The following is a 66,521-nucleotide window of genomic DNA, read 5'->3' as shown; positions in this document are numbered from 1 at the left end:
AGTATCTAAGATAAAAGATAAGCTTTTGTCTTAGAGAATTTCTTGATTTCCTTTTTTCTTTTTTGGGTGTGTTTAGTTTTTCACTGTGTGAAACGTATAAAGATACGTAACATATAGAGAGGAGAAAAATTTGTATATCATAGCGATAACATTGTTTTTCTATCTCCAATCAATCATGTTCGGTCACACTTCATAAAGATTTTACATGACGAGTCATGATTGGATGAGAATAACAAAATAGTGACATCCTTGTGACATGCCAGTTCCCCTTGTGAAGAGGGCAAAACTTGGACTTGGTAAACAAGAATGAGGGCCGACACTCAAGTGTGAAAAAGTTTGAACAGTGTGAAGAGAGAGAAAAAAACTCTCTTTTTCGGACACCCTCGATGAAAACAAAATCGAAATTGGGAAGATATTACATAATACATACAACACAAAAGACATTTGGGCCTCACAAAAGATTATATTATATAAAGATGAGATTATATGAGTTGGTGGAGAAGCCAGACAATTGATTTTCGATAGTCAAGTAGTCATCACTTTTTTTTTTTTTTTTTTTTTTTTTCCAAAGTGTATTCGTAATCATACCACCATCACTTCTTTCAGGCCATGAATTTTGAGTAATCAACACTCTGTTGGGGCTTTTCAGAATAGAAATGCAGAACAGTCGGTTGTAGTCGACTACCGACGGGGCAATTCCCTCGTTGGTTGTGATTTTACGATATAGACCAACTTGATGTATGAGGAGTCATTGTGAGGACTAATTATGCTATAAATAAATCTTAAGAACGAAAGAGAAATAAATCTTAAGAACGAAAGATGATAACTTCGTAAACTTCATGGACCATCTTTGAAAATCACTCAACTAAGAAAATTGAGCACCTCGTGTGGAAGTCTGTCACATAGAGCTGTTTGTGCATTTTGTTGCAACTGTGGATGGGATTGGGATTGGAGCACTTTCACATCCCCAATACAAAAGTATAGGATATTTACGTGGTAATGTTGACCTGTACAACTTCGTGATATGAAAGTTTTTCTCCTTCTTATATTATATAGGGTACTAAAAATTGAATTTAATTATATAAAGAATTAATGTAGCATTTTGGAAATTAACTGTATTAAAATTAAAATTAATAGTCATGTATGAAATATCTGTGCATATATTGCATTCAACATCTATGGTAGCAGAAGCATTTAGGACTGGGTAACATCTCACATTGCCCGCAGATTGCGGCCTCCAAATTCTTGCGTTTCTGGTTACATTTTCCTGAATTCCAACATGAACTATGCCACACTATGCTTAGTCGTGAGCTACTGCATCCTTCACGGTTTGGTTCTTTCTCACACCTCTTTGCCATTTCTAAATAAATACACACAAAAATACGTCATACTAAACAAAAATGTATACGAAAATTATCACGAGCAATATACGTACGTATATATGCTTTTGTAGGAATATATGCTTGAACATCTGCATGCATCAATAGAAAAAATCTAAATTACATAACCATATGTATCTCTGTGCTAGCCCGAAAACATATAACATTTCCAAAATGTCCACCTTTATAACAAGGATGATGATTATTAGTGCAAATGATTACAAGTAAATGTTAGGAGTCTTTTAGTAAATGCTAGTAATTAAAATTAATTATCTACAAAAGAATACTGTAAATTAATGAAGCTACTATAATTGAATTGACTACTTATATACTCACCCATATTGGTGAAGAGGATGGCATTCAAGATGAGAAAGGAGTGGATCAAATGTGCAGTCTTGCCCATATGCGAAGTAATAATAATATTATAAAGTTATATTATTTAGAGCACACAAGATTGAATTGATCTTACACTATTTATGATTATAAAGAGCCAGCCATTATAACCCTAGAATACGTTTAAGGGTTGTCGAAGAAGAAAATAAAGGGCCAGCCATTAGCAATATATTTTTTAAGGGTTGGCAACTTCTTTACATGTAAGAAAGTACTTATCTTAATTACATATTGCTTTGGTAAGTTCTAAGTTGCTTTCTTCTATGCTTGATCTTTTGAAATACTCCTGCGATTTAAATAGTAGTTATATTAGTCCACATAATAGTACCTTTTCAATATACACTAGTTTGTTTTTAGAACACATTTTCCATGCTATTCACATCTAGTTGACTGACTTCTTGGCTTAATTGCATTACTCAAGTTTTCTCACATTTTTCAAGTTCAGGCCCAAGTTATGGAGAAGAAGGAGCCATCTTAGTTGCTGATTTCCAGGACCCGCCCGAATTTCCTGTAACCCGAGACGAATCCTGTGGAAACCCCGGCATCACACTCATGCTGGGCCCACTCACTAAAAAGGTAGCCTCCTTCTTCAAAAGGAGAAAGGGCGCGAGACTTTCTGCCGGAATTTCGGTCATCTCCCCTATAAATTGAACATTCCCCGAAAATTCCAATTAATTCAATTTCTAAAATCAATTTCAAATAAGTTTATAGGTTTTCAACAAAAAATAAAAAATAAATAAAAAATCATTTATATTTACTTAACAGCAATATAAACGGAATGAACCACATTGGCTAACGATCTTAAACAAGGGGACCAAATTGGCCAAATTAAAAACACAAGGATAAAATTGGCCAACGTGATAAAATACAAGGACTATTTTAGCATTTAAGCCTTACACATACCTTGAAGCTCTTTAAACCTGCCAAAGTTCAAAATCTCCTGCATGAAAACAAAATACGATAACAAAAGGAGATAAAAAGAAAGGGTTATCTACAGTAGACGTCTCTGAACTTAACCTCCAGTTGCAATTGGGTCCGTGACTTTTTTTCGTGCTAATTACATCCTTTAACTGGACAAATAATTGCAATTAGGTCATGCCATCCAACTTTGTCAATTTGTCTATCAAAATGAGGGGTAAAAGCTTCCTTTCGAGTCTGAAGACTCTCCTTCGTTCGAGGGCTTTAATGGTGAAAGATATTTCTAAGTTAATTCCTACATCCATTACAACAATTTGAAAGATCTTTCCAAATTTAACATGTGTCATTAGTTACACCCCCACATAACAAGTTCACTTGTAAATAGGGGTAGTTTTGGAATCCGAAAAATATAAAAAATCAGATTTTAAGCTAGATTAGATAACTTGCTTACTTGAATCCTAGTTATCGGGTTTTATTTGAAAACATTGGGTATTTTAAATAGAAAAATAAAGGAAAGGTTTGCAGGTGATTAAAAATGAATTTTATGGATCTAAGCTCAAAGATGACATGTAGATGGAAATTGCATCGCATAAGGTAATAGTATAAAGGATTCCAAGTCCAGAACATAAAATATTACAAGAAATATTTTCTTCACAGTAACTTGAAAGACATTGGTGGTACTCTTTTCTCTCTTGGGGTTTCTTCTGTGTAGTTTTCCTAGGAAGGTTTTAATGAGGCCACTGTGTTCATGCTTGTCTTTTTGTATGGATTATTGGATTATAAATGGAATCTCTTTTGCTCTCAAAAAAAGAAGAGCTTGTGCCACTATCCATACAAGAACCGGTTGATAAAGAAGAGACATACCACGGCTCGGTTATTTGGCTTTGATCATATTCCACCTCTGCAAAATTTTGTTGGACACCAGAAGCTTTAACTGACAATTGAATTCCCTCCAACTCTACTGCCACTTCTTTCATAGTAGGACGCTTTCTTCCATTCAAATTCAAGCATGCTTTTGCAAGATTAGCAACGGCCACAATCTGGTCTTTTCCACCATCCTTCATAACTTGAGCATCAAGAATAGCAAACAAATTATTATCCTCCATGGACAGAAGGAAATAAGTTGCTAGGCTTCTGCTTTCTGGTGACCTCATGAATGAAACTGGTTTTTGTCCGGTCAAGAGCTCAGCAAGGACGACTCCAAAGCTATAAACATCACTCTTCTCTGTAAATTGGCTAGATTGGAAGTATTCTGGGTCCAGATAACCAAATGTTCCACGTACTAGTGTTGTAAGGTGCGTTTGGTCAATGGAAATTGACCTTGAAGTCCCAAAGTCTGCTACTTTGGCTCTGTATTTTTCATCCAAGAGTATGTTAGAAGACTTGACGTCCCGGTGGTAAATTGGAAAGGAAGCTGCAGAATGTAAGTAGGAAAGTGCTCCTGCAACTTCGATTGAAACTCTTAATCTCGTTTCCCATGTAAGAGGGAACTCCTCATTCTGGTGATGAATATATTGAAAAAGTGTTCCATTGGGTATGAATTCATAAACCAAGAGGGGAACTTCGGTCTCTAAACAACAACCCAATAGCTTAACCACATTCCTGTGGGAAATTTGTGAGAGAATGACAATTTCATTAATGAACTGTCCAACTTCACCTCCCTCAACTATTTTGGACTTCTTGACAGCAACAATTCTTCCATCCGCCAACATTCCTTTATAAACTGTACCTTGGCCTCCCTGACCAATAACTCTGTCTGCATTAAAATGGTCCGTGGCTTTCTCTAGCTCCTTGCAATTGAACAACTTAACCTTCTCAACATTGAGTTCACCGGAAGATAATTGTTGCTCCAACACTAAACCACCATTTTGTCTAAAGAACTTCTCTTTGCGTTTCATATCTTTCCTTTTCTTTATGACTTTGTGCGCCCACCAGATGCCAGTTAGCAGAAACAACAGCCCAAGAACACTGCTGGGAACTGTATAGTTCAATGAAACAAGAAAGGATATATAACTCGGTCAAGAGGATGTTGTTTCATATATATATTCTCTAATATGAACGTCCTTATTTTTCTAACGTCCAGACTAGTTTTTTCTACTTTTCTTGGTATTGGTAGAATAGAAATCATGCTTTGCCACTACTGAAAAGTCAAAAATGACCTCCAGATTGGGCTTTTCCTTGGTGGTCTGTAGAGAGAACTTGGAGGCTGTTTATGTATTTCAGTGCCTTTTTTTAATGATAATAATATTGAAAAGAAGAGAGATGCACAAAACAAAATGGAAATGGTTTCCTTTTCATTGAATGAATGAATTCCTTCTGATCATGTGAAAAAACAAAACGAGTTCAGACATTAAGAATTCGGACGTCCGTATTAGATAATAGTTCAAATATATTATCATTGAAAAAAAAGGCACTGAAGCACATAACACCCTCCAAGTTCTCTCTACAGGGCACCAATGAAGATAAAGCCCAATCTAGAGATGATGTTTGACTTTTTAGTATTGGCAGAGCATGGATTCTCTTATACCAATACCAAGAGAAGGGATAAAAGTGTTTGGGTTGATTTATTAGCACAAAGAAGGCAAAAAAACAAGTAGTCCGGACGTTAGAAAAGAGAACTACTCTCTCTCTCTCTCTCTCTCTCTCTCTCTCTCTCTCTCTATATATATATATACGTATTTTTTTTCAACTTAGTCATCAATAATCAAAGGATTAGTGCAGGGGCATACCTATAATGGCTAGAGTAACCCGTGATGGTCGTTGATCAGGCAATTGACACATAAACCTCCCAGGATAATCGATACAAATGCCGGAACCACATCTATTGGGGTGGTCTGGATCCTCGCATTCATTGATGTCTGATTTTTAATTGACAAATGGAAGGTAAAAGTTTTGGCAGGTGTTACGAAAATATAATAAAAATGAATATGAGTTATTTTTATACAATTCCACTCATCATTTTGCCATGCAAAGGGTTTCCAGGAGAAATTGTAGAGTGGAAAAAGTAATAAGAAATTAGTAAAAAATGAAAAAATTCATGAAAAAGAAACTAAGACTTTTGAAGCTTGGACAATGGTAGCTAGAAGTTTACCTTGACATCCATGAAGAAGATAAGGGTTTCCATGGTAGCCCTTTGAGCAGACACATTGGCTGCTGCTGCAATCCGTACTTTTATCATCTCTCCAATTATTTGTTCCATATATATCAAACTCGGTATAATTCAAATCAAGTACGTGCCATTCCAGCACCATAGGAACGTAGTCCATTTCACCAATGGCAGAAACATTTGTTGAGTTTGATGTAAACCAGTCATGCTCTACAAGGAAGGCATACTTGCATGCCTTTCTGTCAGCATTTAATACTGCTCCAAAGCTAGTATTGAAGGACCTGAGATATGGAGTAATGGTGGTTTGGCAGCAATTCATCCCGATGCAGCTTTTCGTTCGTAGATAGCTAGTACTTGAATCATCACATATGGACAAGCAGCCAGCAATTGTTGAACCATCTAAGGATGTCATCAAGGCGATGTCTCCACAGCTCAATGAAGTAAATCTGTTTTTCATGGAGAACACAAACGGACTTCCTTCCAAGTTCGGCGTCTGGCGGCCTGCTGGCTTATTACTGCAATTAGAGAAGGTAATAGGGCTTTCCACCTTTAGTGTGCCTTCAACAGAAATTTCCAGCACCTCTAAACCAGTAACGTTCAAGAAAGCTTTCGGTGGGCTGGCTGAGTTGTCACATATTATTTGGAACCAGCCATCAAGGTAGCAGCCAGCTTCAATTCCAAATGGATATGGGATTTGAGTGACTGATCCGCATTGCGATGAACAATTAGGCTTTGCCAAGGATGTTTCTTCTGATGCTACCGCACTCATATACCACAAGAACAGAGTAATTTGGACAATGTCCATTCGTCTGCTGTTTCTTCTTCCTCTCATTAGTTTCTTGACGATAAACATTACAAATTGAAAGAAAACAAAATGCAGAAAGATGCAGAGGTAGTTCCTTTCATAGATTACAGAAATTCAAATTCCTCATTAAGAGTTGGGCTCATAATAATGAGCTAATTAATACAGTTATTGACTAGGGGCATTACCATATACGGACAAATTGAGGTCACAAAAATAAAATGATCCATCGCCTCCAACACAGAATACACCGGTTCAGTTTTTAGAATAGAATATAAGTCACGTAATTTTTTGTCACATTCCGGGATCGGCTCCGTAGTAGCACAATATTGTCCTCTTTGAGCTCCTCTCTCTGCCTTCATGGTTTTGTTTCTAAGAACTCACGAGCAACTTCCCAGTAAGTCACCTATCATGGGATTGCTCTAGTCCTAACTCGTTTAACTTCGGAGTTCCCATGACTCCAAAGCCAATGAATTCCCAAAAAATCTCGCGCTAAATGAAGGCGGGCATATACATATAAGACAAATCACTCTCTCTCTGTTGGTCAACGTAGGATGTTATATTTTTAACAGTAAAAAACACACAAATTACTAAATGCATATTTGATGACTTTTCCAAGTCAAGTCCACTCAAGATTTCAAATTTTCCAAATTTTGTTTGATTCTGACATTGTCCAAACGTATAGATTAATCAAAAACATATATTTTTCCAAAGGTGCAGTAAATGAGGAAAAAGCTCTTCCACAGTTCCACAATTTACAAGACCACCTATTGATGTACGTAGTACGAAGCAATAATTGGTTTTGTCGAGGACTTTTGTTATCATTTGACTCCTGTAGAGAGGTATAGCTAATTGAGCAGCCAAACTTGACCGATACATATAAGAGCACTTCCACCCTAAAGGGTAAGGGCAAGACAAAAATAAGGCAAGGTTTGTCACCATTCACGTAAATAGTAGCAGTACTTACTTTTTTGGTTTCCACCCCAAAGAGTAAGGACAAGGGTAATTACTATGCACATTAATTTATTTTCTATTTTTTATACTTAAACTATTAATTTTGATGTTAGAAATGAAGAATATGGCTGTATTTATTTATAAAAAATTGAAAAAATTGGTATTTTTTCTAATTTTTGTTGTTGCTGATCTCCCCAGATTTGTGGAGTTTGTCGGGTCTTGCTGTTGTGCGCTAGAGTCAACTGCGCTGCCCAGGCAAAGGAAGAGCGTTGGAAGTGCCCTAAGACGATCGTGGATGGGGCTGGATGGAAAATGTTGCTATTTTTATCGTTTGTGGAAATTTCAAAAGCAGAAGTTATTGGGTATTTGATCATGGATTCAAATTTTCAAAAGCAAATCTAAAGGACATCTGCACTTCACTTGGATTTCCTAGATTTTGGAGGGATCGTGGGAGGACACATTTGTCAATTATACGCGCGGGAATATGAATTTTGGCTGCCCATCAAGGTGACACATAGATAGTGGAGTATTACTTTATCATAGCAAGACTGCACATTTGATCCACTCCTTTCTCATCTTGAATGCCATCCTCTTCACCAATATGGGTGCGTATATAAGTAGTCAATTCAATTATGGTAGCTTCAATAATTTACAGTATTCTTTTGTAGATAATGAATTATAATTACTAGCATATACTAAAAGACTCCTAATATTTACTTGTTATCATAAAGGTGGACATTTTGGAAATGTTATACGTTTTCTAGCTAGCACAGAGATACATATGGTTATGTACTTCAGATTTTACCCATTGATGCATGCAGATGTTCAAGCGCATATATTCCTACAAAAGCGTACATACATATGTATACGGCTTGTGATCTTTTTCGTATACATTTTTGTTTAGTATGATGTATTTTTGTGTGTATTTTTATGTAATAAGCAAGCCGTGAAGGATGCAGCAGCTCACGACTAAGCATAGTGTGGCATGGTTCATGTTGGAATTCAGGAAAATGTAACCAGAAATGCAAGAATTTGGAGGCCGCAATCCATGGGCAATGTGAGATGTTACCTGGTTCTAAATGCTTCTGCTACCATAGATGTTGAATGCAATGAACAGATATTTCATACATGACTATTAATTTTTATTTAAATACACTAGTTAATTTCCAAAATGCTACATTAATTTGCTTCCTAAAGGGATTTTTCTTTATAGAATTCAATTCAATTTTTAGTACCCTATATCATATAAGAAGGAGAAAAATTTTCATGTCACGAAGATGTACAAGGCAACGTTACCACGTAAATATCCTACACTTTTGTATTGGGGATGTGAAGGTGCTCCAATCCCATCCACAGTTGCACCAAAATGCACAAACAGTTCTATGTGACAGACTGCCACATGAGGTGCTCAATCTTCTTATTTGAGTGATTTTTATGAAGTTATCATCTTTTGTTCTTAAGACTTATTTATGACATGACTGATCTTCAAAATGACTTTCTGTACATCATATTGGTCCATGTCGTGAAATCACACCCAGCGAGGGAACTGACCGGTCAGTAGTGGACTACAACCGACCATTCTGCATTTCTATTATGAAAACCCCCAACAGAGTGTTGATTACTCAAAATTCATGGCCTGAAATAAGTGATGGTGGTATGATTACGAATACACTTCGTAAAAAAAAAAGTGATGACTACTTGACTATCGAAAATTAATTCACTGGCTTCTCCACCAACTCATATAATCTCATGTTTATATAATATAATTGAGGCCCAAATTTCCCTTGTGTTGTACGTATTATGTAATATCTTCCCAATTTCGATTTTGTTTTCATCGAGGGTGCCCAAAGCAGAGAGTTTTTTTTTTTCTCTCTTTAATACTCTGAGATTGTTCAAACCTTTTCACACTTGAGTGTTGGCCCTCATTCTTGTTTACCAAGTCCAAGTATTGGTCTCTTTATGAGGGGAACTTGCATGTCACAAGAATGCCGTTGTTTTGTTATTCTCATCCAATTACAACTTGTCATGTGGAATTTTTATTAAGTGGGACCAAACGTGATTGATTGGGGATAAAAAAACCAATGATCTCTATAATATACAAGTTTTTTTCCTCTCCATATGTTACTAACCTTTATACGTTTCACATAGTGAAAAGCACTAAACTAAACACACCAAAAAAGGAAAAAAAAGAGAAATCAAGAAATCAAGAAATTCTCTCCTACAAAAGCTTATCTTTTTATCTTAGACACTAGCTAGTCAACTAGCCCTTGTAAACAAATTAAGACAGCCACTTGACCTGGTCTTTACCCACAAACACTACTACATTTTAGGCTTTGCGAGACGAAGGGGTCTTCGTCGCGCAAAAATGATATTAGTCGCACATACTTATGCGCCGATGGTTTGTCGCACAATCCGTCGCGCAAAGTTCGTGAAGAAAGGATTTGCGCCACGAACAAATATCATTCGTCGTGCAGTTTTGTGCAACGTATAACAACTTCGTTAAAAAAAACATTTCGGGACGACCCTAATGTCCGTCGCACAATATTTGCGCGACGAAAAACTGGTCGTCGCAAAAACAATGCGCGACGGACACGCTCGTCGCGCGAGAAACATGAAATTTGCGCGACGAAATAATATTCGCGCGTAGTCCTTGCACGGCAAAATAGTCGTCGCAAGATACACATTTCGCGCGACGAGATAATTCGTCACAAGATATAAATTTCGCGACGATTTAAACAGTTTGTCGCAAGATACATTTATGCAACTAAATTCTTCGTCGCGCATGATTAAAATATATTTGTCAACGGGTTTATTTAAATGATTTTGCGCGATTTAATTACGCTTTTGTCGCGCAAAAGCAATATATATTATTAAAAAAATTATTATTATTTGATTTTGAATTTTGTAAAAAAATAAATTTGTTTTTTTATAATTAAAATGAAATTACAATAAAAAGATTAATTGCAAAGAAAACATTTATTATATAAAATAAAAGAAATGTATACAAGAGAAATACTGTAAAAGTAATTATAAAAATAAAGAACTAATCAAATAATATTCCAAAATCTACTTGGTCATCTGCCACATGCGGCTCGGAGGTATGAGCGTCTGCAGGGGCCGTGGAGGCCGGGATGCTCGGTGGACGGGCTCGGAGGTCGACGCACCAAAATTCGGGATTGGAATGCCGGACCGCGCGAGGGACTGCAGAATCACCGACATCTGACCCTCAAGCTCGGCAACCCGCGATGTCAAAATAGTCACCTGACCGCTTGCTCGCGACGATGACCGCGTCGAGGTTTCCTCTCGGGCATTCTCATCCCCTACAATACGTTCCCGCCTCCTCCCTAGAGTCCGATCCAACGCTCCGCGCAAAATCTGAAATCCAGCATCATGCGGAGGATCCACAGACTCGATCGGAGTCTCGGGAGGAAGTTGGGAGGCGGACTCTTGAAGAACCAATTGGCTCCTCTCCACCATCGTCGTCTGTTTAACATTACATAAAATATAAATTAAAAAATGCATATAAATTGAAAGCGTAACATAAGAATTAAAAATAAATAATACTTACATGAAGGGACTCGGCCAACTCATTCCCAGGTCGAACATAAACGTCACCAAATCGTCCGTCGCGCAAACTTTTTTTTTTCATCACCCAATCACCTGCCGACATCTAACTTTTGCGCGACGCTGGTATTTTCCGTCGCGCAAACCTTTGTCGTGCAATATCGTCACACAAAAACAAAATTTCGCTAAGAAAACAAGGTATTCGTCGCGAAACTTGGAACTTTACGCAACGAAGAGTATGTACGCCAAAAAAATATCCCAACCAGATAATTTTGGCGCCAAAATAAAATATCCTCGCTCTCTTACGTGATGAAAATCTTCCCGTCGCGCTAAGTCTTTTGCGACGAAGAATTTTGTCGCACAAGTTTTTACCGCCAAATAAAGGGACCCACTGGTTCTGTCGCTTGCGCCGACTAACTAATGTACCGTCGCGCTAAGGTTGTCTTGCGACGATATTTCGTCGCAAGAAATTTTCGCGCAAAAAATCCCTCGCTTTTTTAACTCGCTTGCGCGACGACGATTTTTTGGTCGCAAAGACATTTCGCGACGAAAATTTGGTCGCTAATTTTCAGTGGATTGCGCAACAAATATATTCTTTCGTCGCGCCAGTATGTTTTGCGCGACGACTTATTCTTCGTCGCGCAATCTTTCGTCGCGCAAATGGTGAAACGTAGTAGTGAAAACACTCTATTCATGTTTACATCTAGAGCCATTGTATATCCTATTCACCCTAAGAGGGGAGAGTGGGACCAGGCACACTAGAAATATTGTTCTATCCTCTCCTCTATCGGATCAAGTTAGCAAAAGTCTGTTTGAAGCTCAAGTTGTAGGCCTCGAATTGATCGAGTTTATGTCTTTGTGATAGGCGTGCCACTGTTGAAACTTTAGCCAAGCCAACATAAAAAGATGGATTAATTAATGATGGATTGTGCTTATAATCTGAGGTTTAATCAAGTTATTGTGCTCTAAATGGGAACCGGCTTAAATTAGTTCTTTTCTATGCCTCAATGAAGAGGAGGACTTCAATATTTTACTTTTATGCTTTGGTTCTTGTAAGATATCAAAGAAATAGCCCTGATCAGGCTAAGAAGTTGATGATTTGGCTAAAACAACTTTAGTCCGATGAGAATAGAAATGGACTAAAACAAAAGAAATAAGCATCGTGAACTCAAATGTAATCAGAAAAACATGAGATGAGACTGAATAATTGGTAATTTAAGTGAATACAATTGAAAAGCTGATAAACTCATGAACTGATAAGTAGATGCATAAAGAAATGACTGGCTTAGCAACTAGGAATCAATACAAAGTGTTGGTATAGAGCAATAAACTTAAAAAGGTAACTCAAGAGTGGTCAACTGGATATCTTAAGACTAAAAGGATTAGTTGAGTTCAACAAGATGAGGTGTTGATCAAGTGTGAAGTCTGTTTCTAAGAGAAAAGCTGTGTCTTTGAGAGTTGTGCTCCGCATCTATTTATAGGCTCCTTGGTTCTTGAATTTGCACGCTTGATGAAGAGATGTTATAGTCTGTGTCAAGTCTTTCTTTATGGTATAAACTGGTGACCACTACATTGATTTTTGAATCATCAATGGTGGCTTGCCCAGACATACCCTTTCCTTGGACAAGTTGGTGTAGTATAGTTTCATGGTTCAAATCGCATTTAATGCGGGTTCTCAACTTTTCCCTTCGACGTCAAACTTTTCCAGTTGTTGAAGTCGACTCTAAGTTTTATCTTGGGTAATTGTGCCATTTAACCGAGTAAAACAAGTTTCAAAGTGTAAACAAGGGCTTTATTATGAAAAGTCAAAGATATTGGGCTCGCCTGATATTAAGCCTTAATTTCCGAATATTGTGTATTCAATTAAAATTTTAAAAGAGTTTAAAAGTTCTGGTGTATTCAATTCAGATTTTAAAAGAGTTCGTTAAAGTTTGGGTGTATTCAATTCAGAATTCAATTGACATTAAAAAAATACATCGAAATCTAGGTGTATTAAATTATGACTTTTTAAAAGTCAAACAAAATTTAGGTGTATTAAAAAATTAATTTATTTTGAAGGAATTAATGAGTTGCCCGATATCGTTAGAAATTGAAGTGGTATATAAATACAAAAGGCCTTTGACAAATCTTATGTCAACCCTAGAAACTTTGAACGTGCTCTACGCTTTCCAGTCCTTGAACGTGTGTCCTTGTCAAGTGGAGGCAAAAAATCTCTTCTCTTTTTCTACGTTTTCATATATGTATTATCTTTCATCGTGTGTTTGAATAGTCATTGTTTTTGTACATCATAATATGAATAGTTGTTGTTGTTGCCATCATCATACATAGATGAATATCAACATCAACGTATGTGTTGCTGAAAATATTTGCTGCTGTACATCAAATAAGTTTTATTTTTCTACGCTTTTTCAATTTTTTTTGGTTGCTGTTATTATTATTTTGTTATTTTATTTTAGTTGCTATTATTATTTTTTTTTTTTGTAAATCATATAATATATATATATATGATAGCATTCTTCATCGATCCATAGTCATCCTTTGTTATTTGTTATTTTTTGTAAATCATATCATATATATGATAGCATTCTTCATCGATCTATAGTCATCTTTTTTTTTTCTTTTTTTTGTTATGTGTTTTCCTTCTTTATCAATATACAATATCTATATATATCTAGTTCATGCCAAAACAAAAAGAAAAAAAATATCTTCATAGATATATTTTTTTTCTTATGAACTAATTAAAGATTGCATGTATTATCTAGTAACATTATAAATGGGAGATTCACAACAAGGAAAAGGAAAAACACCTTATAACCCATGGAACTCGAAAGAGAGCAATATGCTGTTAGAACTAATGGTTGATGCTGCCAACTGTGGATGGCGGGATTCTAATGGTTTGCTAAGCAAGCAAATAGTAGAAAGCAATATACTTTCTGTTCTTAATGCAAAACTTGGATGCTGAAAAACTTATCATCAATATCATAGTCGTCTTTAGGATTTTGCCGGTCAAGGTTGTGATCTTGAAAATGCAGCTGAGTTGTTCAATCTTAGACATGCTTTCTTAAGAAACGTAATCGAGAGAATATTCGGTATAGTTAAATCACAATTAAGTCTGCCCCTCCATTTCCATATAAGACACAAGCATATTTAGTCTTAGCTTGTTCAGGGTTGCACAATTTTCTCCACAAGGAGTGTCGTTCTGATGAATTTCCTATTGAAGAAGACAACGAGCATTCAACATCGTCATTGTTACTAAAAAATGAGGGAAATAATTATGACCAAGTTTTTCTAACCCAAGAACTACGCCACGAGAATGCTAACCAATGGAGGGTTAGGATATTTTCAGATATGTGGAGAGATGCTATGAATGACAGGAGTCAAGGATGAGCAATGAAGTAGATACTTATTAGTTTTTCTGCATTTAGAATTATAGTTTACTTATCATTTTTTTGGTCATGAAATTACTTTTATGTTTTTACTTTTGCGTATTTTTCATAAACATGCATACATAAATCCTTATTTGGTTGCTCATTTAAACAAAATAGATGCCCTTTTTTTCTTTTGGATGTATATGGTTTGGACGTTCTTTACAAATTTTTTTTGTAAAGATACTTTTCTCTTTTGAAAACCTAGAAAAACGATAAACAGCCCCTAATAAAAAAATTAAACATTTTAGAACTCTAATCAACTATTTTAAAATCTATGATAAAACTCTAACAAACACCATTAAAATCAATCTAGGAAATCAATCAAACTCTATGTGGAGTTTATAGAAATCAATGGAAATATATTAAACTCTATAAATTTTATAACTCCATTTAACTCTTTCAAAATCTTAATTGAATACACCCCCCTTAGTTTTCTAAATTCGAATAGCCCAATGTATGTTTTAATTGAAAATTCCCTAAATGGGCTTTTTTCCACTTTTGGTCCAAAGATATCCCATTCATCACCAAGAGGAACCAAAGAAGTGACATGTTGTGCTGGTCATGAAAAGGAGTTCTTTGGTGTAAACTGTTATATATGACATCACAATCGTAGGGGTGGGAGATCAGTGTAGTGTGGAGCCTGATGACACCAAAATAAAGAGAGGCTCTTGATTGTTTGAGTGTAGTCGGGCAATTTATGTGGTACGATGGATGGACAAAAGAATTTCTCTGTGGCAAAAAAGAATCTCACATCGAAAAATTGTAAATAGATGTAAATTCTAAACCTTATGTTACAAAATTCTAAATCCTTAGATCGAATGCTCATATCTTTGCCCTGCAATGCTAAATAAACAAGTGCATGGACACTAAAATGTTGGCTCCCCCTTTCATTTCTTCCTAGCAATCCCTTTCTTCGAACTCCCTTCTTTCTCGATCCGTGCAACATAGATTTGGTCAAAGGAGCACACACGAGGGGTGTGGACCAAAGACCCTCCGATATCTAAGTCAATAAAAGGGGTCTCGGAAGATGCAACAAATACTGAAAGGATGGAGTTTTCTCTCACTGAGAGAGTCAGGTGGTCGGAGCCGTGTGTGAGGGTGTGTGGCTGGAGCCGAGAGAGAGAGAGAGAGAGAGAGAGAGAGAGAGAGAGAGAGCATGCTTCTCGGGTTAAAAAAGGATTGCCTCATGTGTGGAGTGTTGCCATCTATTATAGAGTCTCCTTGTCGACTAGGGTTTGCAGAGAATATTCTTATCGCTAATCAAAGATACTTGGCTAATTAAAGATATTCTTATCGTAAATCAAAGATAATTGGCTAATTAAATTGGATTTAATTAGCAAAATTATTAGACCTAAAGAATATTCCACTATTCATGTATCACCTTGTAATTGGTTGCCAAAATTCATGTTCCTACAAATATCTAAGTTGGTAAAAGAGGTCTCGGAAGATGCAGCAAATACTGAAAGGATAGAGATTTCTCTCACGGGGAAAAGCATGGCAGTCGGAGCCGTGTGTAAGGTAGTGCGGTTGGAGCCGTGAGGGAGACGAGAGAGAGTGGCATGAGGGAGAAAGAGTGAGAGTGATTCTCTAGGGTTTTTCGAGTTAAAAAAGGATTACCTCAAGTGTGGAGTGTCACCATCTATAGGTCAGAACGAATTTCGTACGAACCTGAATTGTCCAATTTCATGGACCAATCGATATCGGATTGAGTCCAAAACTTGGAAAACATCATAATGTTGTGGGAGGAGTCATTTGGTGAGTTTTAAGTGAAATTCAATTGCTAAAACTATGCAATACAGCAACCACTCCATTTCATAACGAACTTCATACGAACCTGAATTGTCTAATTTCTTGGACCAATCGATATCGAATTGAACCCAAAACTTAGGGAACATCATAATATGGTGGGAGGAGTCATTTGGTGGGTTTTGAGTGAAATCCAATCTCCAGAACTATGCAATACACCAACCACTTCATTTGAGAACGAACTTCGTACGAAAATGAATAGTCCAATTTCTTGGACCAATCGATACCGGATTGAGCTCAAAACTTGGGGAGCATCATAATATGGTGGGAGGAGTCATTTGGTGAGTTTTGAGTGAAATTCAATGGCTAAAACTATGCAATACACCAACCACTCTATTTCAGAACCAACTTCGTACGAACCTGAATTGTTAGATTTCATGGACCAATCGATATCGGATTGAGTCCAAAACTTGGAGAACATCATAATATGGTGGGTGGAGTCATTTGGTGAGTTTTAAGTGAAATCCAATTGCTAAAACTATGCAAAATACCAACCACTCCATTTTAGAACGAACTTCGTATGAACCTGAATTGTCCAATTTCATGGACCAATCGATATCGGATTGAGTCTAAAACTTGGGGAACATCATAATGTTGTGGGAGGAGTCATTTGGTGAGTTTTGAGTGAAATCCAATTGCTAAAACTATGCAATACACCAACCACTTCATTTCATAACGAACTTCGTACGAACCTGAATTGTCCAATTTCTTGGACCAATCGATATCAGATTGCACCCAAAACTTGGGGAACATCATAATATTTTGGGAGGAGTCATTTGGTGAGTTTTGAGTGAAATCCAATCTCTAGAACTATGCAGTACACCTACCACTCCAATTCAGAACCTTGTGTGCATATGGAAGGGAATTATTCTTTTCCTTAAATGACAAGATAATATCAAGGAGATTTGCTGAAAATTGGATCCGTAATTTGGGGAGATATTCTTATTGTAAATCAAAGATAATTGGCTAATTAAATCGGATTTAATTAGCATAATTATTAGAACTAAAGAATATTCCACTATCCATGTGTCACCTTGTGATTGGTTGCCAAAATTCATATTTTCACAAATTCCCTAGCTTCTGCATGGCACCACTATGGCATGTAAGAGATGTATAATTCTTGTTGGGCTTTCCAAAATTGTTGTTGGGCTCCTTTTGAGAGTTAGGCTCCTGACTGGAGGACGCTTTTCGATTCTTCTTGGAGTTGGGCTCCAAATTAGAATAGGATTTGTGAGATTCCTTCTTGACCAAGGATGCCCTACCATTCAAAATACAAGGCTCCTCTTCATAACCCATCATCTTGCAATTCTTCTTATTCTCTACTTTTCGATTTGCGATGAAAAAAAGGATTTTGGAGGAGATAATTGCACTTCAAGGAGTGGAGTTTCTGTAACTCCGATTTTGATGATTTTTTACCGCTACACTCCTTGACCCTATATGAATACAATGATTGAATTTGATCTTCAATTTAATATATTTACACTAGTGGATACCACAAAATCTTATGTCATCAAAACAAACCATCATGATTTATAAATGAAAATATTTCAACGGTTATAAATAGACGGTTATAAATGAAAAATCATGATTTTACGGTTATTTTAACAAACCATCATCTTTACATATAATAGACGACCTTTTTATAAAAACGTCATTTTTACATATAATAGACGACCTTTTTTTTTATTTTTTAAATAAAAAGCGTCATCTTTATATATAATAGACGACCATTTTTAAAAAAAACCGTCATCTTTACTTCATAATAGACGACGGTTTTTTTATAAAAGCGTCATCTTTACATATAATAGACGAGGGTTTTATAAAAAACGTCATCTTTACATATAATAGACGACGGTTTGTATAAAAATCGTCATCTTTACATATAATAGAGGTTTTTATAAAAAACGTCATCTTTACATATAATAGACGACGGTTTGTATAAAAGTCGTTATCTTTACATATAATAAACAACGGTTTTTTTTATAAAAAGTGTCATCTTTACATATAATAGACGACAGTTCTATAAAAAGCGTCATATTTACATATAATAGACGACGGTTCATATAAAAATCGTCATCTTTACATAAAATAGATGACCCTTTTTTAAATAAACCATCATCTTTACATATAATAGACGACCCTTTTTAAAAAAAAACCGTCATCTTTACTTCATAATAGACGACTCTTTTTAAAAAAAAACCGTCATCTTTACATATAATAGACGACAGTTCTTTCAAAACAACAATGTCTTTACCAAAAAAAGGACACTTGAATTTTAAAAGACGACGCTTGTCATACCGCTATCGTTGTTTTTTGGTCGATTTTAACTATGAAGAAAACCTTTTAATAAGACAACGCTTTTATTTGTAAAAGGCTGTTATAAAAAATATTCAACAAAGACTCCGCTTTTTAGTTGTTTAAGTCACTTATCCACGACGGTTTTTTGTTACCGCTGCCTTTTTAAATACAACGACGATTTTTTCTTCTACCGTCGCCTTTTTTTGATCGCCTTTTTACTTTTTGTAGTAGTGTTCGCTCAGACAATGGTGGAGAATTTGTCAATCATGACTTTCAGGCTTACTTCTAACAACATGGAATCATCCATGAAATGACTTGTCCTTAGACCTCACAGCAAAATGGTGCTGTTGAACAAAAGAATCGACATCTTCTTGAAATAGCCTGAGCACTTATGATCGGCGCTCTTGTTTCTTGCCATCACTAGGATGATGTTATTGTCATTGCAATTCACATGATCAACTACATGCCTTCTGGTGTATTGAACTTGAAAACTCTCTTAGAAGTGCTTGCGCAACACAGGCCCATACCTCTGTTTTGGTACTCACACCTCGAATCTTGGATGTGTGGCCTTCGTACATCTCCAAAAAAATCAACGTACCAAACTTGATCCATGTGCTCTTCGTTTTGTTTTTGTGGGTTATGTCACTTATCAAAAAAGCTACCGTTGTTATCACCCTCCTACCCGACGTCCCTATGTCACTTTGAATGTGACATTTCTACAATTTGAGATGTTCTTTCATGACCCAACATCTAATTCTACACTTTAGGGGAAGATAAGAAGTGCGGAGCAGAATTAAAGAAACTTGGAAAACTAAGAAATTCGCCTCTATACAGAAGTGATAGATCGTCATGCCTTTGACAATCGATCCCCCCACCTTTGCCGATCAATCGCCCCAAGGTCTAGGGCATGAAATTGCTTTCAGCCAAGAAACGATCAACCGGGCCGAGTCTGGAGCACGAGATTGCTCTCCTCAGAAAAGTGATTAATCGCCCATCCATAGCAATCGACGCTCGATCCGACTTTGCGAAGATGTTTCTGATCTGAGTCTCACGCCTACAGACCATAAAGAACATCGAGATGAAGACCCATCTAACTCAACAATGCTAACGAACCAATCTCCTGAGAATATCCTTGAGATAAGTACTCCTACTACACTTGCGAATTTAAATGATAAATCTATTGGATACCAATTAGCTTTCAGGTAGAATCATGGGAAGCCACCAAATCGTTATTCACCTGATACTAGCAAGACATCAAAGTATCCAATTGCGAATAATGGATCAACCGAGAAGCTGTCTGAACTACTCAAAGCCTTTGTGCATCAGTTGTCTACTATTTATATCCCAACCAAGATTGTTGAAGCATTGAAAGATCCTAAATAGGTTCAAGCTATAAAGGAAGAGATGGAAGCTCTTAAGAAGAATCAGACTTGGACACTGGAAACTTTACCATAAGGAAAAAGGTCTATCAGATGTAAATGGGTGTTTACCATAAAACAAAACGCTGATAGATCTATCAAATGATACAAGACTTGTAGCAAAAGGGTACACACAGACTTATGGTGTAGATTGTGATGAAACCTTTGCACCAGTTGCAAAATTGAACACAATTAGAGTCTTACTATCCCTCGCAACTAATTTGGAATAGACACTACACCAGTTTGATGTAAAGAATGCTTTCCTACATGGAAAACTCACAGAGGAGCTATATATGGACATTCCTCCTAGATATAATACTACTCATACTAGAATAGTATGCAAATTACGAAAGGCATTGTATGGACTGAAACAGTCACCATGTACATGGTTTGGGTGGTTCACCAAGGCAATGAAGAACGATGGTTTCAGACAGAGTAACTCAAATCATACTTTGTTCTTAAAACATCATAAAGGGAATGTAACAGCTTTAATAATCTATATTGACGATATGATTATTACTAGAAATGATAAACATGAAATATCTCATATACAAGACTATTTGGCTACTGAATTTGATATGAAGAATCTAGGTGGACTCAAATATTTCTTGGGAATTAAGGTGGCCCGATCACAACAAAGCCTAGTTCTCTGTCAAAGGAAATATGCATTTGACTTGATGACAGACACATGAATACTAGATTGTAAACCTGTAGACACTCCTATTGCTCAGAATCATCATCTTTTCGAATACCCGGATCAAGTTTCAACTAACAAAGAAAGATACCAAAGGTTAGTGGGAAGATTGATCTACATGTCTCATACTCGACCAGACATTGCTTATGCGGTGAAGGTTGTCACTCAATTTATGCATTCTCCGAGTGAAGATCACATGAATACAGTTCTTCGGATACTTAGATATTTGAAGTCTGCACCTGTAAAATGACTTATGTTCTCAAAACATGGTTATCTAAATATTGATGGTTATTTAGATGCAGATTAGGCAAGTAGTGTAATAGATAAAAGGTCCACATCCGGTTACTTCACATTCGTGGGAGGCAATTTGGTAACATGGAAGAGCAAGAAACATAAGGTAGTAGCTTTATCTAGAGCAGAACCCGAGGTCAGAGGCATGACTAAAGGAATTTGTGAGCTCCTTTGGTCAAGGAAGTTGCTTACTAAACTTGGGTATAAACCCACGTCCACAATGAATCTCTTTTGTGACAATAAGGTTGCTATAGCTATTGCATAGATTCCAGTTTAACATGATCGCACTAAACATATTGAGGTGGATCAACACTTCATCAAAAGAAGCTTGAGGATAAAGTGATTCAGTTTCCTTTTGTGAAGTCGGAGGATCAATTTGTGGATATTTTGACTAAAACGATTTGTGGTAGAGTGTTCCACAATTCACTGGATCAGTTGGGCATTAGCGACATCTATGCACCAACGTGGGGGAAATGTTGGCATGATTTATGCACCATTGACTTTCTTTCCTTACACACCAAAGATTCCCATTCTAATTGTATTTGATTTACTTTAATTCATGATTTCCTATTGTAAATAGAAATAAGAATTTATTATTTATTTGGTCACTAAGGCTCCCTTGTATTATAAATATGACCTCATACAAGGAGATGAATATGTAGAAAATTTCCACAAACAAATATTCTCATATTAGGTTTCATATTTTAACAAGGAATACTTTAAGTGAATTTATCTATATATATACATATATATATATATATGTAGATAGATAGATACGCATGCTCACACACACTCGCACACAGAGCATACACACACTCACTTACTCACCTAAACATATACAATGAATTTAAGTCAAGATATCCCCCGAATTACACTCTCTAGATTATTGTGAATTAGGTAAAATGTATCATTAGTGATATGTAAATGGGGCAGATAAAAGAAAACATGACATGTACATATGGAAATTGCATTAAATAAGGTAATAGTCTAAAGGATTCCAAGTCCAAAACCATAAAATATTACAAGAAATATTTTCTTTAGTAAATTTGGCTTACACCCTTCAAATTCAATTTGCCGTACCTAAAACCCTTCACTTTTTGTTCCTATAAATAATACCCAATTTGTATAAGTAAAAACCCATGACTAGAATTCAACTCAGCAAGTTACCTAATTAAGCATAAAATTTGATTTATTGTACTTTTTAGATTCCAAAAATACCTCCAACTAAGCCATTATTGCATTTTGTATATTAATGTAGGAATCAATATGGAAACAGTTTTTAATTGGATTGTATATAATGACAGATGTTGAATTTAGAAAGATCTCCAAATGGTTGTAATGGATGTAGGAATTAATTTTGAAACATTTTTAAAAAAATTTAACAATAAATTCAAATTTGGGTAATCGGTTTGTTTAATAAAATGTTTATGTTATTTTCTTTTTATGAAGTATACATGACTAATAATCCACTTTATAATTGTTTATGAATAAAACTATACATACTAAATATGTTGAAAACATAATGTACCTATTACTTGTTTGTTTTATGAAAAATATAATTTACCTAGTATGAAAAGTGTACCTAATTATCTATTCCAATATACCTACATTATACGACATCCAATATACCTACATTAATTTTAATGTACTTACAATTAGGATTTAGGTATTATATGTCATCCAATGTACCTACCATTTGAATAATATACCTACTATGAATAAAGTACCTATTATTTATCTAAATAATGTACCTATTTTTTATCTAAATAATGTAATTTATTTTTTTCTATAAATAATATAGCCTTTTTTCTCTGAATAAAGTACCTATTATTTGTTTTATTAAAAGTAATTTTTTTAAATGAACCTATTTTCTCTCTCCAAATAACTTACCTATTTTTTTCCTCTAATAATGTACCTATTTTTCATAGGTACATTATTGGACATGTAATTTATTGGATACCTATATTTTATATGTATATATTTATATTATAATTTTCATAAGTACATTATTGGATATGTAATTTACAGATTTTTTTTTTTTTTGTTTGCAATTTTAGGGGGCGAGATGTGAGAGGGAATGACAACTATAAGAAATGGGGTGATTGATATGCTATTAATAGGGAGTATATTAATTACAATTATGACAGTTAATGAAATGCTTGAAATAAATTATAAATAAAATATGAAGTTTAGTGGCAACGATGTAAAAACATAGAAATACTACGACCTCTTATATTCTACTGGTCATTTAAATTTGAAATTGGGTTTTACACATAGATTTATAGAGTGATGGGTATATGTCTAGGAAATAGAAAATGTATGGATCTATATTGGACAAGCCCTATTTTCTTCACTGTGACTAGAAAGACATTGGTGGTTGTACATCCAAAGAACAGCTCGTGCCACTATCCATACAAGACCCGGTTGATGATGGAGAAGCAATATACCATCGGTCGGTTATTTGGCTTTGATCATATTCTACCTCTGCAAAATTTTGTTGGACACCAGAAGCTTTAACTGACAATTGAATTCGCTCCAACTCTACTGCCACTTCTTTCATAGTAGGACGCTTTCTTCCATTCAAATTCAAGCATGCTTTTGCAAGATTAGCAACGGCCACAATCTGGTCATTTTCACCATCCTTCATAACTTGAGCATCAAGAATATCAAACAAACTATTTTCCTCCATGGAAATAAGGAAATAAGTTGCTAGGCTTCTACTTTCTTGCGGCCTCATGAATGAAACTGGTTTTTGTCCAGTCAAAAGCTCAGCAAGGACGACTCCAAAGCTATAAACATCACTCTTCTCTGTAAATTGGCTAGATTGGAAGTATTCTGGATCCAGATAACCAAATGTTCCACGTACTAGTGTCGTAAGGTGCGTTTGGTCAATGGATACTGATCTTGAAGTCCCAAAGTCTGCTACTTTGGCTCTGTATTTTTCATCCAATAGTATGTTAGAAGACTTGACATCCCGGTGGAAAATTGGAAAGGCAGCTGCTGAATGTAAGTAGGAAAGTGCTCCGGCAACTTCGATTGAAATTCGTAATCTCATTTCCCATGTAAGAGGGAAATCCTCATTCTTGTGATGAATATATTCAAAAAGTGTTCCATTGAGTATGAATTCATAAACCAAAAGGGGAACTTCGGTCTCCAAACAGCAACCCAAAAGCTTAACCACATTCCTATGAGAGATTTGTGAGAGAATGACAATTTCATTAATAAACTGTCCAACTTCACCTCCCTCAACTATTTTAGACTTCTTGACAGCAACAATTCTTCCATCCACCAACATTCCTTTATAAACTGTACCTTGGCCTCCCTGACCAATAATTCTGTCTGCATTAAAATGGTCCGTGGCTTTCTCTAGCTCCTTGCAATTGAACAACTTAACCTTCTCAACATTGAGTTCACCAGAAGATAATTGTTGCTCCAGCACTAAACCACCATTTTGTTTAAAGAACTTCTCTTTGCGTTTAATATTTTTCCTTTTCTTAATGCCTTTGTGCGACCACCATGAGCCAATCATTAGAAACAACAGTCCAAGAACACTGCTGGGAACTGTATAGCTCAATAAAACAAGAAAGCATGCATAACTTTGTCAAGAAGATGTTGTTTCATAATTTCTTTTTAAAAAAACTTAAGTGATCAATAATCAAAGGATTAGTGCAGGGACATACCTATAATGGCTAGATTAACTCGTGATGATCGCCGATCAGGCAATTGACAGAAAAACTTCCCAGGATAATTTATACAAATGCCAGAACCACATCTATTGGGGTGTTCCGGATCCTCACATTCATTGATGTCTGATATTTATTTGACAAATGGAAAGTAAAGGTTTCAATAGATGGTATGAAACGTATAATAATAATAATAATGAATTATAAGTTAATTTTATACAATTCAACTCAAAGGGTTGCCATGCAAATTGTGCTTGAAGACATTAATATTCTTGTATATATAAAAAGTGATGGAAGTATTAAGAAATCGGTATAATAAATAATAAAAAAATAAAATTATATCAAAGGTATGATCGATGACATTCATGGATTTGCGTAAAGTTTGGATAATGGTAGCTAGAGGTTTACCTTTGCATCCATGAAGAAGATAAGGGTTGCCATGGTAGCCCTTTGAGCAGAAACATTGGCTGCTGCTGCAATCCGTGCTGTTATCATCTCTCCAATTATTTGTTCCATATATATCAAACTTCGTATAATTAACTACGTACCATTCCAGCACTACAGGAACGTAGTCCATTTCACCAATGGCGGAAATATTTGTTGAGTTTGATGTAAACCAATCATTGTCTACAAGGAATGCATACTTGCATGCCTTTTGACTGTCAGCATTTAATTCTGCTCCAAAACTAGTATTGAAGGAACTGAGACAGTAAGGAAGGGTGGTCTGGCAGCAATTCATCCCGCTGCAGCTTTTCGTTTGAAGAACGCTAGTACTATAGTAATCACATATGGACAAGCAGCCACCAATTGTGGAACCATGCAATGTCATCAAGGCAATTCCTCCACAGCTCATTGAAGTAAATTTGTTTTTCCGGGAGAACAGAAAGGGGCTTCCTTCCAAGTTCGGCGTCTGGCGCCCTACTGGCTTGTTACTGCAATTGGAGAAGGTAATAGGGCTTGCCACCTTTAGTGTGCCTTCAACAGAAATTTCCAGCACCTCCAAACCAGTAATGTTCAAGAAAGCTTTCGATGGGCTGGCTGAGTTGTCACATATTATTTGGAACCAGTCATCAAGGTAGCAGCCAGCTTCAATTCCAAAAGGATATGGGATTTGAGTGACTGATCCGCATTGCGATGAACAATTAGGCTTTCCCAATGGTGCTTCCGATGCTACTGCAGTCATATACCACAAGAACAGAGTAATTTGGATAATGTCCATTGTTCTGCTGCTACTTCTTCCTCTCATTAGTTATCACTCTCGATTCTCGATTTTCTTGATGATAAACACTACAAATTGAAAGCAAAAAAGAAACTAAAAGCAGGAAGATTCAGAGGTAGTTATTTTTACCTTCTTTAGGGCGGTATTTAATGCCAGTATTGATGTGATGACTTTTACAAGTCAAGTCCACTCAAGATTACATTTTTGAACACTTTCCTTTGATCATTTTACTATTGTATACATCCTTCAAGTTATTTTTTCTCTTTTTTCTATCGTCTACAAGGTAATTAAGTCTAGAAGACTGCATTGCATCAGGTGCTAGAGTCTCATAAGAATTTGAAAATGTGCAAACGTATAGATAATCCAAAAAAATATTTATCCGCCTCCAAAGGTACAGTTAATGAGGAAAGCTCTTCCACAGTTCCACTGTCCAATCACTACAAAAAAAAAAGTGGCAACAATCACCATTATTTGGTAACATTTTGTGACTGTTGTGGAGGTGACCAAAAAAAGTAAAAAAATGTGACTAAAAGCCTTTTTAGTCACCAAAAAAGTGTAAAAAAAAAAAAAGACTAATGCCTTTTGGCCCGGCCACAAATGTCACCAAATAATAGTAACTGTTGCCACTTTTTTACTAGTGAATTTTCAAGTACACATGTTGATGTAGTGCAGGAAGGAAATAGTTTGGTTTTTTCGTGAGGACTTTTGTTATCATTTCACTTGTGTGGAATGTATAGCTCGGCAGCCAAACTGGACCAATTAATATATAACAAGATCCACTCCATACATTTTCCCACATGTATTTAGTGTATAAAGATGAGACAATCTGACAAGGGGCTTATTACTCTACACCTAAGGTTTTAGGTTCGATTCCTCCTTCTTCCAATATCACTTGTACAACAAAGAAAGGAAGAAGGAAGGAGAGGATGAGATGATAGGGTTGGTGGAGAAGCCAGAGATTTCACACCAAAGGTGAGTGCTATGCATTGTTAAGCCAGTGTGATTGCATTGTTATAACGGTGAGTGCTATAACACCAACCTTTGGTTAAATTATTTGAAGGGGGAAAAAGAAGCACCACATACTTTGTTCCGAAGTGTATTGGTAATCATACCCGCCATCACTTTTTTCAGGCCATGAGGTAGTGCTTTGAACATTTTGAGTAAAATCAACATTCTCAATTTATATATTGGAGAAGCACTTTGAACATTTTGAGTAATGAACACTCTCAATTTATTTATTGGAGAAGGGCCTTATGTAGTACGAAACGAATAAGATATACATTTAATGTGATTTGAAGGATAGTGGTTGTACACCTGATCCATAGCCAACCTTGTTGACGAAGAAATAAGGCCCCAAGTAGCATACCCGAAGTCCCTAAACCATACTCAACGTCATCAAAATTATTACTGTGGTTTATCATTTTTACTAAGGTTCTTATGTTTTTAATTTTGTAAATTTTGTCCCTGTAGTTTTTATTTGAAGTCATTCAAGGACAATCCTCAATTTCTGTCAAAAAAATTTAAGTTATGTTACTTGTGGAGAGAATTTGGTCCACGGATTATTAAAAGAGTTTTTCTATTTAAATCCCGCACTTATCTTTGTTCACCCCAACTTCTAATTCAAATTTTCTCAATTTCTAAGAACACCTCATATCTTTCTAAACTACCCCTAAATACACACCCAGCTGAAAAAATAAAAACAAAAATTTAAAACTCATCAACCCCACAATCTTGCCTCTTACTACTCTAAGTTTACCTCAACCTTAGAATTCCAACAAGCCACTATTTGCATACCGTATTTAGGATTTGTGAAGAGAAGATGAGAGTGTAGTAGGTTTCTTAGATTGAAAGAGAACAGTAATATGGTAATAGGGTGTAGAGGAGTTTGTGTTTTTCTAAAACTTAATATGAAGAGTGGTGAGGTGTGTGAGGTGTGTGTATGTATTAGGGTTAAATATTAAGTTGGATGACCGTTTTCGTCTTTTTACACAATAATAAAACTTAAAAGTTTAATGATTTAAGTATTGGGATGAACAAAGAAAAGTGTGGAGTTTTTAAATAAAAAAACTCTTATTAAAAAGTTCATTCATTTTAAAAATATAAATTTTCAAAGAATTATTTTTAAATAAAAAATAAAACCACTATATATTGTTAAAATTAATTATTTTAATTTTAAAACTAATTTATCGAAAATTTATATTTGTAATTTTTTTTAAAGAATGAATTTTTTAATAATTTGTGGACCGAATTCCCCTCCGCAAGTAACGGAAGTTTAAAATTTTGACAAAAATTTAGAATTGTCCCTGAATTGCTTCAAATTAAAACCACTATGACAAAAATAACCAAATTGAAACCAAAGGGACCTTAATTAGTGGTAAAAATGATAAATCACAGAGGTCAAAAGTGACTTTTTACATTAAATTATAGTTCCCACTTTCTAGTTAAACATATATATATATATATATATAATAAAATTTATCATGCCAAAGATGTAGTATTTTCTTGTCATGATTTTAAAACTACCTTTTCGAAAATTTATATTTGTATTGTTTTTTTAAGGAATGAATTTTTTTAATAAATTGTTGACCAAATTCCCCTCCACAAGTAACAGAAGTTTAAAATTTTGATAGAAATTTAGAATTGTCCTTGAATTGCTTCAAATTGAAACCACTAGGACAAAAATAACCAAATTAAAACCAAAAGGACCTTAATTAGTGGTAAAAATGATAAATCACATAGGTCAAAAGTGACTTTTTACTTTAAATTATAGTTTCTAGTTAAATATATATATATATATATATATAATAAAATTTCTCATGCCGAAGATGTAGTATTTTCTTGTCATGATTTTTATTATGTTTATAGAGAATAGATAAACAATGATGCTAGGGATACCAAATTTGTACACCAAATTTGAGCCCCAAATGATGTGGCTTGTGTCATATCATATATATTTTATTAACCAATTCCAACTTGGATTTTGATTTTAGTTATTTTAGGAAGAGAATTAGTTCCAAATAAAAATAAAAATTGATAGCCCTAAACCATCAATTTGCTGTTGTATCCTTCCACAATGTTTGTTGCTCACCACCACTAAGTCACACGCTGACGAATCCAAATAGTTGCCCATTTTCTACTCCGAAGCCCAAATGACTCCTTTTGGTAAACAATCAGCAAATCACTGCAAAAATCTGAAGCATCCTAAGAAAATTGTAGGTGATACTTTTCTACAATTATTCTATTTTCTAAGAAAACTAAAAATAGAAAACATGAGGAGAGAAGAAGAGAAGAAAGAGCAGCAAACTTGGTGGGAAGGATAGACGGAAAATTGATGGTTTAGGGCTACCAGTAGGGTTCTTATTTTTTTGGAAAAAAAGCTGCAAGATTTTTTATTAATTAAGTTTTAAATTTTTAAATTTTATTCCTAAAATAAATAAATAAAATCATAATTCAAGTTAGATTTGATTAATTAAATATGTATGACATGGTACATGCCACATCATTTGGGACTCAAATTTAGCAAGCATATGCATCCGAATTTAGCAAGTGTACACATACTTGTCCAAAAAAAAAAAAAACATTGTGTACATATCCAATAAAATGTACAAATGATGTGTCGCGAAGATAAAACCTATAACTCTGCGTATGAGGGGTTTCACTAAAGCTTGGGCTAGTAATGAAACAAAAGTCCTTCCTTGTAAACTGTACGGGACGTCCAGCAAACATAAAATCTACAACTCTCTTACAAAACAATAAGGAGTTGTGTTTAAATAGGAATACTGACACTTGTTGGAGCATTTGGTGTAATTTCTTCGTCGATAAAGACCTTTGGCATTCTGGACATGCAGACATTTGATAATGAATGAGGAACTGCTTGTCCTTCCACCTTCTTTTTCTTGGTATGCTTTTCTTTACTTCATTTGTTGGCTACTTGAGAAAAACACTCATGTATATATTTTATGTGTGCTTGTATATTCTTTTGACAATGTTATCATATCCGGGGCCCTATTGAGAAAAACATTTGTATCATTTTAGTAAAAGCGAATTTGATGGTCATTATTATTATGAATTTTGATGTGTTTATAGAAGTTATGGATGCTTAATAAAGCCCGTTTACTTTAGTTTTTTTATTTTTTATTTTCTCTTATAGAAGCATTATTAAATATAGGATCTCGGTGCATGTATACTTCTCTTAACCACATAAGCTACAAGCCCCTTGATTTTATTTTATTTTCACTTTTAGCTGAAGATAAAAGGGGAAACGTACATGGAATGTATGGGGAATGTACTAAGAAGGAAAGAGGTAGGGAAAAGACTGAGGAATGAGAGAAGCAAAGGAAGAATGCATGAAATAAAAACTTTAGGATGGAAGTTAGGGAATTATTTTTTAGTACAAGCGATAATCTAAACTATAAGACGAAAGGGGGTTCGAAATAGGGCTTGAGTTGTAGACCAAGTGTACTCAGTGTAGTCACAAGAGATTGTTTTGACCCGTAAGTGATAAAATAGTAAGTGCGTACTTTATTGCAACAAAAATTTTATTACATGAACATGACTGATAAAATTGAAATTACATACAACTGATAATAAATAAATAAAAACCAATATGTAGACAAAATGTGTCATTTTTTAACAACAACAACAAAACTAAAGGAAAGCAAATGCGCTTCTCGCTCTGCACCCTAGTTCGAATCCTCATTTCCTTAGTTTAGATTAGATTAAAATAGAATATCGCTTGTATAAATAAAAACCAAAGGAAAAGAAACGGATGCACCTGACACCTTCACCGTTGGATCTCATCCAACGGTGGTGTGTTAACACTTATATCTATGTTAGGGTTTTATTTTTTTTCTTCCTCTCCTATTTCTTTCGCCGCATTGTTGAAGTTTTTCGCATCTTTGTTGAAGAGATTTTGACTTCAGATCTCATGGGAGATAGTATTGATTAATCAAAATAAAATATAAAAGTTCTTCCATCACTTCTCTCCGACAACACAGTCAAGCTTCTCAGGTACCTATTTATTTTTACAGATTTTAGGTTTCTTCTTTGGTTTTGCTTTTCAGTGAGCCACTACTCCAAGGGAACAATTATTTTTCATCCCTCTTTGCTCCAAATATAATACATAGATTACAAATTGCAGACAGGTATCCCACTCCAAGTTTGCCCTCATTTTGCTGCTTATATATGTGTTTGTTGCTTATATTTACTAACACTTACGACAAAATCATGTGTGTTTTGGTATGAGATCTTGAATCTGGATTTTTGAAATTTCAAGCATTTATAATATGCTCTACATCTTATTAATATTTGAAAAACATGAATTCTCCTCTTGCTGGAAATTCATTCGTGTTTACGTTAATAAAAAGGTGACTCATTTGATTTATTTTCTTTCTTTTTTTTTTGTGAAATTAAAATATTTTAGTGTTGATTTGAATGCACTTAACTATTTGAACTACGAGATCCTTGTGAAGTGAAACTAAAATTCTTATTTGAGTCCATGAAATGGCTTTGTTTCCTTCTTGATGACTTTGTCTTCTAACTTATTTCTTTACACTCTTATTCAGGATGGTATCCAAGAGACGGAAGAATTCCATGTACATCCCTGACGAAGTCTTGATCGACATCCTACTAAGACTACCCGTAAAGTCCCTCATTCGGTTTATGACTGTATGCAAGTCATGGAGAAATATGATCCGAGGCTTGAGCTTTATTGGTGAACATCTTAATAGGAATCTCAACAATCATGCTCATACTTTTCTAGTGGCCCTCCACAACAATGGGGGCACAGGAGACACTGGCTACTCTCTTCTCTCCAATGAAACATTTGAGGTGTGCATTACTGTTCAACATCGAAGCCGAAAACCTTTCGGGATCTACGGTTCCAGCAATGGCTTGCTTTGTCTGTCATATGAAAAATTGAACCTGAACAATCCTATATGGATATATAACCCATCACTTAAGAAACGTGTGACCCTACCAAGGACCAGCTTGTCGTGGCAGCTCCTTCCAGGGAGCGGCATGTCGTGGCGGCCTTTATTCGGATATGGCATGACTCTTGCATTCGGGTTCCACCCTGGTGTGAATGATTACAAGGTGGTAAGGAAGGTATCAATTGATGTAGAGGAGCTTCTCTCTGCAGTGGAGATTTATAGTTTAAGCACAAAGTCTTGGAAGACGGTTGATGTAATTCCTCCTTTGATAAAGAGCATGAAGTGGGTTTGTGGATATGGAATGTGTAATGGAGTAGCATATTGGACCATGTCAAACCAAAAGGATTATCTTGTGTCTTTAGACGCCGGCAACGAGGTATTTCAAGAAATCCAGCTACCGGAGGGTATTGCCGGTGGGATTAAATCTGTTGAGGAGTACAAAGAATCAATTTGCTTGTTGCAACTCAACAAGGATGGGCAAGAGGAGCATATTAACATATGGATTCTCCAAGAAAAGTATTTTAAAAAGTTGGTCACTATTGGTTTTCCCGGAATGAGTCTTACCCCATTGGGATTTAGAATGAAAAATGAACTTCTTCTCGAGCTTCATGAACAAGATAGTAAAGGATCTGATCTGGCTATATATAATCTTGAGTCCAAGCAGCTCACTCAAACTGGAATTAGGTTGGTGAAAAATTACTATGATGCCTATTATGTGGCTACTTACGTTGAAAGTTTAGTCTTACTCATGGATTAAAAGGAAGAATTTCAAATTATTATAGGTTTGGTATGTTGTTGTGTAAAGTAATTAGTCGTTGAAAAATGTATTTTACTTTGTTTTTGTTTTGGGAGTATTTTCATATTCATGTATTTTATGTTTTTTTTTTTGTCAAAATTCATGTATTTTATGTTGCTGCAAACATTTTTGTGACAGTTCATGTATTTTATGTGTTGTTGATCATTTTAATATTACAAATTAAATTATATAGCATTTGCTTTGTGATCTTGCTGAATAATGATAGAAATCTCTATCTGAGTTAGTTGTTAACCATCATTTAGGTTATGGTTAGTTGAGAGTTGGTTAAGTCAACTCTATTTTAATTGAGAAAGTCTGTATTGAGAAGTTTAGTGGAGAAATATTGTATTCTGTTCTTGTAAAATAAATAAGAGCATTCTGTTAGTCTTGAGATATTGAGTCAAGATAGAAGGCATTTTCATATATTTGTAAATATTAGCATCATCAGTGAACTGAAGTTAGACATATTATCATGGAAAATACTTCTATTCTTATTGTGTAAGTAAGAGCTCTTACATTCCTGTCAATAACAGTGTGACATGTGTGGCGAAGTTTTTCTTTTTATGTTTTTGATGAATTATTTTTGTATATGTATCAAATTGTGATTTGCAAGGAGGAATATCTCCCTACAAAAGGTAACTTGAAACTATATACACCCGTTTAAAAAATTCGCCAAATACGGACAAAATGTGACGTTTTTAACCCCCAAAAAAAAACCCCAAGGAAAAGAAACAGGCACACCTGACACCTTCCAAGTCTAGATCCCATCAAACAGTAGCGGGTTAATACTGATATCCTGAAGGTTGGGTAATTTGAAATGACACCAAAATTGTGGTACTTTTATGTAGTTAACCTTATTTTTTTTAGTACAAGCAATAAATTATCAGGGGAGGGGTAGGGGGATTTTAAGAGTGAGTTTCTATGTCCTTTGTTTTTGTGTTGATCAGGGAAAGCAAGAGATTTTTTTTCTATTGAAGAACCTAGGTAGGATTCGAACCTAGGTTATATATAATATAGGGATTTTTGTAGACATATCACTTGAACTTATACTTCAGTTTCAATTTGTCACCTTAAAGAAAAATTTAAGAGAAATGTCACCTTAATTTTTCAAAATCCATTATTTGTCATCTAATTTTAACACCATCCAATTTTTCATCCATTTTTAAGGATATTTTAGTCTTTTTCATTTTCAAGGGTATTTTAGAAATGGAAAAATGATTATAAAAAAATTTATACATGGTCAAAGAGAGAGATAGAGAAGAGAGGTACGATGTGTTTTGGGGGCAGGTGGGGTTGGGGTGGGGGAGAAAGGGAGAGAGAGGTCTATTTTTTCTCTTCTTTTTTTTAAAAAAAAATGGAAAGACTAAAATACCTTTAAAATGGATGAAAAATTGGATGGTGTTAAAGTCAGATGAAAATCATGGATTTTGAAAAATTACGGTGACATTTCTCTTAATTTTTTCTTTAAGGTGACAAATTGAAACTGAGGTATAAATTCAAGTGACATTTCAACAATTAATATATAATATACATGTAAACAAAATTTGGGGTCCCTAAAAGATCGGGCCCTTGTGTGGTGCCACCACTTGCAACACCCCAGAGCCGGCCATGAATGGGAGCATATAGGGGTGTTGGGCTTGCCACATAAATAGCATGCTCTATACTATACATAGATAGACCTACAGCTAGCCCAAGTGAGTTTTTAATTTATTTCTTATAGTTAATATATATATTTTAAGGTTTAATCTGGTTCAAAATCTAACAGGCCACTCGTAAGGTAAATTTAGCCCATCTTATTTTGAAATCCTGAGTCCATCCCTAATATTATATTAATGGCATGTTTACTAATCCGCAATTGGTTTAGGAGAAATTGAATTGATGATGAATTGAATTGAGGAGGAGTTGTATTGAGAAGAATTAGATTCCTGATTCTTATTGAAGTTGTTTACTAAACCATATGGATTGAGGAGAGTTAGATTTCGGATTTCTATTAAAGTTATTTGCTAAATCATATGGAATTGGGGTAAGAGTCGTGCTAATTATTAAAATGTCCTTGTTGTTAGGTTAAAGTAGATAGCAAATTTGAACATTTTAAAATTGTGTGAGGATATAATGGGTAAAAAAGATGAATTCATAATGGGTTAGTTTTCCGAGAATTAGAATACCACCTCCCACCCAAGAATTGAATTCCTCCAAATTCATAAACTCAGTTCCTAATTTTGTGTGAGCCCCACTTACTTTTTAATTAATTGATGTAAAGTAAACGCAGGAATCCTCTATAGGTGGAATTCAATTCTTAATGAGAATTCCAATTCCTAATTAGTAAACACTCCATAAAATATGAGTATCCAATCAAGAACCAATTCACGATGTGGGATACTCCCTAGGAACAAAAACGTTTTGGGATCTAGAGTTGGAGTATTGTTTGACTGCCAGATAAAATGTTGCATTTTGAACCGCCCCACATGCATATGTAATCCATCAATTAGAGGTTTATATGTTAGAAATAAAATATAGATTTCCTAACTGAATGGAAATCAATAAAGAGCCCATTGGGTTGTTACTATCAGCCCAATATAATCTTTATATTGCATTGAATTTTTTTTCTTCTTATAAAACATGTGGGTGGGGGAAATCGAACTTATGATCTATGATGTAAAATAAATACTCTTAATTACTTGAGCTACAAGCCCCTTAAAAAATTTTGGAAATATTTTGTGGGTTTAGATTGGCCTTTCCCATTTTCAACTTGGAAGTTAGAACTTTCCTTTATGTTTTTTATTTTGTATGCTTTTTTATTCTTCTCTCCCTGCCCTCTATGTCTCTCCTCCCGCATATATTATTGCCTTATTATTTAATGTTGTCCTTCCCTTGTCTTCAAATCTCATAACCTGTTGGTTGATCAAATAGAAATAAAAATTTCTTCCATCACATCTGTCCCGCTGCACAGTCGTCAGGCTTCTCAGGTAATTAAGGTTGTATTTTCTGTAGATGTGGAGTTTCTTCTTCAGTTTTGCTTTTCACGGAGTTGCAGCTCCAAGTATACCACTGCTTATATTTTTGTTTGCTCCATATGTTTACTAACTAGACACTTAGAGAATGTCTCAATCAAAGATTTTATGTTAAAAAATCATTATGACATAAACACGTCTGCTTTTTCCCTCTCTTGAAAGTGGAATTTTTGTATGAGAGTTTGAAAGTTGAAGAACTGTTCATAAGCTGGCCTACATTTTAATATTTGACAAACATGAATCTCGTCTTGATGCAAACGACATTCCTTTTTTTCATGTTCTTCCCATTACAAACTAAAAGTGAGAATCGATTTTTCTTTTGGGTTAGTAAATTTTTGTCATACAAGAATATTAGGGTAGAAATTGATCAACAAAGGACCATGGGTATAGGGTTGGAGAAATTATTGTATGGTACTGGAGTATAGCTACGTGATATAACTTGTACACTTGTTATAATATGGATGTGGACGATAGAGTCTTTGTTTCCACCTTTTAGGGAATGATATCAATAATATCCACTTATATTATAACACGTAGCCGTACTACCATACTACATTATAATTACTTGTATGATTGAATGTAGCACTAGGTCTAGAATTATTTCCCAATTTTGTTTTCTAACTTATGTCTGTATTATACCTTCCTCAGGATGACGTCCACAAACTGCAAGAATTCCATTTACATCCCTGAAGAAATCTTGATCGACATCCTACTAAGACTACCAGTAAAATCCCTAGTTCAGTTTATGTGTGTTTGCAAGTCATGGAGCAATTTGATTGAAAGCTCGAGTTTTATAGGCAGACATCTTAATAGGAATGTTAAAAACCATGGCCTTACTTTTCTAGTTGGTCTCGAGTGCACTGAAGTCAAACCCAAAATTCGCCATTCCATTTTCTCTAATGAAACATTTAAGGCAACATGCTTGGACATGGGAGGTTTTGGGCTATATGGTTCAAGTAATGGTTTAGTTTGTCTGTCATGTAAAAGTCTGGATTTGGATTGTCCTGTAACCATATGTAACCCATCAATCATGAAATTTGTCCGCCTTCCAGTCACCAACGTTTCTTGCCCTCCCAAATACCAGTATCGTTGTGTTCTTACATTCGGGTTCAACTCCAGGCTCAACGACTACAAGGTAGTAAGGTTGGTAACGTTTATTCGGGGGAAGAAATACAATGAAGTGGAGGTTTACAGTTTAAGTACAAACTCTTGGAAGAGCATTGGTGTAATTCCTCCTTGGATATATTCCTTGGGTTGGCATTCTGGACATGCAGTTTCTGATGGGATAGCATACTGGATTATGGGACAGGGAGAGGATGATAGCTTTCATCTCGTGTCGTTTGATACTGGCAGTGAGGTATTTGAACAAGTGTTGCTGCCGGAGGCTATTGCGGAGGGACTTGAAGGCGTTGAGGGAGAAATTCAGGCGTACAAGGAGTCGGTTTGCTTATTGCAATGCGAAAGAAGTGAGCCAGAGCTCCACGTCGGCATATGGGTTCTCCAGGAGAAGTGTTTAAATAAGATGCACACTGTTGTTATTCCTGGAATATGGCCTATGCCATTGGGCTTTAAAACGAATGATGAACTCCTCGTGAACTATGTTGGAAAGAAAGGTGAAATTTATCTGGCTATTTACAATCTTCAAACCAAGCAGATCAATGAAACCAGAGTTAGCTTGCCCAAGCATTGTTCTCTTGACTCTGATGCTGCGGATACTTATGTTGAAAGTTTACTCTTACTCAAGGGTTGGAGCATCCGAACTTAAAAGAATATCATGTGTATCTTATGTCCTTTATGCTGTGGAAAGTAATATGGAAAATGTACTATCACCTTGTTTTTTTTTTTTTTTTTTTTTTTTTTTTTTTTGGAGTTTCGTTTGAGAAAGGATATGCACTCTTAATCATATGCTCCTTATGTGCTTTGTTTTTCCTTTTTCTTTCTTGTCATTCCATCTCTTCTTCTTTTTTTCCTTTGTATGCTTGTCATACCCCTCTATCTTTCTTCACTTTGTTAAGAAAAATACATTGAAAAGTTAAGAAGCGCCCCCTATTTAGAGAAGGATTATTGTCGCCTCGAGAGTTTTGAGAAAAAATTCTTACTGCCCAACCTTTTTGTGTTCTAACAGCTTAAGCAGCGTTTTTTGCTCGATCGCGAATACCTAGGCTTCTTACTGATATTTATGACTTCTTCCAAGTTCCAAGTTTTTACTTCTCCGCATGGAGAAACCATGGGAGGCAGTTTTGCATCTTTCTTAGGCAGGAGACAAGTGGGTTTATGGCGGTTAGTTCTACCGTCATCACTGGCGGTCGCATCCCGGCTTATGACATAATTATGTTCGTTTTGGTATGAGATTTACAGACTGGTTTTCTAAAATTTTAAACGTTGTTTATAAGCCGATCCACCACATTTTAATATTTGACAAACGCTCCTCTTGCTGGAAAGTTCATTCCTTTTTTCATGCCCTTCCCCTTATGACAAATAAAATTTGAGTCATTGTATTTTCCTTTTTGTTGTGAAATAAAAAGTTCTTTTTTCAGTGATGGGTCAAATGCTCTTACCCATTTGTTTTTTGTTAGACTCTATGAATTGCCCATATGGCTGTGTTTCCTTCCTGAGTTTGCCTTCTAACTTATTTACATACGTGCACTTGTTCATGATGGTATCCACAAAATGGAAGAATCCCATCTACATCCCTGAAGAAATCTTGATGGACATCCCACTAAGACTACCCTTAAAGTCCCTTGTTCGGTTCATATGTGTGTATGCAAGTTATGGAGAAATCTGATCAAACGCTCTGAGTTTTATTGGCGAACATCTTAATAGGAATCTTAAAACTCATGTTCATACTTTTCTAGTTGCCCTCCACTGCCTTATAGGCACAAGAAACATTGGCCACACTCTTCTCTCCAACAAAACATTTGAGGTCCGCTAAACTATTACTCACCATCGGAGCCTAAAACCTTATGGAATATAAGGTTCAAGCAATGGCTTGCTTTGTCTGTCATATGTTGCATTTGAACAGCCCTATATGCATATACAACCCATCACTTGGGAAATATGTGACCCTTCCAATGACCAACATTTCGTGCCGGCCATTATCCGGACATGGCATTACTCTTGCATTCGGGTTCCACCCGGGGGTTGATAACTACAAGGTGGCAAGGATGGTGTCATTTGGTAAGGATGAGCTTGTCTCTGAGGTAGAGGTTTGTAGCACAAGATCTTGGAACAGGTTTGATGTCATTCCTCCTATAAAGAGCATGAAGTGGGATTGTGGATATGGAATTTGTAATGGAGTAGCATATTGGACCATGGCAAACCGAAGGGATTATCTTGTGTTGTTTGACGCCAGCAACAAGATAACAACACAAGATATTTCAAGCATTGCCGCAGCCAAAGTGAATTGCCGGTGGAATTGAAGCTGTTGAGGAGTACAAGGAATCAATTTGCTTGTTGCAACTTAATAAGGATGGGAAAGAAGAGCATATTAACATATATGGGTTGTCCAAGAGAAGTCTTTTAAAAAGATAGAGAAGGTTGTTGCTCCTGGAATGAGTCTTGCTCTTACCCCATTGGGCTTTAGAATGAGAAATGAACTCCTAGAGCTTCATGAAAAAAACAGTGAAGGTGCCTATTATGTGGCTACTTGCTTGAAATTTTAGTCTTACTCATGGATTAGAAACAAAGAACTTAGAATTTAGAATTTAGCTTGTTTTTATTTTGGGAGTATTGCATTTGAGAAATGTTTTAATGTTTAAGTTTATTTTATGGCAAATGCACTCTAAATGATATGCTCCATCTGGGACTTCTTTTTCTATTTTTTTTTTTATCACCTTTCACTTCCCTTTGGTCTTCGCATAGCTTAGCTTGATAGCTAATTATATATGCATTGTATGTGTTGTTGCATACAATCTTGTCAAAGTTTATGTAATGAATGTGTTGTTTGTGCTCAGTTATGCAAATAGCTTTTGCTAAAATCAAAATTGATGTTGAATTAAGTACGCATCAATATGGACTTGCTCATTGCAGTGAAGTAAAACATATTATACCAATGACTTTTATAGTAATTAGTAATTGAAAGAGAAAAATAAAAAGCCTTTTCTCAAGAAAGAATCAAAAGATTAAGGGCATTTACCACCCTTTTACAAAAAATGACATTTTGATTCTACAACTCACCAATTTCCAATGTATTTTCAGTTCTAAGGTCCTTATTCAATCAATGATGACAATGGAAAGCTCCATGGCATACTTCCGGTGCCTTACTCTGCGCACCATAATTGATGAACTGAGAAAATCGAGCTAAAATGATTTGTTCAGCAGCCATCTGTTAGTGTTACAGTTCCAACACTAACAGATGAATAAGATCAAGTGAATAAGATACTCTCAAACTTCTCCCAAGTCATCAAGGATGGTGACCACCTTCTTTTTATGCTCGTCTGCACTTTCATCTTGACCTTGGTCCGTGTACTTTCGTTTTCTAGGAATTTGTTCCATATTTAAGAACTCAGAGTTCGACAGAGCTCGATACAGAAGTACAATCTTTGTGATCCAATTATTAGCTGCAAGGTTTTGACCTATGCTAGTTATGCAAATATCATCAAATACAGATCTCACACACTCAGGAACCCTGCAGTTTTAACAATGCATACTGATGAAGCCTTTCCAAACCAGACACTGCCTCACCTTAAGAGAAAAGCAGAATTATATATTTCAGAAAACACAAAAGACAATTCCTAACTAGTTGCTGCTAATATACACACACAGTTTATACCTTGCAAGCACTCAAAAAATTGCCTCTTTGCATGCTCATCCTCAGGTAGGTGGTACCCATAAGCATAAGTCCATTTCAGCACTCTCCTACACTCAACAATCAACGAAAATGGAAGACAGAAGCAAAACAAAATTTGTCAGCATTTCATGGCAAAACAAAATTTGTCAGCATTCCATGGCAAAGCAAATCTAATCTGATCTTATAGCTAAACTGTGCACTATAATTCCTTTCATATATTTAAAAGAAAATATATCTTTATATATCTAACAAAAATTATGGTAGTTCACCACCTGCCAGGTATCAGTTATGAACTTGAGCTGAAACTCAGGTCCCCGCTGTATGTCTCTAAGTTTCTCCATCTGAGAAAAAAAAATAGCCAGGATATCAATAAAGTTAATACAGGGTACTTCATACAATTCCATGATAGCTAGGAAGTAACGCCTCTAAATTCAGGCTATCAGTTCACATGAATGGTTTCCGTACAAACACAACTACACGTCTAAATTCTGAAATCTAAAGGTCCAAAGTGAAAACACAGAAAACCTCATGTTTGTGTTGTTAACCTTAAGCTAAACTTAATTTGTAGCATTGGATCTATGAATAAAATAAGTAGAACGTTCCATACACCATAACATTCCAAATCTGCAAAAAGTTTTAAATATGGTTCTAGTTCCACAATACAATAGAAAGATGAGTACTAAGATTATTTATGTTTTGAACACATTTGTTACCATCTACTCCATTGAAGAATGAAGATAGCTAACACATGAACCCATGTCTGTATGTACGTGCGCACGTAGAAATTTTTTTCTGCAGTACAGATACTTAAATTAACAGTTCACATTTGATGCCAATCCGCAAGAACTTTTTGCCTCGACTGCCAAGGAAGACCAAAAAGATTTTAGTGAATAATTAAACGAGAATAGGACATTTGTATAGGTCCATCAAGAGCAACATTAAGGCTCAGACAATTAAATCCATAAAACAGAAGAACAATGCACAGACAAATACTACAAATTCAGGAGGCTTCCACACTTTTATGGAGTTGACCCAAAAAAAAATACATAGCCAGGGTACTATAACATTAAGAAAAGAAATTAATGAATTCAAAGCATAGCAGAAAAAACAGAGGAAAATTTGAAAAGAGAATTGTGAATACCAACTGATTTCTTGCCCAACATTCATAATAATGAGTGTATCTCTCCAGAGAATGCTTTGCCATTTCTCTTCTTCTCTCAGTTTCATCATACTACAAACCACAATACAAACTCTTGTAAACAGAAGAAAAAGAAAACTATGCTTCCAAAAGGCAAAGAAGAAGAACAAATTCTCAGAATGAACAAAAAGAAACTGTAAAATCCTTACAACTCCCTTTTTATTAGCTGCTTCATAGAGGTTACAAGCATAGAAACCACCTGTCCTCTCACCATGATCTGACCATGCACCAAGGCATAGCCTGCAAGATACATATAGTTCATTTAGAACCAGATATAACTTAACATTATAAGAGCATAAGCAACAGAAAAGTTTCCTCAAACTATATTTCTATTCTCAATGTGAATAATACAATGCAATCATTAATCAGATATGTTTTCAAAAAACTATCAATTTCCATGAATGGGAAAAAAAAGCAAGCAGAAAGCATACCAACAAAATTCAAATTTGCAAGGTGGTGTGCACGTCATGGCACCCTTGGTTTTTTCAATAGGTCGCTTACACTTTGGACATGGCTTGGAATTGGCTACTATCCTGAGTGTCATCAACAAAAGTTACTACAGAACAGAAGATGATATATGAAATACCATCGCTAATAGATGCTCTAATGTAGCCTACCACAAGAAGAACAAAAGAATTATATCCGGAAACTGATTGGTGTTACATTTTGCGGTCAAGGGAAATTTTCTACAGCTAAACAACTAAAGACAGCTTTAAACGTTAAAGAGACTTGCAATTCCAAGCTCACATTCTTCATATTCAAAACAAGAGATTAAGATGCAAGTTTCTTGTATCTGAGTCGAAAACTAGGTAAAATACAACCCATTTACTTTGGCAATAAAAAGAAACAAAGTAGGAAATTACGGCAGAAATTAAAGAATTGTATTATAATCTTTTGGTGTAAAAAATGTTGTACATACAAAATGAATACTGATTAGCCAGTTAGTCACTAGACTGTTCCCCAACTCCAAAGAATCAGAATTTACAAAACTAACTACATGTGTACATAAGTGGGAAGAATAGGACAATGAATGAGACGAGCACCGTAGACACGAGGTGCTGCAACAGGAAAGCAAGGGCGACGGACGATCACAGGAGCAACAACCACACGAGCGGGCTGCCAATATCGCACGATTGTTGGGCTAATTCCATACAAGCAGCCTTGAGACATCCCAGCCACAGACCTAAACGTTGCGTTCATCTTGGAGAACACAGCAGCAGTCAATAAACTGTCTGAACCAGCTTGATGAGCTTCACCAGAGCGCTCCACATCAAGAAGTTTGGCCACCCTTGCCAATCCAATTTCACCACCAAAGAATCCTTTGCAGTAGCGAGCCATAAACTTGATGTCATAAATGATGCCAAAAACTACACCAAGAGCCTTAGCAAACATCACCACTGAATCGGGCAGAGGCTTTTGGGTTAAGAGCTTGAGCAAATACGCCAGGTCATAAAGGCCATGAAAGCAAACCCATGTCAAATCATGCAGCCCTCTGTGGATTCTAAGGACACGCAGAAACCCGAACACAAACTCCGCAACAGAAATCCCAAATTGCCCAAGTCTCGCAAAATCAAGACCGTTCCTTTTGAGTAGAGAAATGGAAGCGACAACATGAGGGTCAGATTTCTCATTAAACCCAGACAAGTGGAATTCCCAAGTTCCCCCAATGTTGCCATTGGCGTCGGACAGAGTGAATCCCAACTGGAGCAATTTGAGGGATTCAACATTGAATTTTACATCTTCGTAACGTTGATCTTCGAGTGCGTCTCGGGGAGTGTCTCGGAGAAAGCCTGGAAATTCGGTATCGAAAGAGATGACGGGGAAGCGGTGCAGGCAGTGATCGAATTGAGACAATTCTTGATGGAAGTTGTAGGCCCAAACTCCTCTGATCTTCATGACTAGCAGTGTGAGAACAAAGAGCAGAGAGCATAGAGAGCAGAAAGCGAGCAGGGAGTAGAGAGCAGAAACCGAGCACGGAGTAGAGAGCAGAAACCGAGCACAGAGTAGAGAGCAGAAAGCAGAGAACAACAGAGAGATAGAGCGAGAGAGAGAGAGAGAGAGAGAGAGAGATGGGTTTGAAATTGAAAGTGAAATTGAAGGGAAGAGAAGGTATTTATAGGATTTCATTCCTAGAGCTATTAGGATTTCATTCCCAAAGCTATTAGGAAACCCAACTCCGCTTTCACGCGGTTTAACTTACCGTTGCAAATGCTAACCCTAAGCTGGTTTCAAAAGAACATTTAATTTACTAAATTACCCCTAATGTGAATTTTTCCTAGAAAATAAAAGTACGAAAAAGAACCCGTCATTAATTTGGTTGTCGCAGGTTTCTATCGCTAGGAACGAAGGCAGCCAGCGTGAGCTCGTCTCCTCCATCATCTACTTCATCCCCTCTCCCACCATTCTCTCTCTCTCTCTGTTTTCTTGGACAAAACGACTTCACTTTGACAAGCAAATTACTTTTCGTTTCCAATTCTATGGGCCTTCTTTTTTGTTGGGATCCAATTCTATGGGCTTGTTTTTGGGCATTATTTCCAACAAATTTTTTTCATAATTTTCGTTCATTATATTTAATTTATCGGAGAATTTAATTTTATAGCCATATTGAAACACGAGTTTAAAATCAAGTTCTCAATATTCTATAGTTCATTATTCTTTGTTAATTTACGGTAATAAAATAACCTAAATTTAACATTTAATTGATTCATTATTTATTGGTTTATTATTTTCTGAAGTTTCACTGATTTTTTATTTACTTATAGTGTGTTTGTATCACAAATGGTACCTAAGCTTTGCGTTAAATTGCTTAGGTAGTGTGACACCTAAATTAAAATATATATATATATATATATATATGTTTTCGAAGTTTTAAAATTGAAAAAATCATCTCTAAGGTGTGGAATTTGGGTGCATGAAAGTTCAACCTAAGAACAAGCCCAAAAAAGGTGCATAGAGCTCCATCTAAATCTCCAATTTAATATAATAATAAATAATAATAAAAAGGGTATCCCCAATGGTTGTAGACATGCACAATTATATATGTGATATGAAAAATAGTTTCACATATGTGAAAACATTCTTATTTTTATGATCTTCTGCAATGCTAACGTGAAACAAAAGTTGGAGCGTCTTAGAAATTCTTGCGTGAGTTTTTATTTTTTCTAAGGTTTGGGATGTTTTGGAATTATGGTAAAGTGATAAGAGTATTTTTGGAAGGTTTTAAGGGAAAAACGAATGGGAATAAGATACCCCATCCGCCTCCCTAGTTGATTTGATTCCTAATTTTGAGGGGATGTAATTACGGATTTTGAGATGGGGTCCACATATTTTTTTTCATTCCTAATTGCAAGTAAACATCAGGGAAATCATAAAGCGAAAATCATTCCCTTTCCTCCCATATTCAATACTGATACGTAAACATGCCTAAAGTGTTAGGAGCGATAGCATTCATTTCAGACAAGCAATTCTTCTTTACTTTTGTCCTCTGATTTTGGATTAACATTGGCAAAATCCTCCAACAATTAAGGACCACATGATGAACTTGTCATTCTGCATAATGCTAGTGGCCACTAAAAACCCATTAATTTTCGAAGCTAACAAAATCCTTAATGACACATGCACGCACACACTCTATCTCAAAAGAGCAAAACTAGATTGATTAAATTAGTAGTTAATTATGTGATAAAGCCTTTGACTAGTCAGTATATATGCTTAATCTATAAGGTTTCAACTTCCACTGTAATTATGTCATAAAGTCTTTTCATGATTACCAATAGCAGACTAGCAGTGGTAGTGTGTAAGTGAAATTCGAGCGTACAGAGAAGAAAGCAAAGAGGGAGTACAGAGAAACAGAGAAGATAGTAGAAAGTCGAGAAACGAGAGGTGAGAGCGAGAGCGAGAGTAGAAAGGGAGAGTACGCAAGAGCTGGAGCGAGAGAACGGTGTGATCTTGAATATTTGAAGCTATTAGAAAGAAGAGAAGGATTTAAGTGTTTCCTAAAGCTATTAGGAAATAAGGCTTTGAAATCAAACCTTGAAGAAATATTACCGTTGCAAGAGCCTCACCGCTTCAACGCGATTTCACTCATCAAAACCAAATCCTGTTTTGATAATAAATAAATAAATAATAAATAATTATAAAAAAAACCAAATTGTATGTAAATTGACTAAATTATCTCTCACTTGAAGTTTAAGCATAAACGAAAAAGGAAAATTATGAGCAAAAATAGAAATAGAAAAAACTTGTAATAAATTTGCAAATGAATTCTATTTTCATCCCCTGATTTTCATGACTACGAGTAGCAGTAGAGTAGCAGTAGCAATGTGTAAGTGAAATTCGAAAGCATAGAGAAGAGAGCAAAGAGGAACAGAGAAACAGTGAACACTCGTCTTCCAAATCAAAAGAAAAATGGGCTCGTTGGGTTGCTCAAGAGAGCAGAAAGCAGAGAGATGAGAGGTGAGAGCGAGGGCGAGAAAGAGAGAGAGAGAGAGAGAGAGTTGTGATATTGAATATTTGAAGTCATTAGGAGAGAAGAGAAGCATTTAGGTGTTTCCTAAAGCTATTAGGAAATAGGGTTTTGAAATATGACCATTGCAAGAGCCTCACGACTTAAAGGCGGTCGCAGTTGCTTTTTCACGCATCAAAACCAAATTGTATGTAAATTGACTAAACTACCCCTCACCTATATTTTAAGCAAGAAAAAGAAAAATTCTAAGCAAAAAAAGAAAGAGAAAAAGAACCTGTAATTAATTTGCAAATGAATTTTGCTTTCATCCTCTGATTTTCATGACTACCAATAGCATTAGTAGTGTGTAAGTGAAATTCGAACCATAGAGAAGAGAGCAAATAGGGAGCACAGAGAAATAGTGAACGCTCGTCTTCCAAATCAAAAGAAAAATGGGCTCGTTGGGATAGTTGGGTTGCTCATGAGAGCAGAAAGCAGAGAGATGAGAGGTGAGAGTGAGGACGAGAGAGAGAGAGAGAGAGAGAGAGAGAGAGAGAGAGAGAGAGAGAGAGAGAGAGAGTTGTGATATTGAATATCTAAAGCTATTACGAGAGAAGATAAGCATTAAGTGTTTCCTAAAGCTATAAGGCAATAGGGTTTTGAAATATGACCTTTGCAAGAGCCTCACGGCTTAAACACGGTCGCAATTGCTTTTTCAAGCATCGAAACCAAATTGTATGTAAGTTGACTAAACTAATCCTCACCTATATTTTAAGCTAGAAAAGAAAAATTCTGAGCAAAAGAAGAAAGAGAAAAAGAACCTGTAATTATTTTGCATATGAATTTTGCTTTCATCCTCTGATTTGCATGAATACCAGTAGCAGTAGCAGTAGCAGTGTGTAAGTGAAATTTGAACACATAGAGAAGAGATCAAAGAGGGAGCCCAAAGAAACAGTGAATGCTCGTCTTCCAAATCAAGAGAAAAATGAGCTCGTTGGGATAGTTGGGTTGCTCAAGAGAGCATAAAGTAGAGAAGTGAGAGGTGAGAGCGAGGGCTGGAGAGAGAGAAAGTTGTGATATTGAATATTTGAAGCTATATTAGGAGCTAAGAAGTATGGACATGGATACGGATACAATGATACAATACGACACGACATGGGGATAAGGTAAATTTCCAAAAACTAGGATACGATACATCATGGATACGGTTATTAAAAACATATATCAATAAATTTATATAACTTAAAACAAAATTTTAAATAAATTATAAATTATAAATATAGTGTAGCATATTGGGCTTTCTTTTCTGATTCTTTATATTTTTAGGCATGTATAGCTTTTTTCACCCAAACATGTCATTACCCATAGCCCATTTTAATCCTATTGCTTAAGACCCAAACCTATAAACAGATCTATGAATAATATATATATATATATATGGAGGCGGATCCGTGACACCATATTTTTGACACAAATTTTGAGCCATTAGATTACTCCACTTTTAATGAATGAGATTAAATATGACATGAATTTTTGACATGAAAAATAAATTAAAATATTTTTCTCTCTCCTCTAAACTCTTTCTTTTATCAGACCAAAAAAACTTCTTGATCTTTCTCTCATTCTTTCCCAAAAAATTTGAAATCCCTCGTGTAGCATGAACATTTTTCTCTTAATCAATCTCTCATTCTCATTTTCCTTCTTTTTGTTGTTAGAGTTACTGCTGATAATTTGTTAATTAAGTTATGTTAACCCGTTATTATTTCTCATAAAACATTTTCATCACAACAACCACCATTACCTAATAAAGAGAGAAAATAGAGAGAATGAATGAATGTCTATTCTGAATGAAGTGGGAGAATCAAAGCATCAAGATAGATATTTATTTTACAAATTTATAAATAAACCCAATCCTAGACATGTATTTAGAAAAAAACCCAAGCACTATTTAAACATAGAAACAGACCCAAAATCAACCCCAAAGTCAACTTTTTGGGTGTGTTTATAAATGAGTTTTAAGTGTGTGTAGTGATGAGTTTTGGGTGTGTTTATATGTTTAAATAGTGCTTGGATTTTTTTATAATTTCAACCCCCATTTTGGGTACTCCCTATTTATTTTTCTTTTTTTGAATTAAAACTCTAATCTCAATTGATTTGAGAAAGATTGTTCAGAACAATTCGATGTTTAATAGAACAACTAAGAATAAGGACTTGTCTACCATATTTGCTTTAAAGCTCCAACAAGATAGAAAGCAACACAAACTACAAACCTAACCAGTGAAATTAGAAAAGAGAGGTCCCCTTCCCCTTCTTTTCTCCACCACCTCTTGATTGGGTGCTTGGCAGTAAGGCTATCATTTCCTTTCTTGTATTGGTGACCTTGTGTAAGGTGTGCTTGGGAGCGTTCACCATGGCGACGGCTGCCTCATTTAGTGATGATAATTAGCAGAGAACGGTTAGGGAAGAGAGAGTGGAGAGAGAAAAAAAAAATTGATAGAAATTTACCTTTTTGAGAAAATAGAGAGAGGACAGAGAAAAACATTTTAATTTATTTTTCATGTCAAAAAGTTATGTCATATTTAATCTCATCCATTAAAACTAGAGTAATCTAATTAGGGGTGGGCATCTTAAATCGAAATACCGAAACCGTATCCTAACCGCATTGTACCATACCGATTTCATACCGTTTCATTTGGTATGGAGAGATATTCAGTACCGTACCATACCGTATCAATAGAGTATGGTATGGTAGCGGTACCAAGATTTTGGTATCGGTCAATACCGTACCGTACCAAATAGTATAACTTTATGTTTTTGTCATTTATGTTTGGATTGTGTTTGTATTTTTGTAAGCCATAAGACATAATTTTAACTATTTTGGTTTGTAAGCTATAAGGCATGAGTTTTAACCATTTGGATTTGATGAATATGTATGGATAAATATTGATTTGGTTGATTTGAATATTGAATATATTGATGGATATTGAATATGTTGATTAGGATTTGAATATTGAATATGTTGAATCTTTGAATTTGTAACTTAGGTATCACTTATTTTGGTGTTGAATATTGAATTGGTTCATTTTTAGTTGTACCATTTTGGTACCGAAATGGTACCGATACCGATTTGGCACGGTAAGGTATGGTACGAATTTTGGCAAACTATAATTCCATACCGTACCATACCGATTTAAATTTCCAATATCAGTAGCGGTACGAGCTCAATACGGTACCATACCGTACTGTACTCACCCCTACATCTAATGGCTCAAAAATTGTGTCAAAAATATGGTGTCAGGGATCCGCCCTTATATATATATATATATATATATATATATATTACAAATCTTGTTTTAGCAAATGACGTCGTCACTTGAGATAATAGAAATTAGGTCAGTCGACATCTTCTTCTTCCTCGTGCGCACCGATCTCTCTCTCTCTCTCTCCTTCTTCACACGCAGGCCAGGGGCTCCTCAACAGCCCCTCAACTGCAAACTTCAAAGGAGGAAGGTATCCGAAAAGTCAGATACTCGAGTCTGGAATGTTGGATACATGTATCCATTGACTGCGATACGTATCCAATGTGTATCGAATCATATCCAAATCATATCGTATCCAAAGGAGTATCTGATACGGGATACGCCACTAAATTGGCGTATCCATGCATCTTAGATTAAGAGAGAAGAGAAGTATTTAGGCGTTTCCTAAAGCTATTAGGCAATAGGGTTTTGAAATATGACCTTTACAAAAGCCTCATGGCCTAAACACAGTCGCAGTTGCTTATTCACGCATCAAAACCAAATTATATGTAAATTGACTATACTACCCCTCACCTATATTTTTAGCAAGAAAAAGAAAAATTATGAGCAAAAAAAGAAAGGGAAAAAGAACCTGCAATTAATTTGCAAATGAATTTTGCTTTCATCCTCTTATTTTCATGAATATCAATAGCAGTAGCAGTAGCAATGTGTAAGTGAAATTCAAACGCATAGAGAATATAGCAAAGAGGGAGCACATAAAAACAGTGAATGCTCGTCTTCCAAATCAAAAGAAAAATGGGCTCGTTGGGATAGTTGGGTTACTCAAGAGACCATAAAGTAGAGAGATGAGAGGTGAGAGCGAGGGCGAGAGAGAGAGAAAGTTGTGATATTGAATATTTGAAGCCATTAGGAGAGAAGAGAAACGTTTAGGCATTTCCTAAAGCTATTAGGCAATATGGTTTTGAGCATGATGGCTTAAACGCGGTCAAAGTTGTTTTTTCACGCATCGAAACCAAATTGTATGTAAATTGACTAAACTACCCTTCACATATATTTTAAGCAAGAAAAAAGAAAAATTATGAGCAAAAAAAGAAAGAGAAAAAGAACCTGTAATTAATTTGCAAATGAATTTTGCTTTCATCCTCTGATTTTCATGAATTTCAGTAGCAGTAGTAGTAGCAGTGTGTAAATGAAATTTGAACGCATAGAGAAGAGTGCGAAGAGGGAGACAAAGAAACAGTGAACGCTTGTCTTCCAAATAATAAAAAATTAAAAAAAATGGGCTCGTTGGGATAGTTGGGTTGCTCATGAGAGCAGAAAGCAGAGAGATGAGAGGTGAGAGCGAGGGCAATAGAGAGAGAGAGAGTTGTGATACTGAATATGTGAAGCTATTAGGAGAGAAGAGAAGCAGTTAGGTGTTTCCTAAATCTATTAGGTAATAGGGTTTTGAAATATAACCGCTACAAGAGCCACACGGCTTAAACGCTGTAGCAGTTGTGTTTTCACACATCGAAACCAAATTGTTTGTAAATTGACTAAACTACCGCCCACCTATTTTAAGCAAGAAAAAGAAAAATTCTGAGCAAAAAAAGAAAGAGAAAAAGAACTTGTAATAAATTTGCAAATGAATTTTGCTTTCATCCTTTGATTTTCATGAATACCAGTAGCAGTGTGTAAGTGAAATTCGAATGCATAGAGAAGAGAACAAAGAGGGAGCATAGAGAAACAATGAACGCTCATCTTCCAAATCAAAAGAAAAATGGGCTCATGGGGATGGTTGGGTTGCTCAAGAGAGCAGAAAGCAGAGAGATGAGAGGTGAGAGCGAGGGAGAGAGAGAGAGAGAAGAAGTTATGATATTGAATATTTGAAGCTATTAGGAGAGAAAAGAAGCATTTAGGTGTTTCCTTAAGCTATTAGGCAATAGGGTTTTGAAATATGACCGTTGCAAGAGCCTCACAGCTTAAACACAGTCGCAGTTGTGTTTTCACGCATCGAAACCAAATTGTATGTAAATTGACTAAACTACCCCTCACCTATATTTTAAGCAGAAAAGAAAACCCAAAAAAGAGAAGGATAAAGAAAAATTCTGAGCAAAAGAGACAAAGAAAAAGAACCTGTAATTAATTTGCAAATGAATTTTGTTTTTTTTCCTCCGAGCAGCTAAGTGAGGTCAACGTGCTTGTCTCTTCCATGAGTTTCATTTGTAGCAAATCGAAAAAGCTAGTGAAAACTCATTTCTCTTTCGCTTCACACAAATGGGTTTTGCATCTTTCTTTTAAACTTTGGGTTTTGTAGAGAGTAAGTAAATGGTCAACATAAACTTATGGGTTTGGAATTATTTTCCAATACATTCTTTTTCCTAATTGTTATTTATTTTTTATTATAAATATATAAAAAATACATATGAACTGAGGAATTTAATTTGATGATCATATTGGGTAGGGGTGGTTGCGGTTCGGTAACCGCGAATTTTTACTCAAACCGCAAACCGACCGACTATTTGTGGTTTTGTGATTTTGAAACCGCAAACCGACCGCATTTTGCGATTTAAAACCGCAAGTTCTCAAGCATTCACAAAAATATAAATTCACAACCTAAATAAATAAATACACAACCTCAATTTCTCAAACATATATAAATTCACAATCTCCTCAACTTCTCAAGCATTCACAACCTAAGAAAATTAAAGTTACAATTCCAAGCATTCCAATTAAAGTTAAACTTCTCAAGCATTCCAATTCCAAATTCTTTAAAGTTACAAACGAAAAGGAAAATACAAAGCAAAATGAATTAAAGTTACAACCAAAAAGAAAAATCTAATTCAAAGTTAATTAAAGTTACAAACTAAAAGGAAAATGTAATGCACCAATGTTACAAACTAAAGTTACAAACTCAAGTGTTGGTGGTGAGTGGATTTGAAGAACCTCGTTGTGTTGTTTGAGTACCAATGTTATTTACAAATAAAACAACATAGTTTAATACATTTTATTATAAGAAAAAACATAAATAACATTAGCATAAATAAACTAATTACTAACAAGTTGTCATATGTTCCATTTCCTTGTAGAATTCAACCTCATCATCCGTGCGGCTATACTTTGCGGTTTGCAGTAACCGCAAGTTTTGAAAATCAAATATCGCAACCGCAACCGCAAATGCGGTTCGATTCTTAATACCGCAAATGCGGTTCGGTTTATCGCGATTGCGGTTTCATTGTAAATTGTCGGTTGGTTTTTGCGGTTTTTCGATTTTTCGGTATAAAATGCCACCCTAATATTGGGGACTAATCCTTCATTTTATAAAACTTGATTATACATTTCATTAGTATTCCATACTCTAATAACAAAATATAAAAAGATAGGACATAATCCTATTTCTAACTTGTCAAAATTTCAGTATTCCATAATTTATCATTCTTCTGTTAATTTTCGGTAATAAAATAGCCTAAATTTAACATTTAATTCTTTTATTATTTCTTGGTTTATAAGTTTTACTTAAAGACTTTTAAATTTTTTATAGGATTTTCATCATAAAGGTTCCCGAAATTGTTATCTTTCGTCATTAAGGTTTTATTTTGACGTGATTGGTCCTTAAGGTTGCTCTTTGTACATCAAGTTGGCCTATGTCGGAAACTTCTGTCATTTTTTTTTTGTTACCCTAAAAATTTCAAATCTCTAATATACAGCAAAACTTGGCAATTCGTTGTGAGTTAGAACTTTAAAGATTAAATTATCTTGTGCTAATTTTAGTTGCCTATAGTTCATCCGACTAGAATAGGGAGCAAAACTCTTGAATGCAGTGTGGTTCGATACGAAGTCAATGACAATGGGCTTTCAAGACCTCTAATCACAAAGAGCGCGAGATTGGAGATCATGAGCATGTGGATAATGTCCGATTTCCTATTGCAATTAGTGATCCTATTATCAAATCGAATGTATTTGTTGTGGATGTATATTTCAAAAAATTTAAATGGGATGTGGGATCAGCAGTTGGAAGGGTGAGTGTGACTTTTCAGGAGGAAAGTAAAAAATTACTGCGATTCAGACACACAGCAATGGTGACGACAAGAAGACAGGCGGCCTCTGCAACTCCGGACCCGAAAACGCCCCAAAATGCTCCGAATCCCAACCCAAATACCCGAAACCCTCGAACACCATTTTCCACCACGGCCATCATCTCCGCCTCCGTCAAATCTGTAAAGCCCCATCCCAACACACTCCTTTTGATGACATTTATACATATGTGTGCTTTGTGCTTAATTTTTTTCGAAATTTTTTGGTAGGTCTTATTGCATGATTGGTGGCTGGTAAAGGCTAAAGGAAAGGGCTTGGCTGTTGGAGGTCTTTCTTCTAGAGAGTAATTTCTTTCTTTCATACTTCACTCTATTATTTTAGATTTTGCTTTGAGAATTCTCTGGTTCATTAGGAATCTTAAGAGTTCAAGGAAACTGAACAAAACCCAGAAATTAATTGGAAGATTTTTCTGGTTTTTAGTGTGAAGAGCTTAAAGAAAAAGCTCTTCAATTTATGCATGGACGTTTATTCCATCTTCTGCTTTGGTGGGTGGGAGTAAATTTCTTTAGTAAAAGGGAAAGTGTCCTACTTCGCTCCCAAAACAGCTTGAATTGTTTTGAAAATTGGCCTTCTCCTGCAATTGATGGCTATATTTCTCTTTGTTTAATTAGCATATTTTTGGGTTTATGTCCTCTTGGTCTATGGATTATTTGGAAGCATTGACAGGGATTTTATGAAATAAGTTTTGTGATGTGTCTCTGACCAGTTACCATTCCTCTTTCCTTTTTGTATTGTGAACAGGTGATAAGAAATATTAGTAATTGGAGACAGAAACTAGTATTTACAATTTCAATACCAGCTCTAATTAAAGAGATTCTTTCTTTGCTGTTTGTGACCTTCGTTTATCACACAGAGAACGAAAGCTTACTTCATTGATCGGCCATTGCTTTTTACTTGATTGACCTGTGACATCTCTAGCACTCTCTATAGAGTTGTGGCATTGGATTTGTGCATGAATATTGACTTAATACATCTCTGTTACTCAAGTTACTGTGTACAATTTTCTGTTTTGAGATTAGTTAATAACATTTTCTTTTCTTTTTTTCTTACGACAGTAGACTAGGAGTAAGAGTTTTTAGCTCAGCAGAAATTTCCAAGAGACACACGGCCACTGTTCTTGAGACAGCAGATGGGATCATGGTTACAGTTACTGGCCTCTTAGATAGGTCTCGCACGCATCAAAATGGCTTTCCCCCAGAAGTATGTATTTCCCTTTTGTGTGCTTACCTCTTACAGCTTTGACTAGATACTGTCGTTGATTGACAAAGATAGAAAATGGCCTATTACAACTAGAAACTGTCGTTGATTAGAGGATTACTATGTTCTAATTAATCGTCACTCCTATTTGATAAAAATAAATAATGAAAAGTTCATTACTCCTGTATGAATGATTTGAAACTTCTGAATATTTATACTTTGTTGGAACTACTAATCTGTCAGCTATACAATCACTTTCTGCTTGGATTTCCATTTAACTGGGAGGAGTACGCTGCCGTTGATTTGGGTGAAGATTCTACTGACATAGGTGCTTCATTGAGGAAATCAGCTTCTCAAAAGTTCAACGTGCCTTCAAGAAACAACGAAGGTAATTCCTTACCATTTTCTTTAGATGATCTCTCAGCGACAAAGGGACGTGATATATTAATGTTAAGTTATGGAGACTCTGATTATCGTTCACTAGTGAAGAACATTTTCAGTGATATACTGGGAACATCCAAGGACAATGCTTTTGGGCATACCGGTTCATCAATCAATTTAAATGTGGGAAATAGTTGTCCAGTTGAAAATGTAGATTCTGGAACAACTAAAACTCCAACAAAGCATAAGAAGCTTATTGTTCTAGATGACAAAAACGTGATCACGGAAACCAGTAGGGTAGGGGTTTCCACAAGAAGCATGACTAGGAGTGTTTCCAGAAGCAGCATGACTACAAGGAAGATTTCCACAAGAAGCATCACCAGAAGAAAGTTGTAGCCCACCAGCTTTTCCGTCAGAGCCTACGGGAACTAAATCGGAGGGGCAAAAAACAGTAAGTGCTGAAAATTTGAGTCATGCTGCCACATCATCTGGTGAGGCTATAGGGGCTGAAGTCAGAATATGAAGTGCAAGGCTGAGGAATTTTGAAAATATCTGCAAGGCACATCTCTAAATTACAACTGCAACTTTTTGGAGAGGGTTCTTATTTTGATGGGTTTTGATCCTTGGAAGAATGCTACACTTACTGAAATCATATGTACAAATCAAATTCAAAAGCACTGTAGTATCCTTGGGTTCAGGGTATCAAGCAATATACATATTTTCCTGCAATATCAACACTTATATAAGTCTCTGTCTCTGACCAGAAAAAAAATAGTTCACAATTCAATCAAATAAACTCTTAAACCTCTCTTTTAATATTTTTTCCACCAATTGATTATGCATACTCAAGGCATTCATCAAACTCGAATTATTCTGAAATTAATTAAATTATCATAATTTGACACCCACACGCTCTGCACGTGATATTTGAATTAACAATCATGAAATAGGTGAGGGGGGAAAACAATTGTTTCCTTAGCAAGAAATATTCAAAACCCTCGACCAGAATCAATGACAATCTTAATAGAGGAACATGCACCCAAGAGTGTCCAAGTCATCAAGAAAAAAGGAATTTTACATTCAGCAACGGGAACAAAAGAAGCAAAACCAACAAAGATAGAGCTCATATATCATTTTGTTCACTTCTTTTTTTTCTTTTTTCAGTAAAATATAAAAGCCCATTAACTGAGAGATCATTTCCTACAGTCAATTTGGAAACTGAATTTAAAAAGAATTATGCTTCTCCCTCTAGAAAGTATTTTACAAGAAATTACAGGTTCGCCTGCCCCCAGATTTGTGGCACTCAATTTCCTGGCTTACACAGGCACCCGTCGGCCACGGTATCGGTCAAAGAACTGCAAATCAGAGAGAAATCAATCGATTACTTGCACTAAGAATAATCGTACAGATAAAGCTCATATTCAGGCAAGAATAAACATTATAGAGACTAGATCCTCCATTCTTTGAACTTGAGGTTGTGCAAGTAGGTGCCACCTGAACTTAGGACATACTATAAGGTGCTACCACCATGGCACAGAGTAGACTGACTGCACAGTACGGGACATTTTGGAAAAAGCAAAAGGAGAGAGAAATTTTAAAAGAAGCAAAAATGGACAAAAATGCCCTTATTTATTTTTAGATTTCCTAAGGAATCCAATACATTTGCATGTCTTTGATTTGAAAGTTGAGTGGTTTTTTTGTCTTTTTTGAAAAAGCTTTGGCTTTTTCCAAAAGTGAAATTTTTTTTATGTCTAAAACCTAAAAAACCTAAACTGTAATTTGGACATGAAACTGTGGACTTTGCTTATCCTGACCAGACAGGAAGTTCAAGCATTTTGGACATAATGGGTTCAGTACACTTTCTAAGAGAATGTCCACTATCATGAAAATCTTGCCTCTCTTGCAAGATAATATAAACCAATGATGGAACTAAACCAAGTAATTGCTGAAAGACAAATTACAAGACCAATGTCCCCACCAAGGTAATATAACCTACCCTGATGATCATTATCTAACTAAACAAAACACAATTCAGACACAACTCATGTTCAAATACTTATAAGGAACTTGACAAATAAATCCTATTTTTTTCTATTACAAAGACAAAAGGTTCACATTTCAAATTTGTTTACAATTTTTTTAATTAACTTGAAAAACAACATGTCTTAATTTCACCCTTATAATACTGTATGTATTTTTATTTCACCAACTCAAATACGAAAATCATAGAAGAAATAACAACAATTTACACAAACTTGGAAAACTGTTCTTTTCTCATTTTGAATAGATAAATAATAAACTGTGGATGCCAAAGTTCTTATTTTTTATTTTTTTTTAAAACAATGTGTACCAATTTTTTTCAAATATTTTCACTACGTCTAATGCCCTAAACAGTTAGGATTACCCAAATCTTTGCACAAAAGTTTTAGAATTACTTAGAAAAAGATTACTATAAATTGGATTTATTTTTCTGTTGTGAGAAATAATTAGAACGTATTTGGATATCCAAAGAAAAAGGGGTCCCCATATTTCAATCAAAAATTAATTCCAGATACACATGAAACCCACTATATACAGCACAATCCCAAATTACCCACTCACATTCCTAGAAAGGGATTCTGGTTAACAAAAACAGAGTTAAAATCATGATTACCAAAAATATATCATATCATGTCCCACAGTCTACCCCAGTCTATCTATGTAGATACACACATCCATACGTATGGATGTGTGTGTGTGTTTATGTGCAAACAGAGCTCAAATTGCATTACCTATCAGTTAGTTTACATTATCTCGTATTGAACAATGGCTCCTGATTCCTATATGTTTTTAATCATGCTTAACAATAATCAACTAACTTTTATAGACATAAAAATGGCTAGACTGACTCCCATGCAAAATCCAAACATAAATCATGTTATGAAAATAAACAAGAAACCAGGACTTCCCAATTGTCTGAAATGGTATTCATGATTGTGCAAGTCAAGAAGATATTGCATAAAAACTAATCCACTATTATGAACAATTAATACCGAAATAAACATACCGATCTAATATATGGTTGTTGAAATAGCCAACCAAGAACTGGAATCTTCTGAAGAAAAACTGCCAGTGTTGGCCAGAAGCCGCTGCACAACATACTCCATCAGCAATTTTATATAAGCAAAAAAAATTTATTACTATGAATCACAGTAAAAATCCTATAGACCTGAAGAGTACGATGAACCCATATCCTTCCAAAAGCATGCCCACCATAGGCCATCCTATGATCACACAGAAGAAGCCAAGACTAAAAGAGATTGTTCCCTGTAATTAGCGAACAAAACCAGGTGAAAAAGAAAAGTTAGAATACATGCATGGCCCTGAAAAGAAAATAAAACATGCATGGAAAAAGTCGTGCAGAAATGGAGAGAAGCATTAATGAATACAAACCTTATAATTTTGACGTTTCATGAAGAATTGCATCGTGGGCTTAAATCCAATGGTTAAAGTCACTCCTGAGAAGAAGAGGATCTGATTAAGTACCACAAACAAATGAGGAGTGTTAAAACAGGTATCATGTACAACAATAAATAAAACACAAAAACAAAAATTGCAAACACAGCAAAAAACACGCAACTTGAAAAGAGATTACATATAATTATTAAAGTTACTTACATTTCCCATTGCAAGTAGTCCCTTGTCGAAGAAGAAAACGATTCCCAGGCATGAGAAAAATATGCCAAATCCTGTCAATCCTAGTCCAATCTCTGTTTCATTTCAGAATTGCACAATTTAGAGGTCACACCAATTTACATTTAAAACAAGATATCAACTGGCATCTTCAGTATTACTATACCAAATTATTATTCCAGTTTTAAAGAATTAATTAGTATTAACAATAACAAGTTGCTCACATAAACAAAATTATGTATACGTATATCAAACAAAGTACTCAAAAGCATCCAAAAATAACAAAAGATTATATATGAATGTATCAAACCAAGTAATTAAAAGCATCCAAACCTCTTGGAATATTATGACAGTAAAGATAGACAAAATTACTCACTTTTCCGATCATTCATCTCGAAGGAAACCATTTTCGCTGACGATTCACTGCAGACCACAACACCAAAAATTAGCATCGGAAAAAGAAATTCACATATCAAGTAAATGAATCGGATTGAAGAAAAAGCGAAAGGTAACTGAAATTAGGGCTTCAATTGAAGGAATTTAGGATTGTAGAAGAAAAATTATGCGGCAACACTACCTTGAATAAACCTGAGGCAAGCAAACACAAGTTGACGACGAAGATCTTACAAGAACCTGCAGAAGAGAGATTGCGATCAGTTTACCGAATTAGAATGAGCAGACAGCGAATCTAGAGCTCCAATTGGATTCCGAGAGAAAGACAAGAAGAGAAAATGAAAATCGAGCCCTAATTCTTCATTTTCTTTTCTTTTCCTTGGGTTTCTCGACCACAAACGGATTTAATAGCGTCGAGGCTTACAGAGAGCGAGAGAGAGAAACTGTGAGACTGATGCAGAGAGACTGAGAAGGTTGGAGCGGAAATGGTTTGTTAAGAGAGAGAGAGGTGACGGGCGCGTGATGGGCGCGTATATGTTTGTTTTTCTGCAACTTCAAAACAAAGGAAAGGAAGAGGTTAAGAAATGTGAAGTCAGTGCGTGGCGTATTTTAGTTGAACAAGCAATTGTCCGCTAAAATGCGCAAACAGTAAAGTCAATAGGGCTCAATTCAATTCTATTGGTTAGACAACATCACCAATTTTTTTTTTTTTAATCCTAATGAAATAGGTGGGCAAAAGCCCCAAAGACATCATCACCACTTGAACCTTCCTCTCTGTTTTCCAAACAAAAAAATAATAAATTTGGTGACACTTTGTTTGATATGTCGAAATCCCTGAATTTATAGCTAGACTTCAATTTGTCCCAAATTTTTCTTTTAGAACAATTTTGTAACTAATTTTCAATTTGCTCCTAAACTCTTTTATTAATTTTTTATGATATGAAAATAAAAAGTTACAAATAAAAGCCTCTAAGACAGGAAAGCGCAAAGAGCTCAAAATAAGAAGATGAAGCCTATGCTCCTACAACCTTGAAAAATCGTTCCATGATGAAAGTGTCATAAATGAACATAGATGCGGACATTTATACCAGCCACGCAATTCATATGAATAGTAACTTCACTCAACTCTAATGAAATGATCTTGTGGCCTATATGAAGGCCTGCATTACGGGCACAATAGAATTTCCCTCTATTCAGTATGCACAATGAATTTGGCCAAAAATAGGCTGCAGGTGCAAATTTTGGTACAATCGCATTCTTAGAAATTATTAGTAGACGATTTTCAAATAATTTATTGAGCAAATATACAGTATACACAGCCGGGCTGCTTGAAATTGATTCACAACAGTAAGTGCACAAGATGCTTTCTTGCTAAGCTATTTTCCCAGCATAAATACACAATGTAGATATTAGAACTAACAGCTATTTTTACAATGCACTTTTATTGTTCATTACAGCCAACAGTGTAATTCTTAAGTGGTTACTAAAATTGACTCGCAATAATAAATACCCTACGTGATTTCTACATGGCTCTTTTTGCGGTATACCATTATTGTTCATCATCATCACCTGCACCTCTGAAAGATGATATCTGCAAGGGAAATGGGAAAATTATTAGGAAAATAATTACAGATAATCAAGTCGATGCTTAAAAGTTAAAATTGTGGATAAGCTGGTGAGGATCAACACCTTTGAGCTAACGGGATAAGGGTGAGGTCTATAAGGCATCCAAGATTTCCCCGTCCAGCCCAGATGGGTCAAGATTCTGTCATAAAAAAATTAGCAGCGAAACCAACACCATCAAGAACTCAACACCATAAAAATAGCAAGAAATCAACATCAAGTGGTAAGGAGTCCTAGAAAATTTTTCTTTCAATTTCTTGCTTTCTTGCTTCACAAGGTTCAAACCAACGGCAACTGCACTTGAGCTAATCCATATAAATGGAATCTACAATTCTTTGAGATACTTCTAAAGTTTATGCTACCAAACAGACCCATAAAATGTGGGACCAATAATTATGGAATTGGTGACCCATATAGCTCCGACTCTCTGCAAGTCAATTGTTGAGTTATGTCTGATTACTAAGTGGGTGGAGCTAACATTTTAGAAAGAAAAAAAATTCATAACTAATCAATATCAAAGATTCATCATAATATTTGCACAAAATTAAATGAATTTGCAAAGAGATTTATGATGCGTACCAAACCCAAAGCTTCTGCGACTCTTCTTTGGCTTTCTTCACTACAAATGCCAACAAGCATGCTCATTAGGAATTGCCTCTGATTCAATTTCAAGTGTTTCGCCAAGCCTCGAGCCACCATCTCCATCTCTGGCTGCAGAATAAATAAAAAACCATCAAGAATCACAACTCAGTACTACTAACAACAGTGGTACGAAAGCCTCTCAGTTTCTGATGTTGCACATGTAAATTATAGAACCAAAGCAGGCCAAACAAAAATATTCCATCACATGCATCGAGGCATTTGCATAGATTCATTTGAAAACCTCTAATACCAGACCATAAATGACAGTCTTGAAGATCATGCTATACATGGAAAATGGAGCAGAACATAATTTTTACCAATAATATGTAGAACAATTGTAGCTCTGTGAATATACATACAAGAAGAAAACATTTTTCAATTCAATAACCAAGATACATATAGGAAACTACAATGTGTCTGCCTAAACTTTAAAATGTGCCATATTGGTTCCAAATTTTCAATTTGTTCTTAGCAAGGACAAAAATCTAATTTCAGTTTGAAAAAATTAAAAGAATTGGCCATAAGTCCAGCAAATGAGCACTTAACCAAGGACAAATTGGAGTTCTCTACTCTTCCCTACCCTCTTATCCATTCCCTACTATCCTGTCACTTGTAAATGCCTCCCATCAGTTTTAGCCCCAATGCATGTCAGCCAATGCTCTGGACAATGCGACTGCTAAGGCTTTATATTGATCACAAAAGCTTGTATTTCCAGAAGCCACTTTTGGAGTGGGGAAAACGAGGTGCCGACTGTAATACACAGGTTCCTGACCTGACTAAAAATCATGGTGCCTCACAGGACCCATATTAAGGGCAAGCACCCATGTGCACGGTTCTTTTCATTTACAACTTGATCACTGCTTGACTTAGCCTCGTTCTGAGGTAGAAGGTTTACTTGAGAAGGTGTCAGCTGAGGTAAATGCCTACTTGACTATTGAATACATGAGACATTCCAAGATTGCATAAACGAAGGATGTCTAAGACTCTTATGCAATAGGGCAGAAGTCTCGCTTTGAGCTAGAAGCACGTGCTTCGGTATGCCTTGGAGCATTTCACCAAACAGCAGGATGAGAAAGGCTATTTTACTCCGCCTTGCCTCATCACATGCTTGGTTAGAGAGAGAGGCTTTGTGAATGATCAGAGAAGGGGCGGATAGAGGAATGAGTCAGAGGGTAAGGATGGGTAGAGAATGACCACTTTGTCCTTAGGTGGTCATGTGCTGGGTACATAATCAAAATTTATGGACCAATATAGTATGCTTTTAGAGTTTAGGATTTAAATACTATGAGTAAATTCCAAAAATTAAAAAAAGAAATGCAAATATCAAGACATGGTTATTATTCACGAATAAACAAAGCACATACAGAGGACTCCTCGGGAGGAAATATCCGCAAAATAAGGCATATCTTTGACAATTCCAGTACTGCTTCTGCATGTTTACCTTGCATTACCAAAGCCTGCAATCAAACAATTAAGAAACACAACCATTTAAAAATTCAAAGAACGTGATAAAGTGTTTTCAGAAAGGTAAAGAAAGAATATTTTCCAGCAGAGCCATAAAAGAATATACTTGAAAATACAAAATGGAGTATAAATCAAACTTATAGGTCCCAAATTCAATCTCACCCCCAAAGTAACATATGCCTTAAATTATTCTCTAGAAAACTCCCAGGAATTCAAAACTTAAACCAAAAAATTAAAACTACCAGGACTCCAATTAAACTAACATGTTAAAGTCTAAAATGTTTTTAGGTCAACATTTCTGACAAAGTGATGAATTTTTGTCAGACCATAACCAAGCAACAAAGATATGAGGCAGCAGGCCAACAAAACTAGTGTACTGGAGAATTCGAAACATACAATAGAGATTGAAAAAAAAAAAAAAACTATCCCTAAATTCTGAAGCCAACGACCTAAAGAGCAAAGAGATCTAGAGTTCCCTAAAGCAATTATTTTTCAAGTAATCTTCTTTATTCTCTCAGAATTATTCACAAAATATTGTCCAAGAGTTTTCTATTTACTTTTTGTTTTTTGGAGAATATGACGTCAAAATAACTGCCTGTGCCACAAGAGGCACTTAAATTGTTGTCAGTCTGTGCAAGCATGTGACATGGCCATAGTCAAAAGAACAAGAGTGAAAAAATTACCCACGCCTGCAAAAAGCGTGAACGTGTACGTGCAGCAACGGCTGCAGACACAATTCTTGCAGCACGAATATTGTCAAGCCCAATATTCTCAGCAAGCCCAGCAACAAATTGACAAACATCTTCGCCGTCAATCTGAACATAAGTAGAGTGACTTGGGGCCCTGCCACACTATAACTGTTGAAACACCAGGAGAAAGCAAAGCACCCAAATAAAAAGTGGTCGTATAAACTATCAGAATGTTAATGTATTGCATCCAAGAATCACACCTGCTGCAAGTATTTAAGACAAAGTCAACAGACACACGGTAGAATGAATCTCGTGTATTTGTTGTCTCAAAGGTGACCCGTACTCTAGATGCCCTGCATATTTGACGTAACTGCTCACCCACTCAGACAAAGAAGTATACAATGTATTATGAAAGATCAGTTAATGCAGCACAAAATTGTAATTAAAATTTACAAAGAAAGAAATTGTGGTAATGATTCAAATTTCATATAATAAGAATGTTTTTCCAGCTGTAACGAATCAATGATATAACAAATATTCCAAATAAAAAGTTTAATATCTTACTGAAATTCAAAAACATACTCATCAAAATCTCTCAGGCACATAACCTTTTAAAAGATAACTATCTAGACTCATTTAGTATTTGGTTTAACTTCACATGATGCACTACACATTGATTCTTTCAACATCCACCACACTCACAACTGCTTCATATGCTTAATCATTTAAAGGAAGAAGCACCTTTTGATGAAACTTTCAAAAACCCATAAAAGGCCCTTGGTTAACCAAAATGTTGACAAAAGAAATTTAAGATGGGAAGTTTAAAATCATAAATAAGCAAGTAAAAAACTATAAAAATTAGTGTTTTTAGAATATTAAAATAATAAATATAAGGAAGAAAAAAATCCAATTGGCACATATTTACTTATGGGGAAAATGTTTGAAGACTGTTTCTGAGCAAGGTGTATGACAAACCTGATGCCAACATGACATCTTAATTCCCATATATCAACAAGGTTTTCACATACAGACATTAATACGGTAAAATCTTAAAAACCATAACGTTCATGTATAGCAATATAGTAACAATCTGCATAATCCTTAGCTAATATAAACATCCAGTCTCTCATGGTGCAAGGGCTACTACCCTCCTCTTTTATTAGCTACACAATAAATGTATCTAATATCGTATCTGTATGTATAAAAACATGCTTTTAAACAATTAAAGTCACTAACACTAAGATTGATATTACGTTACACTTTTTCTAAGACTATCATTTATAAACCATCAAGAAAAGTACCCTAACCTGAATTTTTGCTACATATACATCTCATGTATGTGCGTACAAAGTGTGTGAACCTACAAAAGAATGTATGTTTAAGCATCTACCTATGTATTTATCGACAATCATAGTTCACAAGGAAAAAATAAAAGGGCAAAAACTTTGTAGGAATTTTGTCATTCATGAGACTGCAAATGTTATAAAAGTAATGCACAATCAACTCGATACATAAAAGCACTGACATGAATAATATCATCTTCCACAATGTCCTTTCCGCTCATTCTATTGTCCGTGATTGCTGGAAATCAAGTGGATGAGTTGCGAATTAAAGATGTAAAGTGGGATAAAAAAAATAGCTACAAAACTCTGAGAAATGTGTGACTTTTACCTACAACAAAAGCAAAACCCACGAACAAAATCAAGTCAGAACCGAAACTACTTATGTAGAGTTCGAATGATAGCAGACTCAGAAATGTTAAAATATGATTCTAATGTGATTTTGGTAAATGCTACATATGATTTTATATGAAAATAGAACTGAAAGAGAAAGAGCCAACAAACAGACCTCTAACCAATCTATCTGCTTCGCTTTGATAATAATCCTTATCCACCACCGAACTCTGCTGCGGCATGGAGCTTGGCCACCAACTCGGCAGCTTTTTTTTCTCCCAAACCCGAACCCGGCTATTCAAAAGCCTCCCCAAACCATCCACCACCGTTCTCTTCGGCATCGACAGAGGATTGTCGAACATCCCAAAACTCTTCTTTTTCCTCACATCAACTCTATCCTTCTCTACCCTCCCCACCACAACCTCTTTTCCCCCAAGACTCCTATCCCTCCTCACCACCGCCCCCTCCCTCCCATACCCGGACCGACCCCCAAACCCTAACCTCACCAACCCAACCAAAACCCTAAACCCCAAAACGACGGCGAAGGTCATAACCACCAAATTTCCGACGAAACGCAGTGTGGAAGGGCGACAGGAGACGATGACGCGATTATCGGCGTCGACGGAGACGAGGGTCCGAAGATCTTGGAGGGCGTCGGAGGCGGAGGAGAGGAATTGTTGGAGGCTGTAGTGGGAGGTGTGGTAGAGGTACTGGAGGTCGAAGGTGGCTTGGAGCGTATCAGTGCGCGATGGCGAAGAAGAAGGGTAGAAGTAGGGTTTTGTGGTGGTGGTGGTTATGGTGGTGGTTGGGCGGCTAGGGTTTCGGTTGCCGCGAGTTCTGCGATTGCGATTGGGAGGGCGAGGCATGGAGCAAGAGAAGGAGGAGGATTTGGGAGAGCATGGGTTTGTGGAGATGGAGAAATGGTGGAGGTGGACGTAGGAGTTCATATCATGTAGCCAAAGATTTTGTGTGGGGCTGGAGCTCACTCTCATTCTCACTTACTTTTCTGAGAAACTTGTGTAGTTTATCTTTTTAGCTTTTACTTGGTTCTGTTACTTTTTGGCTGTGCTGCTGAGACAAGCTCGTCCCCTTTTGCATCTTGCTTGTAAAGAACAGTTGCCGTAGAATTTTTTTTGAAATTTTCTATTTATACCTCACAATTCTCTTCGCTCATCCTATGTTCTAAGTTCACCCTAACTTTTAATTTAAGTTTTCACAATTTCTAAGAAAACCTCACTATCTTCCCAAACTACTCTTAAATATACCCCAAACTGAAAAAATAAAAATTAAAAGAGATTTTCTATTTAAACCCCACAATTTTCTTTGTTCCCAGAA

General features: G+C 35.6%; 9 protein-coding genes across 13 annotated transcripts; 4 read left to right on the top strand and 5 right to left on the bottom strand.

The window, feature by feature from the left end:
- Positions 1-3,278: 3,278 nt before the first annotated feature.
- Positions 3,279-6,634, bottom strand: LOC103322491 (wall-associated receptor kinase-like 8). The gene is made up of 3 exons (XM_089047211.1): positions 5,779-6,634; positions 5,417-5,545; positions 3,279-4,665 (listed from the first exon to the last, which is right to left on the bottom strand). The coding sequence occupies exons 1-3, from the start codon at positions 6,623-6,625 to the stop codon at positions 3,434-3,436; spliced, it is 2,208 nt and encodes a 735-aa protein (XP_088903337.1). The 5' UTR covers positions 6,626-6,634; the 3' UTR covers positions 3,279-3,433.
- Positions 6,635-23,064: 16,430 nt separating this feature from the next.
- On the bottom strand, positions 23,065-26,042 carry LOC103322490 (wall-associated receptor kinase-like 22). The gene is made up of 3 exons (XM_008224413.3): positions 25,140-26,042; positions 24,729-24,857; positions 23,065-24,609 (listed from the first exon to the last, which is right to left on the bottom strand). Exons 1-3 carry the CDS (start codon positions 25,975-25,977, stop codon positions 23,408-23,410), a joined length of 2,169 nt encoding a protein of 722 aa, XP_008222635.2. The 5' UTR covers positions 25,978-26,042; the 3' UTR covers positions 23,065-23,407.
- Positions 26,043-31,477: 5,435 nt separating this feature from the next.
- LOC103322489 (F-box protein CPR1-like) lies at positions 31,478-32,698 on the top strand. Its single transcript, XM_008224412.2, has one exon. It carries the CDS (start codon positions 31,516-31,518, stop codon positions 32,635-32,637), a length of 1,122 nt encoding a protein of 373 aa, XP_008222634.2. The 5' UTR covers positions 31,478-31,515; the 3' UTR covers positions 32,638-32,698.
- Positions 32,699-36,336: 3,638 nt separating this feature from the next.
- Positions 36,337-37,452, top strand: LOC103322488 (F-box protein CPR1-like). Its single transcript, XM_008224411.2, has one exon. It carries the CDS (start codon positions 36,337-36,339, stop codon positions 37,450-37,452), a length of 1,116 nt encoding a protein of 371 aa, XP_008222633.2.
- Positions 37,453-38,671: 1,219 nt separating this feature from the next.
- Positions 38,672-39,106, top strand: LOC103322487 (uncharacterized). Its single transcript, XM_008224410.2, has one exon. It carries the CDS (start codon positions 38,672-38,674, stop codon positions 39,104-39,106), a length of 435 nt encoding a protein of 144 aa, XP_008222632.2.
- A 592-nt stretch (positions 39,107-39,698) lies between these two features.
- LOC107880476 (putative CCR4-associated factor 1 homolog 8) lies at positions 39,699-44,064 on the bottom strand. 3 transcript variants are annotated; one of them, XM_089044768.1, is made up of 6 exons: positions 42,718-44,064; positions 41,824-41,914; positions 41,618-41,707; positions 40,749-41,335; positions 40,459-40,544; positions 39,699-40,370 (listed from the first exon to the last, which is right to left on the bottom strand). In XM_089044768.1, the coding sequence occupies exons 1-4, from the start codon at positions 43,799-43,801 to the stop codon at positions 41,284-41,286; spliced, it is 1,317 nt and encodes a 438-aa protein (XP_088900894.1). In that variant the 5' UTR covers positions 43,802-44,064; the 3' UTR covers positions 39,699-40,370; positions 40,459-40,544; positions 40,749-41,283. The 3 variants fall into 3 exon arrangements, with proteins under 3 accessions (XP_088900894.1, XP_016647488.2, XP_088900895.1); XM_016792002.2 differs by having other exon boundaries at positions 40,459-41,335; XM_089044769.1 differs by having other exon boundaries at positions 39,699-40,314; positions 40,459-41,335.
- A 9,027-nt stretch (positions 44,065-53,091) lies between these two features.
- On the top strand, positions 53,092-55,773 carry LOC103322473 (uncharacterized). Of its 2 annotated transcripts, none has more exons than XM_008224391.3 (4): positions 53,092-53,574; positions 53,662-53,735; positions 54,511-54,652; positions 54,893-55,773. In XM_008224391.3, the coding sequence occupies exons 1-4, from the start codon at positions 53,434-53,436 to the stop codon at positions 55,424-55,426; spliced, it is 891 nt and encodes a 296-aa protein (XP_008222613.2). In that variant the 5' UTR covers positions 53,092-53,433; the 3' UTR covers positions 55,427-55,773. The 2 variants fall into 2 exon arrangements, with proteins under 2 accessions (XP_008222613.2, XP_016647378.2); XM_016791892.2 differs by having other exon boundaries at positions 53,095-53,574; positions 54,508-54,652.
- Positions 55,774-56,034: 261 nt separating this feature from the next.
- Positions 56,035-59,674, bottom strand: LOC103322472 (vesicle transport protein GOT1-like). Its single transcript, XM_008224390.3, has 8 exons — positions 59,520-59,674; positions 59,280-59,335; positions 59,079-59,125; positions 58,688-58,779; positions 58,463-58,543; positions 58,239-58,336; positions 58,077-58,158; positions 56,035-56,385 (listed from the first exon to the last, which is right to left on the bottom strand). The coding sequence occupies exons 3-8, from the start codon at positions 59,107-59,109 to the stop codon at positions 56,347-56,349; spliced, it is 423 nt and encodes a 140-aa protein (XP_008222612.1). The 5' UTR covers positions 59,110-59,125; positions 59,280-59,335; positions 59,520-59,674; the 3' UTR covers positions 56,035-56,346.
- Positions 59,675-60,360: 686 nt separating this feature from the next.
- On the bottom strand, positions 60,361-66,270 carry LOC103322470 (phosphoribosylformylglycinamidine synthase). Of its 2 annotated transcripts, XM_008224389.2 has the most exons (8): positions 65,362-66,261; positions 65,039-65,094; positions 63,774-63,883; positions 63,508-63,667; positions 62,725-62,817; positions 61,298-61,429; positions 60,785-60,860; positions 60,361-60,686 (listed from the first exon to the last, which is right to left on the bottom strand). In XM_008224389.2, exons 1-7 carry the CDS (start codon positions 66,176-66,178, stop codon positions 60,813-60,815), a joined length of 1,416 nt encoding a protein of 471 aa, XP_008222611.2. In that variant the 5' UTR covers positions 66,179-66,261; the 3' UTR covers positions 60,361-60,686; positions 60,785-60,812. The 2 variants fall into 2 exon arrangements, 1 of the variants encoding a protein (XP_008222611.2); XR_016123903.1 differs by lacking the exons at positions 60,361-60,686; positions 60,785-60,860 and having other exon boundaries at positions 61,373-61,429; positions 63,512-63,667; positions 65,362-66,270.
- Positions 66,271-66,521: the final 251 nt, after the last annotated feature.

Source organism: Prunus mume, linkage group LG2 (assembly GCF_029339155.1).
Source record: "Prunus mume cultivar Tortuosa linkage group LG2, ASM2933915v1, whole genome shotgun sequence".
Taxonomy (NCBI): Eukaryota; Viridiplantae; Streptophyta; class Magnoliopsida; order Rosales; family Rosaceae; genus Prunus; species Prunus mume.
This window is presented reverse-complemented; position numbering and strand designations above follow the sequence as displayed.

Bases quoted from the DNA above. Each gene is read 5' to 3' on its own strand.
- LOC103322491 (XM_089047211.1), bottom strand. From the start codon at position 6,625: ATGAGAGGAAGAAGAAACAGCAGACGAATGGACATTGTCCAAATTACT. The intron at 5,546-5,778 runs GTAAACTTCTAG...ATTAAAAATCAG, and splicing joins TCTTCTTCATGGATGTCAAG to ACATCAATGAATGCGAGGAT. The intron at 4,666-5,416 runs GTATGCCCCTGC...TGAACTATACAG, and splicing joins GGTTACTCTAGCCATTATAG to TTCCCAGCAGTGTTCTTGGG.
- LOC103322472 (XM_008224390.3), bottom strand. From the start codon at position 59,109: ATGGTTTCCTTCGAGATGAATGATCGGAAAA. The intron at 58,544-58,687 runs GTAAGTAACTTT...GTACTTAATCAG, and splicing joins GACTACTTGCAATGGGAAAT to ATCCTCTTCTTCTCAGGAGT. The intron at 56,386-58,076 runs GTATGTTTATTT...TCTGATTTGCAG, and splicing joins AACAACCATATATTAGATCG to TTCTTTGACCGATACCGTGG.
- LOC103322489 (XM_008224412.2), top strand. From the start codon at position 31,516: ATGGTATCCAAGAGACGGAAGAATTCCATGTACATCCCTGACGAAGTC.
- LOC107880476 (XM_016792002.2), bottom strand. From the start codon at position 43,801: ATGAAATCCTATAAATACCTTCTCTTCCCTTCAATTTCACTTTCAATT. The intron at 41,915-42,717 runs GTGCTCGTCTCA...TGTATCTTGCAG, and splicing joins TGCAGCACCTCGTGTCTACG to GCTATGCCTTGGTGCATGGT. The intron at 41,708-41,823 runs GTAAGGATTTTA...TGTGGTTTGTAG, and splicing joins CAGCTAATAAAAAGGGAGTT to TATGATGAAACTGAGAGAAG.
- LOC103322470 (XM_008224389.2), bottom strand. From the start codon at position 66,178: ATGAGAGTGAGCTCCAGCCCCACACAAAATCTTTGGCTACATGATATG. The intron at 63,884-65,038 runs GTCAGTGCTTTT...GTGGGTGAGCAG, and splicing joins TGGAAGATGATATTATTCAT to TTACGTCAAATATGCAGGGC. The intron at 60,861-61,297 runs GTACGCATCATA...TTTTTATGACAG, and splicing joins TCGCAGAAGCTTTGGGTTTG to AATCTTGACCCATCTGGGCT.
- LOC103322487 (XM_008224410.2), top strand. From the start codon at position 38,672: ATGGCTTGCTTTGTCTGTCATATGTTGCATTTGAACAGCCCTATATGC.
- LOC103322473 (XM_016791892.2), top strand. From the start codon at position 53,434: ATGGTGACGACAAGAAGACAGGCGGCCTCTGCAACTCCGGACCCGAAA. The intron at 53,575-53,661 runs GTAAAGCCCCAT...ATTTTTTGGTAG, and splicing joins TCTCCGCCTCCGTCAAATCT to GTCTTATTGCATGATTGGTG. The intron at 54,653-54,892 runs GTATGTATTTCC...CTAATCTGTCAG, and splicing joins AAAATGGCTTTCCCCCAGAA to CTATACAATCACTTTCTGCT.
- LOC103322488 (XM_008224411.2), top strand. From the start codon at position 36,337: ATGACGTCCACAAACTGCAAGAATTCCATTTACATCCCTGAAGAAATC.
- LOC103322490 (XM_008224413.3), bottom strand. From the start codon at position 25,977: ATGAGAGGAAGAAGTAGCAGCAGAACAATGGACATTATCCAAATTACT. The intron at 24,858-25,139 runs GTAAACCTCTAG...AATAAATATCAG, and splicing joins TCTTCTTCATGGATGCAAAG to ACATCAATGAATGTGAGGAT. The intron at 24,610-24,728 runs GTATGTCCCTGC...TGAGCTATACAG, and splicing joins AGTTAATCTAGCCATTATAG to TTCCCAGCAGTGTTCTTGGA.